The sequence below is a fragment of the Phalacrocorax aristotelis genome, chromosome 20 (genome assembly GCF_949628215.1).
Source record: "Phalacrocorax aristotelis chromosome 20, bGulAri2.1, whole genome shotgun sequence".
Classification (NCBI taxonomy): Eukaryota; Metazoa; Chordata; class Aves; order Suliformes; family Phalacrocoracidae; genus Phalacrocorax; species Phalacrocorax aristotelis.
In genome coordinates, this window is record NC_134295.1 from 1,260,791 (window position 1) to 1,329,834 (window position 69,044).

Genomic DNA, 69,044 nt, shown 5'->3' on the forward strand with positions numbered 1-69,044 from the left:
CGGTCGCTGGCTCGCTGCCCCACGCACGCAAGGGATGCTTCATTCCTGGCTGATGACCGAGCCGCCTGCCCAGAGCGTTTGCTCTCCAAGGGGCAAAGGGAGACGGCCGGGCTGTGCGGCTGGCGTGGTGCGGGCACGTGGCCGGCACTGCGGAGCAGCGGGAGCCCAGAGCTCTCCTCCAGCGCTCCCTGGGGAAGCAACAGAGAGCCTTGGTTCTGTCCGCGTGGCACGGGGCTGGCTGTCCCCATGCAGTGGTCGGCATGGCTGGGAGAAGGTCCTGAGCACTGCAGCTGGGTGCTGGGTGCTGGATCCCAGTCTGTGCAGCAGACAGGACTGGGTGGCTGTGGAAGGGCATGGGAAGACCTGGATCAAGGGGTCTTCAAGGGTCTTGGGTGATCCTTGTCCTCCTCCTGGCTGCTGTGGGTACACAAGGGCCTCTCTGGAGCCTATAGAGACAAGGGCTCTGCTTCAAAAGGGGACACAGCTCTGCTGCCAGAGCAGCATGGCCCAGGGCAGGCAGAGCAACCTGGCCCGGGGATGGAGCCTGTCCCAGCTGGAAGAACCAGGGCCTCTGGGCAGATGCATGCGTGTGTTTGCATGGTGCATCTGCGTGCCCGTGTGCGTGTGTGCATGGACATGTACATGAGGGTGGGCACATGTGTATGAGTGCGTGTATGGACGTGTGCATGTGGCACACGTGTGTGTGCACATGGGATTGCATACACGGGTGTGTCAGCAAGTGTCTGTGTGCACATGTGCATGCATGTGTGTGTGCCCATGCTCCTACAGCCTTGTTTCTTTGCTCCGGGGTCCTGCCCACCACCCCTCTTGACAGGCAGGGTGTGCATAGCCCCCAGACCCTTCCTACAGGCATGTGCTCCTGCTCTCTCCCTTGGAAATGCAGGTATTTATATGCGAAAATATGGAACCGTGTTCAGTCCCTACCCAGTGACCTTCAAAACCATCCAGCAAATGCAGCTTGGACCGCGAGCCCAGCCAGATGGCCCTTCTCAAACATGCTGGCCGTGCAAACTGGGGCTTTACTTTTGATTCCTGCTCCTGCTCCAAGGCAGGCTCGTGAAACAGCGTATTCAGTATGTGCTCTGGGAAGGCAGCCACACAGCTCTGCTCCGAGGAGGAGGCGGTAGGGAGAGCGCCAAGCCGGGGTGGGGAGGGACGACGCAGCCGTGGGCTGGTGGCCGAGAGTCTTTGGGGTTTCTAACTGAAATGTGAAGCATGGAGTTAAGTTTGGGGGATCCAGAACTGGAGGGGAGGGGGCTGGATGCGGGTGTCCGGGGCTGCCAGCGCTGCCTCCAGCCGGGGCGGCTGCTGGGTGTGGGAGCAAGGTGGAGGCTGGTGGGAGACCTCTCCGATGCTGGTGGAAGGGAGCTCGCAGGGGTGGCTGGACCGCGGGGAGCTGGGCAAGGCCAAGGTGACCCCTGATGCCCAGGAGAGGAAAGAGCAAACCAAAATACCATGACCTAGTGGAAGGGAAGGGTTAAAAGACCTGTCAGAGCTGAGCCTCTCTGGAAACATGGGAGACAGCTGGAAAAGATTTAAATAACTCTTTGCTGTGTGTCTGCAAGCCATGGGTGCCAGTGGAAGGTAGTCTTATTTCTGATAATATCTGGTCTGACACACTCAATGTGTTTAACAGTTTTCAGTTTACTCAGGCAGATGAGACTAACTAGGAAGCGATCATGCAGGGATTCCTGGATGCTGCATTAGCATGCAACCTCCGAGAGGAATGTTTTTGCCTCTAAATGCAAATATAGGTTGAAGCTATTGAAGAAGCTGTGACTGATCTTCAGCTGAGGAATCAATCTTGCAAATTCAGGTGTAACCAAGCCCCTGGGGAGGATGCCATCGTGCAAAGCCCAACAGGGATGCTGGGGACCCCCCGGTGCGGTGCCCAGAGGGGTTGCTGGGGCTGGGGTGCCCTTTTGCTCATCTCCCCACTGGCCACCGACAGCACCCACAAGGAGAGGTGCTGGGAGAGGTAGCCGATGCTGGTGATTTCGTCCAGGCCAGCAGGGCCCTGGCAGGGCGTGGGGCGAAGCAGAGCCTAGGGAGGTGGGGCACACTCCCCATATGGACCTGGGAGGGCGAGGGGCCTCCCCAAAGCAGCTCCGCTGCCAGCAAACACTTCCCGTTGGGATTGGCACAGCCCGGCTCATGACCTCGCGGGTGCTAACGGCATTGTGGTGCACCCACATGAAAAATGAGGCTCTGGCAAGGGTTTCATGCCCTCGCCTGCAGGACGCCCGTGCTAGGGGCTGACTACACCCCGCTAAGCTCTCTTGCCAAAACAGTCCTCACTCAGATGATGGGGGACCCTGTCTGGGGAGACGGGGACTGTGACCAGTGGCTGCGAGCTGTCAGGGTGACGCTGAGCCCAGAGCAGCCAATGCCACCTTTTGGTGTGGAGACAGGGAACAGCGTGCTGGGCTGGCCAGATTTTACTGCCTTTGTGTTTGGCCATGCCAGGAGGTGAGATTAGAGGGTTCATGAACTTGTTGCATGACACACACCATTTTCTAGCAAGCAAAGGTGTATTTAAGCACATGGAATTGCTACCAGGAATTAGCATTGAAAGCTATTAATAAGCATTACTGTTATTAAAAAGCAGGTATTTTCCCGAAGCGCTGTTCTGGCGCAAAGTTTAATATCTGTAGCGTACGCCAAAAGTTGGTCAGAAATTTTCCACTCAACTTGTATCACAAAAAAATGGAACTATCAGCTACACGAGAGTATTCCTAAAGCCACTGCTTGGCTTTTCAGTGGAACTGCAGCCCTTCAAAATTCAATTATTTTCATTTTCAACTAAAACCATTTGTTCATAAAAGTATGAAAATTTAGCCCCACTATGATGCACTTGGTTTGACATGACCATGACCATGAACGTGGACATGAAGGGGGGGACAAACCCTGCTGCTGTTGGACTGCCTGTGCCCCTTTCCTGGACTAAGGCTTCAGCATCAGCCCTTATGAGACACTGGGGAATCCAACCCTGAGGTGTGCAGGGGTGCGTCCACCCCTCCTCATCCCTCCCCTTCCCAGGCAGGATGGAGGCAGCTTTCCCTCCCTGCTGCAGCTCTGGGGAATGACTTGGGTGCCTGGCAAGTAGGTGACCCAGGTGTCTCCTGGAAACCTGCTCTCTGAACAGGGCTGCAGGAAATCATTGCCTGGCATGGTTTGCCATCAGAAAATAGGGTTTTATTGAAATTAAATCTTTCCCTGGGAACTTGTTGATTTTGCTGCCATTTTCTCCAGGAAGAAGTCTAGCAGAATCACTTTGACTTTCTTGTTTCAGCGGTGTCAAAATGTTTATTCCGATCATGTCAAAACACCAAGCTCATTTCAGGAAAGTAAAAATATTTCATTTTGACTTTATCATTTCATTTGCTTAACTTCCACTTCATGTTCCATGAGAGTATTTTTTAATACGTGCCGCTTGAGGTCCTTTTGCGCCGCGACATCCAGGCGCCCTGCGAGGAGATGACGCTGGGTTGTCGCACACGGCGTTTCAAAGGCCCGAATTAGCATTCGGGTGGATTTTCACTTCACAGGATGTGCTGCCACGTGGCTTTCCCTCTCCGTGCAGAGCAGACGCCAGGAACGCTGCTGGGATTTTCTTGGTACGTTCCCCCCAGCTCTTTGCAGACACCCGTGGGAGATCTTGTCCGCCGATTCCCATCAGGACCTGGGGGCTGGGGGGGTGGCCCGAGGTGAGGGTGATGGGCTGTGGGGGGAGATGGGCAGCAGAAGGTGCTCCCCTCTTCTCTCACCTGGTCAGACCGCGGTGCCAGGGGAGTGCCCTTGCAGCCTGGGTTGTGATGCTGAAAGCTGGATTTTTCCTTGGCGGCGAGACAAACTGGTCACAAACACAGCCCTCGGAGGCTGCTGGTGGTTTTTTGAGTGGGCAGATATCCCCATCTGCCTTCTAGCAGGGCACTGCCCAGCGTGGTCCCTCCTCGGCTCCTGTGCTGGCTCCCACAGCTCCATCCCCACCTGTGGGGCTCTGCTCTGGACCCTGGGAGCTGCTGGGCCCCCCCCGAGCAGGGATGGTGAAGGAGACAGGGGCTTCAAAACAGCCCTCAGGTGTAAATCTGGGGGTGGAAAGAGGGCAAAGGAGGTCTGCGTGGGTTGTTGCAGGAATCATTCAGGTGGAAGAAAGACCGAGGTCCTGCTGGCCTGGTAGGACAGGAGGTGATGCCAGCACTGGGCAAGGACACCAAGCCTTGGCATTGCCTGGCGCAGTGTGGGGACAGTGGAGCTCAGGTGCTCAGGCTGCACCACGCTGCCCAGGGTCCAGTTGGTGAGGCGATGCCTGGAGCATCAGCCCTCCTCCTCTTGCTACTCCCCCTCATCCCACAGCTAGCCACTCTCCCTTTGTGCCTCCTGCCAGTGGGTCTGCTCCTTCCCCAGCTCTGCCCAAGCCCCGCTGTCCCAGTTCCTCCATCCCAAGGAGGAACCCTGGGAGCAGGTGCTGTGGGGCTCAGCGTGGTGCACGCTGCAGATCCTCCTGGTCAGAGCATGCTGAGACCATTCAGACCCATTTTGCAGGTGACTTGCTTGCAGCAGCTGAGGCACATGGGCATCCGCCAGTCCCCAGGCACCAGAGCGCCCATCCTCTGATGGTGGGCATAGACCTGGTGCTTTCTGGGGGCAGTGCTGGGACAGGGCAGCTACACCCCCTGTGCTGCCACCCTCACATACAAGGAGCAGCTTGTACCTGTGTGGAAGGATGTAGCAGAGCTGATCCTGCTTGCTCCATCCCCACTGAGCTCCTCTTTTCCCTTTCAGCCTTATTCTTCCCCCCTTGGAGGTGCCAGGCACCTTACAGAAGCTGGACTCATCTCTGTAAGGCACCCTTTCCCTCCCCCTCCCCAAGTATGAGCTTCACATGATAAACCAAGGTGTTGAGTGGTATCATCATCTTTAGGAGCAAACTGGCTTCTGTCCCAGAGCCTGGGGGCCAGAGGAGCCCTGTTTCATTGCCAGCTGGGAAGAGAGGGGGGAGCACTGCACCCCATGGGATGCCTTTGCCCAGATCCTGCTAGAAGATGGCAGGGAAAGGACAGAGCAGGGAGCTGCACCCTGCACCTGCTGTGGGAAGGATGCTGGAGGGAGACGTGTGCCTGGATCCTGTAGCCCCAGCCAGGCAAATCACTCCCTTCCCTGCTGCTGCTGCCACCCAGCCGGGCTCTGCTCTGCTCTTCTCCCCCAGACCCACTGCTCTGGTGCTCGCCCCGGACCCTGGGAAAACAGGGCTGGAGGAGCAGGTGAGAGATGTGGGAGGGTTTTGACTAATGTCTCTGAAATCCCAGTGTTTACCCTGCAGAACCCCCTCCCTTCCCTAGGCATGGCCATGCAGCGTGGTGGGCGCCTGGCATCTGGGATAGGGCACCCAGAACCGGGGGTACCCCAGGCTGGGGGGGAGGGAAGAGGCTGCTCAGTGTCCCCCAGCTCTGCTCCTAAGGCTGCCTCTTACCATAAAGTGACGGATGAGCAGCAAGGCCTGCTGCTTAACGGGGACAGTGGCAGCATGCAGCTGGCTTAATAGAGATGTTCCTGCCTGGTGCCAGGCGGTTAAGTGATAATTAACCAGGTGCTCGGGAAGGTGATGCTGGAAGCCAGCCCTGCGCTGCTGCTGTGGGGTAGAGGGCTGAACACCCACTTCTGAGCACCCCGAACAGATGGGTGCCTTGACTGGGGACATATGCACCCAGAAATGTGCTGCTCTGCACCCTCAGGGCTGAGCAAAGGGGCCAGGGATGAGACCCTGGGTACGCCAGGGATGGGACTACTGGGCAGCTTTGGTTGCTTCTGGGCCCAAGGAGCCACAAAGCCATCCAACACCTGCCTGCCACCATCGCCACGAGCAGCAGCCTTGTCTGTAAGGGTAAGTACTGCTTTACAGGTGAGGAAACTGAGGCACCAGGTGAGCAAGACCAGCATGTTTCTGCGGAATTAGGCACCGGTAAAGCGCTGCGGTGACCTGGCAGCGCGCGCAGGGCGGGCTGAGCACCGTTGCCCAAGGAGTGAGCTAGCTCAGGGCGATCGTGGTGAGATGCCCCCGCTGCAGCGGAGGAGGAGAAATGCTGCTGGAGAAGCTGAGTGGCATCGAGGAGGGAGAGGCACCCACCGGAGCAGAACAGGAAGGGTTGTGCAGGCTGGGACCCTCCTGCTTGGCTCAGCACCGGGGAGCTGAGCCTGGGCTGGAAAACCAAGGCTAGGAAGAGCTGGTGAGAAATGTGGGAGGGTTTTGACTAATGAAGGCAAGGCTAAGGGAAGAAACACCGCTGGGCTCCAAGTGGGCAAAAGGCTGCCGAGAGACTGGGGGAACGATCCTGCCAGGCCCCTGGGGTAGGGCAAGGAAACCGTGGGTGTCAACGGTAGCAAGGGCAATTTGGGATAGATCCCAGGAGAAATGCTCCAGTGAGGAGGAAGGCACAGGGCGATGTGGAGCCACCCCACCCTGGGGTCTGTAGGCTTGGGGGTGGGGTTTGGGGTCAGGGCTATCCTGAAGGTGCTCTGGCACTGCACACCCCATGCAGCCGCAAGCCAGGCTGGCCAGGGCACATCTGGCACCCGCCTGGCTCAGCCCACCTCGCCCAGCTGGGCCAGTAGATGAGGGGCTTGGCTAGCAGGTCCCTGTCCGCATGGCAGGGGCGGTCGGGGAATTCAACCCCTCAGCCCCCAGCTAGCTGGGACATGCCTCCAGGGGAGGCTGGGGCACCTGCAGCCACCGCTGCTGCTCGCAGGTTGTGTGAACAGGGTGCCTGTCGAGTCCCTCCTGTGTATTGCATTGTATTGTATTATGTTATACTACACTATATTATATTAATTACATTATATTTATTATATTATTAGAGCTGTCAAGCCAAGCACTTCAAGGCTGGAACCGTCAGCTTCACAGTTGCTTGGGTAACCTTAGCCCGTCCCCTTGGACAATAAATGGGACTGCAGGACAAGTATCACATGTGACTGTGGCATTTCAGTCCCGGTTCCAGGCCCAGCTGGTGGCAGTGGGGGTGACAACCATGGCCCTGGGGCGGGCCGGGGTGCTCCGGTGCTGGTGGCCCCAGGGCTGGCGAGGCATGGCAGGGTGGGCCCGCGGTGGGTGGGAGCAGGGGGGCGTGGGGCAGGCGGACACCGGTCCCTGGGGGGATGCAGGGGAGAGGGCCTCTGTGGGTGGGGGGTGGGGGGCAAGGGTGGGGGGGGCAAACTGCCGCGGACGCCTCTGTCCCCCGTGGGTGCGGGGCAGGCGTGGGTGCATGGGGGTGCGTCCCAGTGTGGTGCAGGCAGGGAGGTGGGTGCGGGCAGGGGTCAGGCGTGCGGCCCCAGCCGGCGCCGGGTGATGCGTGGACACGTTTGCACGCTCCTGGGTGCCAGGGGAGGGGCGGGCTGTCAGAGGGTGCGGGGGTGGCGGGGTGCGTGCAGACGTGCAGGGCAGCACCCCCGGTGCACCGCACCGCCCTCCCGCCTCGCCCGGCCCGGCCCGGAGCAGGGGGGGCCGCAGGCACCCGCCCCAGCCCCGGGTGGGCTTCGCCCGTGTGACCTCATCGGCACCTCATACCCCAGTGGTGACATCATCGGGCAGTCAGTGGCCCCGCCGGGAGCCCGGGCTGCCGGTACGGGTCAGGGGGCGGGCTGGGACCCCGGCGGGGGCCGGGGGGCTGCGAGCGGGCGGGGCCGGGCAGCGCCGACCCCACGGGGCCGGGTGGGCGCTGCCACGGGGGCGGGGCGGCGGGGCGGGGCTTGCGGGACGAGGGCGTGTCCTCCGGGCAGGGGGCGGGGCCGGGCGCATTAGTGGGCGGGGCCCGCTCCTTGGGGTCTCCCCGACGGCGCCGTAGGGGGCGAGGCCTGGGCGAGCGAGGGGCGTGGCCCGTAGTAAAGGAGGCGTGACCCGCCGCCCGGCCGCGGCGGCGGCGTTGCCCGGGGTGACGCGAGGGAGCAGCCGGCACCCCTGACGTCACCCGCGGGGAGGGCCCGCTCTCCCCGCCCCCACCAATCACCCCTCCCCCCCGCCCAGCGTCCCGCCGGCGCCGCGCCAATAGGCGGGCGGGGGGGGCGTGTCCGCCGGCCACCTCCCGCCAATGAGGCAGTGGCGGCGGCTCGGGGCAACAATGGGGGGCGCCCGGGGCGCACGTGGGGCCGGCGGCGGCGGGGGCGCGCGGCCCGGGGCGGGGGTGCAGCGCCGGGGCGATCGATCGCGCCGCTCGGCTCCGTCCCGCCCCGCCGCTGCCCCGCGCGGCGCCGGGGCACTCCCCGCCCCCGCCCTCCTCCCGCCCCTCCGGGCCCTCCCCCTGTGTCACGGCGGCGCCCGCATTCGGGGACGGGCACGGCGGAGGGAGGGAGCCAGCGAGAGAGCGACCGAGCCACCGGAGGAACGACCGAGCGAGCGAGCGAGCGACGGCCGCCCCAGCATGTGGCCCGCCCGCGCCGTGGCGGCAGCGCGGCGGCGGCGGCGGCGGCGGGCAGGTGCGCGGCCGCTGAGACGGAGCGGGGGGGCGTAGGGGCGGGGAGCCGCCCGCCGCCGCCGCCGCCCTCGCCCGGCGCTGTCAGGTGCGTGCCGCCCGCCAGCATGGCTCCGCCGCGCCGCCGGACTTAGCGCCGGGCCGCCCCGGGGGGAGGCTGCCTTCCCCCCCCCATCCATCCCGCTTCTCCCCGCCCAGGTGCCCCGCCGCCCGGCCCCGGAGCACGCCGGTTCCCGGCCGAGGATGCTGCCCGCCGCCGGTCGCTCCGGTTCATCTGTTGCTGCCTGACCGCGCCGCCCGCCCGGTGCAGCCTCCGCCGATGGATGCGGCAGCCCCCGCGCCCTGCCCGCCCGCAGCCGCCCCGCTGCCTATTGTGCCGGGAACGACTCCGGAGCTCCGCGGCTGGTAAAAAAAAAAAAAACAAAAAACAAACAAAACAGAACAAAACAACAGAAAAAAAAACCAACAACAACAAAAAAAAAACAAACCCAAACCAAAAACCGACCCCCCCGTGGGGGCCGGAGAGGCGACCGATGAATATGCAGCACCCCCCCCGGCTCGTCGCTCCCGTCGGCCTCCCGCTCCCCGGCGCGGAGCCGGGCAGAGCCGCCTCCTAGAGCTCCGCCGGACCCGGGGCTGCACCCCCGCCGCCTGCCCCCCGCCAGCACCCGGAGCGGCTCCTCCTCCCCTGCTCCCCGCCGCCCGAGCTCGGAGCCCTTCTTCGCACTCCTCTCCCTCTCCTGTTTTTGGTTTTTTTTGGGGGGGTTTGTGTGGTTTTTTTCTTTTTTTTTTCTTTTTGTGTGGAAACCGACCGTAACTCCGGGGAGGGGGTTGTTGGGGTGGGGGGGGAGCGGCGGGGAGGGGACCATGGAAGAAAAGCTCCAGGCGCATCAGGTGGAGATCGACCCGGATTTCGAGCCGCAGAGCCGGCCCCGGTCCTGCACTTGGCCTCTCCCCCACCCCGACTTCGCGGCGGAGGAGGAGGATGGGGGCGCGGCGGGGGGACCCCCGGCGCTGGCGGCCGGCGGCGGCGGGGAGGGAGCCGAGAACGCGGCGGCCCCGGCGGAGCGCAGAGCCGCTGCCGCCGCCGCCTCCCTGCCGCCCCCCGGCGCGGACGTCGGGCAGCTCCGCAAGGCCAAGACCTCCCGGAGGAACGCCTGGGGCAACCTCTCCTACGCCGACCTCATCACCAAAGCCATCGAGAGCTCGCCGGAGAAGCGCCTCACCCTCTCGCAGATCTACGACTGGATGGTGCGATACGTCCCCTACTTTAAGGATAAAGGAGACAGCAACAGCTCCGCCGGCTGGAAGGTACCTGACCCCCCTGACCCAAACCCCAGCGCAACTTTCCCCCTGCTCCCGAAGGCGCACCGTGCTCCCGATGCTTCCCCTGGGGCGGCCGGAGCTTGGCCCTGGCTGTGGGGCTGGGGGGATCCCCGCTTTCCTCGTGGTTGGGGGTGGGGGGGGATAAGGGCTCGGTCAAGTTTTGGGGAGAGCCGGTGCTTGGTGGCGTTGTGTGTCGGAGCCGGGGTGAGCTTGTCCCTGGCCCACCCGTTGGCCTCGGGCTGGGTGGCATGGCAGAGCCGCCGTCCTCCCCGGGGAGGTCACGGAGAGGGGCCTGGCGGTGGGGAGCGTGGCTGCGGCCGGCTCACCCGCTGGCCTGCGAGCACCGGGCTACAGTGAACGACAATCCCGCTGCCACGGCTCTGCCTGTCCCTGCCCACGAGCACCCCAGCCACACCAGGTCCCTGAGCGCCGCCGGCGTTCCCCGGGGAGGACAGCCGGAGGGAGGGCTGGCCCCAAACAGGTGTCTCTGGGCTGGCTTTTACCCAGTTCTGGGTAAAAACACGTACTTTTACCCACAGTGTCTCCCTTGTCTCAGCCCCTGCCTTCCCCAGAGCCACATCCCCCTCCTGGGGGGCCACGCAGGTGCGACACGGCCCCCACGGCCCCACGCTGGCTTTCCCCGGCTCTGCTCCCGCCTGGCACCGTGGGCTCCTTAGAAATCCCTGGCGCGGGCAGCAATCCCCCCTCTTGCTTGGTGCCACCTGGGGCTGCATCGAACCGACCATCGTGGCGCTGGGCAAGGGTGTGGAGGGTGCCGGGTCCTGGGGGGGGTCACAGGGGCCCCAGCCCCTCAGGCTGGCGCTTGCCCAGCTCCGCGCTGGGAAGGGGGAAGAGATCGCCTGTGTCCAGATGGTGTCAGTAAAAAGGAGACGGTTTCTCTTAAGCCCTCCCCTAAGCCCTGTCACCTCCAGTGTGATTAGTGTGTAACGAGGCTTTGGGGGCTATAAAACCAGCCTGTGGTCTTGGCACGGCGTGCCCTGGCTCCATCGGAGGCGGCTGGACCCAGCCCGTTTCAGGGGTTCATTCTTGGTTGTAAATTGGGCTCTTTTGGGGCAGGGAGGCCGGGCTCTATGTCTGCAGCACCTGTGGCCGGGCCGTGGGAGATGGCATTGCGTGGAAACTGGGCACCCTCTCTGACTTGCCCTGCTCGTGATGGGTGGGCAGGGGGCAGCCAGTGTTGCCCTGGTGTGGAGAGTCACTGGGGAAGGGTGTCGGGGGCTGCAGAGGCAGCAGTTGTGTGGGAGGCCTCTCAAACCTCCACCTGGGGTGAGACCTTGGGCGCTTGCCGGGGGACAAGGGTCTCCTCAAGGCTCATACCCATTGGGGACAGTGCGGGGGCATGCACTGATGGGGTCTGGGGACACGGTGGGAATGTTTGTCAGGGCTCTGGACTGGTGGCTGGGAGGGCTGGGATGAGGAGCAAAGGGATTCCCGGGCAGCTGTATGTATCTCCGGGGGGAGCGGGATGCTTGGGGATCCCCCTGGCTGGGTGTCCGTGAAGGTCAGCCCGGGGGAACGAGGGGACGGAGGGTGAGGGGACGGAGCCATCAGCAAGTTTGTGTGCTCAGTGGCGGCCAGGCAGGAGCCGGCAAGGGGGACGCTCGTGTCTCCCAGTGCTGGCAGGTGACCAAAGCCATTGAGCGAAGCCCTTCCTGGGTGGGATGGACCCTGGCCAGGGATGGTGGGGCCAGCAGCTGTCCTTGTCACAGGCGAGAGCTGGGGTTTGACCCACCGGCACCTTGCACAGGATGGAGGAGTGACCCGTGTCCTCTCTGGCTGTGCCAGGGCTTGCCCAGGGGGACAGCGGCAAAGTGCGGGTGTGTCTGGCGGGTGTGCAAGGTGGCACAGGCTTCCTGTCCCGCCTACGCCGGCACCGGCTTTGGCCCCCGGGCAAGGATGGGTTGTGACGCAGCGTTGCCTGCCCACATCCGTCCTGGCAGAGGCCACCCTCGGGGGCATCTTCCCAGGACAGCAGGAGAGGCCTTTCCCCCTGTCAGCCGTCACCCGGGGGGATCCCTGCTGTGTCCCAGAGGCGCGGGAGGGCCAACACCTTCTCTGGGCAAAGCCTCCACCAGGGAGCGTGTGGGAGCAACGTGGGTTGTTCAGCCCTGTCCCTTGCCCCTCACGCCCTTCCTGGTGCCCCTTGTCTCCCGGGGTAGGGATGGTGCCTGGCCTGTGTCCCTGTACCGGCACTGCCCGGCATGCTACCAGCAGAGCCCCATCGCCCGGTGTGGGGTTTGGTGGCTTTCTCGAGGGGCTTGTGTCCCTGGAGGCTTCGTGGTGCATGATGTGCAGGGGGAAGGGATGGGCTCAGGGTCCAGTTGCTGTTGGGCACAAAGGGGCATTTGCAGGGGCTCCTCGCTCAGGTGGGCTCACCTGGGTGCACCCTGGCATGGGATGTTCTGCACCTTCCCGGCCCAGCCCCAGGCCAGGCTCTGCCCATCTTGCCCCGGGCTGCGGGCAGGTGGCTCCGCTGCCCAGGCTGTGCCGCCGCTCCCTGCTTCCTCCTGGCAGCCCCCCCTTGCCCCTACGTTGGCACTGTGGCTTAAACCTCCCGGGCCAGCCCAGCGCTCGGCCCCTCGCAGGGTGGGTGGCTGAGGGCTGCCAGTGAAACGCCCAGCTTGACCTGCCTGTGCGCCGAGCCGGGCAGGGACCCTGGGGTCTGTCCTGATGCTGCAGGGGCCCGATCCCCAGCCGGGGCAGGCAGCGTGAGGTCTGGCAACAGCCCAGGGAGCACGGTGGCATGCAGAGACCCCCTTAGCTTGGCAGCCTCAACCGACAGCAGCGTGCCAGGGGTTAACCACCTTCCCAGAGCCTCGTGTCTCTCCTGGCTGTCCCTTGCCCCGGACGCCCTGGACGCCCCTGCGCATCCCTCCCCGGGGCAGGCTGGCAGTGCGTGGTGCTGCAGGAGCACCCAGAGCCCTGGACAGTCAATTTTGTAGTAACGAGCTGCTGGTGGCTTATTAAAGAGCCCCTGGAGATGCCATGTCCCTCCTGCCCCAGGCCTGGGAGAAGCATGGTGGATGTGAAGCGTTTCATTACCCAGCACAGTGGTGGTGGAGGGGGGTCTTGGGTAGTGGGATGCTCCTTTAATTAGCTCCTTCGCAGCCTCCCCACCCTGGGGAGAGAGGGATGGTGGTCTGGGAGCCTGGCTGAGGGCATGGTATCCCCATGGGCGCTGACTGCGCTGCTGCTGTTCCAGCTGGACTTCTCCAAAACCCATCCTGCCCTGCTCCAGCATTGGGGACTTTCCCAGCTGGACCCCTTCTTGCATCCGGTCAGCCGTGCGGGTGCTGCACCCACACCTGGCCGTGGTGTCCAATGTGACCATCAGGGATATGTTCCCCTAGGCTGGTTAGTTATCTCTTGGAGGGGAAGGATACGGGCGTGGGGGTGCATTTTGGGGTCAGGCCTCTCCGTCCCTGCCAAGCTGTGGGTTGCATTATGTGGTCTTACAGTGAGGTAAACTGAGGCACAGGATCCAAACACCTTGGCCGTGCTCAGCTTCGCAACCAGGACCCAGCCCGGGGTGGGGGGGATGCTGCTGGCTGCTTCCCCCCCGGGCTGTGCGTTCCCTGGGGCTCCCCGTGCCGCAGCGGGCTGGGCGGGCGTGCTGGCTCGTGCACTGGGAGCTGCTGCTTCCCGACGCAGGGCAGCAGGCGCCTGTTGACTGACAGTTCTGCTTAATTAGGGAGTTGTTATTTTATCAATTCCAAAGCGCTTGAAGTTTCTGCTCCAGCTCACGCTTTCCACTTGTTAATGGGAAACCAACACCCTCCGTCAAAAAGGCAGCAGCACTGATGCATTTTAAAGGTTTCTGCTTGCTCCGGTTTGACATCCAAAATATAACAATCAAGCAATCAGCTGGTGGATGCCTGTTTGATACAGCTCTGACAGCACTGAAAACCTTAATTTCCCAGCCCTCCTCTATACCTCCTCCTTTATATCCCTGGGTCGGTAGCGTGGCGGCTGCTCCCGGGGTGGGGGACGGGGGCTGCGGGGTCCTGCTGGCCCCATGGAGCACGGTGTGTTTGGGGCGGGGGCCTGCCATGCAGGGACACCCCCACATCCACCCAAGTGCCACCTTCTCCTTGCAGGGCAGGGCAGAAATGAATTAGGGAGAAAAAGGGGTAGAAAGGGTGTTTGGGTAGGAGCATGGTCTGAGTGCCCGGTGCTGCCCGTGGGGTTGGGGTGTGCTGGGGTGCTTCTCCTCCTCGCTGGGCATGGTGGCCCCCGAGGGACGTCCCCATCTCTGTGCTAGAGAAGGGGCGCAGAGCCTTGGCCCAGGGCACAGCCCCACCAGGCACTGTGCGCACATGGGAAGGTCGTCCTTTAGGGGAGCTGCTCCTGGCTCTGCATGCTCGGGCACTGATGCCACCCCCTGCCCCAGACCCTGCCCTTCCCCTCCTGGATAGGGGCTAGTGCACCTGCTGGGGATGTTGCCCCGTGTGGCTGGAGAGGCTTGAAACCAATGCCTGGGACTAATGGGGATGACTTTCCCTTGCAGGGGGCAGCTTGGGTGCCAGCGAGGGAGCGGGGGGTGCCACGGGGGCACTGGGCTAAGTGCGGGGGCTGCCTGGCCAGGGCTCCCGTGGGGTGGTTTGGCTCAGCTCAGCTCAGCTCACGTATTCCTGTCCTCTCCATATATGGAGATTTTTCCAGTAGAACGGAGAGCCCAGTGCTCCCCGGAGAGCTCCCGCAGCTGGGAGCAGAGGGGCCGGGAGAGCCCAGCATCTTGGGGGTGAGCAGGGCTGGGAGGAGCTCCTTCACCTCAGGGAAAACCCCTCTGCTTCATCCCCCAAACAGCCCCCGATAAACTGCCCCGGGTCTCCGATCCCCAAAGGTGCAACATCCCTGGCTTCTCCCCAGTACCAGGGACCCCTCCACCCTTTTCTGCGGTATGTGTGGGGTCCCCCTGGGTGCTGGGCTGGGGTACCCGACCCTTTGGCATCCCAGGGTTGGAGCAGGGAACTCCTCGCCTGTCCTCAGCTTCACACAGGATGGGGGAGCCCGCTCGCTTCCCCGGGAGCTGCCGTGATGTGCTCCGGTGCTGCTGGTGGCATGGCTGTGAGGAATCCCCCGGGCTCCTCTCCTCCTTCCCGCCTCATTTTTCTCTCTCCTTTTGGAGATTTTCATCTTCCTTCTGATTTTCCGCCCCCCCCCTTCTCTGGAATCGCTTTCATGCAGCGCTAACTGCTGAAGTAACACAAACCCTGCTAAATGGTCCGGCTTTATGATAGCATAAAATGATACTACAGCAGTGAGTGGGGCTTTATTAAACCCAAGGGAAAGGCTCCAAATGAACAGCTTGCTCTGCTCTTAGCTTCCCCACTGCACCCCCCACCCCCCCTTTATTTTTAATAACCGCTGGAATATAAACTACAGTTAAGATCCTGCGGACTAGAAGCCCGCTCACAGCCCGGCTTATCTCTGTCCGTCCCTGTGCACATCCCTCCCTCCCGCTTGCCCAGTGCTGTGATGGGAGGACCAGCATCCTGGGCTGGGAAATGAATTTTCCTTGTGCTTGGCTTTGTACTTGAAAAGCCTCATAAATATTTTGCAGGGATGCCGTGCAGCCAGTGGGTCAGGTCAGGCGTGATGCGGGAGCGAGCTAGAGCTCCTTTGCCCAGATTCCCATCCCAGTGGGATCCTGACTGCGATGCTGCTGGCCAGCGGAAGGTCCCCTGGGCTCCGGGAGCAGGGTTGGACCCATGTCACCACAGTGTCCTTGTGGAAGGAGCATACAGGATGAATCTCCCCTCCCCACCGCCACCCCGGGGTCTGGAAAAGGTCAGACCCCCTGCCCCAGACTGCCCCCTCCATCCCCAGGGTCCACTCCAAGCCATGGTGTCACCGTACCCTTGGGTCCCCCGTGGGTATGCTCTGGAGCTGGGTATGGGGTCTCCCTCTGTCCTCCCGCACCACCGGCAGTGGGCTTGCCGCTCTCCCATCGCATTACTTTTAATTAGCCCGACACTTCCCAGCGGCTCCTCTCTCCCGCTGAAGGAGCCTGATTAGTGCTGAGGTGAAAGGCACTTTGGGTTACGGAAGGACACGCGGAGAGGCTCGCCTGTCTGCCGCTGAAACTCATTTTGGACAGCATCTGTTCATTATTATGTGGTGCCTTGGCCGGGCGCCAGCCAGGAGAACTGAAAGCCCCGGCACAAAGCTTGCTTTCACCCGCTGTGGGGAGGAGGAGGAGGAGGCAGCCGGTGTTGGGAGGGGGCACGGGGACCCCAAAGCAAGGTGGTCCCTTCCCTTCCCCGCGGGGATGCTCCAGCATCCCGGAGCATCCTGAGCTGTCGCCGGCTATGTTCTGGTTGTGAGGTGTCCAGCCCCCCTGGGACCACTGCTGTCCTGCTGGGTGGGGGCTGCAGTGGGGGCTGCCCTAGATGGGTTAGCAGCAGGACAGGGTGATGTTGGGGTCTGCATGGCTGGTGCCTACTTTTTCAGGAGGGTCCTCATCCTTCCCCTCCCCATCACCCGACGGCTGTGCCCCTTGGGGCTGCGCGCTGTGCCGGGGCTCAGCGGTGGGGATGCTCCGGGGCTTTGGTGCCTGTTTGGCCCTCTGGGTTCGGGTGCCGGGCTCGATGGCACTTTGTACCCACCAAGCCAGGGATGCAGCAGCGATACAGCCTGGCCTGCTGCTCCCCTGGGGCCTGCGGGGCAGAGGAGGTTTCCCAAAGAGCCCTGGGTGCTGGCAATGGGGACGTGCAGGGGATGGCTCCGCCACCTGGATACCCTGGTGCTGTCAAACCCTTGCCCATGCCTGCCCGCGGGGCTGGGCAGACCCCGGGGAGCTGCAGGCAGCGATGCTGGAGGGCATCCACCGCCTGTGCGTGCACGTCTGAATTTGCACGTGTTCCCTCGCACGCCTGTGCGTGTGCGTTCGGGGCGCGGCGAGCGCACACGTGGCTCATGTGCGCCGGGCTCGCCACGTGTGCGCCCACGTGCGCTCGCTGCCGCGCGCTGCAGTCGGATGCGCGTCGGGCGCGCAAGAGCGGCGCGGGGAGGGACCCTCCAGCGTGCCTTGGGCTGGCTTGTGCTGCTGTGCTGCCCTCCTGGGAGCGCGGGCTGGTGGCAGCGTCCCCCTGTCCGTGGCGACTGGGGGGGACAATGTGGCCTTGCCATGGGATGGTGGGTACCGCAGGGCCTGGGTGCTTTTGAAGGTATGGCTGTGGCTCGGTGGGTGTGGGGGAGCCCGAGCTGGGTGCTGAGCAGCCACCTTCTATTTGATGGGAAGGGGAAAAAAAAATAAAACAAAAAACAACCCAACCACCCCACCCCCCCCCAAAAAAAAAAAACAAAAAAAAAAACCCAAAGAAAAAAAGCCAATCCCAAGAAAGAGAAGAAAGGCGAGGTTTGTTTGGAGCCGCCTGCCACCTGGCGTGGTGCCAGCCTGGGGATGCTCTGGAGCAGACATGCAAGCTGTAATTGCAGACAGGCTCATTTCAAGAGACAAGACGGTTATTTTTAACTCGCGTTAAGGTAATGCACTGATCTCCTGCCTACTGGTTCAAAAGTTCAAACCCCGCCCGCTTTGCTCGCCCACCCCATAGTGGTACCCCCTGGCCGGGCTCCGGGTGCCCCCCGGGAAGGCGCAGCCCCTACCCCGCAGCCCTGTGGTCGGGCAGCCTGGCGCTGCCAGCCACCCTCGCCTCCCCGGGGCAGCCTTTGTGTCTCCTGGGGAGTCTGGCTCCTCCTCTGCGGGGACTGGGAGGAGGCTGCGGCCGAGGCCAGCCCTGGGGTACAGAGGAGACGGGGGTTTGGGGGGGCCGTGCCAGTTCTGTGCCCCAGCCTTGGCGCTGCCGAGTTCCCCTAGGGATGATGCTGGGGTTGGGCGCTGCGTGCCAGGATGCCGGATCCTCCCCAGAGCCCGGCGGGAAAGCCTTGCAGTGCTGTGACTGGTGGCACTGCTCGCTCTCGAGGTCCCCAAGTGCTTCCCAGCCGCAGTCCCACGCGGCTGGTGGCCGTGCCGCCCCGGGGACTGCTGGCATCTCCTCGGCAGCCGGGGCTGGCAGGGTGGTGCAGGGGTGGTGGGACGCGGGTTCCCCCCTCCTCGGCCTCGCTGGGCGTCAAGGTGGCGGAGGGCTGAGCCTCTGGGCCACCCATCGGCTGGATCGGCTGCTGAGCCTCGTGCTCCCAGTGCCGCTTGTCGGTCCATGCTGAGGACCCCGCAGGTGCCTTGGCCCGGGCTGTTGGCAGCGGGAGAGCCCAAAAGCCAGGGGTGGGGTTTTATAAACTATTTTTTTTCCCTTAAAACATATTGCAAAGTGTAAGGGGGCCTGTCTCTGGGTGCCCTGTGCTCCTGGGGGAGCGGCTTTGCTCCCCGTGGCTGGGGAGATGGGATGTCACCAGCTACGTCGGACTCAAGTGGTGCCAAGCCGGGGTGTGTGGGGACAAGCCTGGCACCTGCTCCCCGACCCTCTGACCAAACCATCCAAAGCAAAAGGGGAGGAGAAACTCCCCACAACACATCAGGTTTGGACCTGTAATAGCTGTAATTAATCCTTTGCTCCCCCCATCAGCCTCCCCCAGGAGCTCAGCCGCTCAGAGCTGGCGGGAACAAAGCCCCGGGGCGCTCCTGAGCAGGAGCAGCGTGTCCGTCCCCCTGTCCCCAAATGCCCTCTCGCCCTGCTTCATGGCGTCAGCAGTTTGCCAGACGGCTGGGAACTCCCTGCATGGCTGAGATGTCTTTTGTCCTCGTCCGTCACATGGCCGGGACCGCCAGCTGCAGGCGCTTCGCTGCTCCCCGTTCCCGCTGCCGTGGTTCGGCATTTCCCTCCCATCGGGTGCAGCTGCTTTTAGCAGGAGCGCTGAGGTCTGGGGGGAACCGAGACGAGCTGAGACCCACTGGCCACGATCTGTGGCATTTTGCTGCTCGTCCAGGCTCATCGCTGGCCCCCTCGCAGCGCATCGTCTGTCGGAGCTGATAAACTGGGGGGAACAGCCTGGCTGCGTCAGCGGGGAACTGTGGGGCCATTACATGTAATGAGTTCCACAAGGATGGCATGGCGTGAGCCGCAGGGGGAGCCTCGCCGGGTTTATCCCTGGACTGTGACCCCAGCAAGGGGGGGACATCTCCTAGCCCAGCGGGGCAGCCGGCTCCACGCGCTGCGCTGCTCCGCTGCGATGGGAAGGGCTGCCTGTGGGGACGGGGAGCGGAGGGGGACCGGGGGGCCACGTGGGTCCGTCGGCCACGTCCTGGTGTCCGCCGATGCTGGGGGCGAGTGCTGCGTCAGTGTGCGCTGATGTTTCAACCACCCCCGGAGCCTGCCCAGGCTCCTGAATGTGTTTGATAGCGTGGGACTGGAAATACCCGGTGCAAGCCCTGGGGATGGGAGAGCTGGGGAGGCCAGACTGGGATGTGCTTGCTCAGGACCACGGTTGTGACCTCTGTTAGCAGGGGGTCCGCTGGCTCCTTCCCTCTGGGTGCAGGGCGCTGGGAGCCCTCCCACCCCATGGCAGCGCCGCTTGGAGGTGCTGAGAGCCGGTGGCTGTGGGGAGTGGGTTTGAACAGGGTGAAGAAGGGCTCTGCAATGCTGCGCCGGTGGGTTTGGGCAGCCAGGACGCCCGCTGTCACCTCCTGCCTGCAGCCTGCCCGGCCGGCAGCGGCCCTCATGCCCGCCCTGCCCCAGGTGGAGGGCACGTGCGGAGATGCAGGGAAGGAATTAACAAGCTTGCGGAGCGACAGGCTCATAAATTTCTGCTTTTTTTTTTTTTTTTTTTTGAGACTGTCAAACCGATGCCTGTCCCAGGGATGTAAGACAGCGTTTTATTGCTGCCTGCTTGATGGTTGTTCCCTTCTCCTCTGCGGCTGTGATTTATCTCTGCACTTTGCGCTGATTGGATTAGAAGTTTAAATGCTAAGGGTGCATAACAATATATTTTTCTTATTAATATTAAAAAATCATTATTGGATTTTTTATAGTTCTGTTTTGAATTGAATCCCCTTGCTTGATTTATTCTCTCTCCCAGAGTAGAATTTAATGCTAATAGGAACAATCATTGCTTTGTTTTGAATCTTTGACTGTTTGGAAAACTTTCCCTGCAAAGGGAAATTACAGCATTATTAAGAGTCCATTAAAAGAGGGTTTGCCCATTCCTGGCTATTACCTGCGAGCTGGAGAGAAAACAAAAAAGCAAAGACAAAGAGTCTCTTTTGCAGGGCTTTCTGCTTACACCCTTCCCTAGGTGTAGTGCAATTATTGTGCCAGTTACCGTAATCAGCTCTATTCTATCGCAGTTATTAATTGCAAGTCCCGTCCGTTCGATTTCTTGCGGGATGCCGGGCGGTGAACACGCGTGCGTGGCAGCGGAGCACGACTCGTCCGCGCTCCCCTACGCTCGGGCGAAAGGCATAGCTTGGCTGCCCGTGACAGGGACCATGGGGCTGCTCTGCTTCCCGCTGGATTTCCTACTTGTACGAGGCTGCAAGGCTCCAGCAGGCAGCGGGGCTGGGCACATGCTGCCCTGGAGAGCAGCGGCAGGCAGGTGGGAATCGGGCAGGGGCCGGGGTGGGGACACGATGCCAGGCAGCTGGAGACGTGCCTGGGCTCCACGCACGGCGCTGGGACGGGCGCAGCGGCAACGGGGAGCTGTGCCAGGCTTGGCCCGCGGCCGGCAGCCTTGGCAGGGGGAGCGCAGCCTGCCCGGGCACGGCTGGGGCAGGCCTGGTCAGCCGCGGCCCCGAGGAGAGCCGCGGCGCAGCGGGGAGCCTGGGGTGTGGGGTGGCTGCTGGGCGTAGGTGGGAGCGGCAGGAATGTCAGCCCGAGGCACGCAGGGTCCCGCGTCAGCATGAACCTCCCTGCGGCACCGCTCCGTGCCAGGCCACCCTCTGCACCCTGCTCCCCAAAGGCTGCACCCTGCGCCCTGCACCCCGCGCCCTCCACCCTGCACCCTCTACCCTGCACCCTGCGCCCTCCACCCTGCACCCCACAACTTGCACCCTCTGCACTGCACCCTGCCCCTACACCCTGCACCCCACAACCTGCACCCTCTACCCTGCACCCTGCCCCTACACCCTGCACCCCACAACCTGCACCCTCTACCCTGCACCCTGCCCCTACACCCTGCACCCCACAACCTGCACTCTCTACACTGCACCCTGCCCCTACACCCTGCACCCCACAACCTGCACCCTCTACCCTGCACCCTGCTCCTACACCCTGCACCCCACAACCTGCACCCTCTACACTGCACCCTGCCCCTACACCCTGCACCCCACAACCTGCACTCTCTACACTGCACCCTGCCCCTACACCCTGCACCCCACAACCTGCACCCTCTACCCTGCACCCTGCTCCTACACCCTGCACCCCACAACTTGCACCCTCTACACTGCACCCTGCCCCTACACCCTGCACCCCACAACCTGCACCCTCTACCCTGCACCCTGCCCCTACACCCTGCACCCCACAACCTGCACCCTCTACACTGCACCCTGCTCCTACACCCTGCACCCCACAACCTGCACCCTGCACCCTCCATCCTGCGCCGTGCTCCCCAAACTCTTCTCCCTGCACCCTGCACCCCCAAGCCGGCATCTCATACCCTGCACCCCACACTCTGCACCCCAAACTCTGCACCCTGTATCTTGCACCCTCCACCCCTCACCCTCCACTCCAAACCCTGCACTCTGCACCCCAGAATCTGCACCCTCTACCCTCCACCCTCTCCCGTGCTCCCCAAACTCTGCACCTCGCACCCCACACCCTGCACCCCACACCCTGCACCTCGCACCCTGCACCCCCCCTGCCCAGGCTCCCACCCAGACATCTCTTATCACAAACCTGTACCCACTCCCACTGGGCACCCCATACCCTGAACCCACACACCCAGAAACCCACCCGTGCTTGCTGGACACCTTGTACCTGCACCACCGCCCTCCTACCCCCACCCAGCCCAGCCCATACCTGGAGCTCAGCTACCCACCGTGCCCTCCCTGCTTACCTCGGGCTGCTGGGGCTGGCAGGAGGTGCAGGCAGGGGGGCTGGGGGCAGGAGGGCCCCCTCCCACACTGCGCCAGGGCCTTGGCTTTCCCCGGAGCTGCCGGGCCCCTGCCCTCTGCCCCACGCATCTTGTCCTCGGTGAGGTCCGAGGCACTGCCTCGGGCACTGCCACCTGCCCTTCGGTGGGATTCCCAGTTGGCCCAGTGCACCCTGAGCACTGGGAAGCTCCATCTTCCCAGGCCGCTGTGCCTGGGTGATGATGCCCACGAGCCCTGGCGTGCTCAGCTCTGCCTCCCTGACCCTTCTGTTCTCTTTGGGTTACGGGGTGTCACTGCAAAAGGCATCAGCTGTGGGGGCACACCCCTGTTCCCCCCTCGCCCTGTGGCATGCCAGCACGAGCAGGCAGTAGGACGTGCACCCCCGTGGGTCGGGGGGGTGTCGTGCCATCCCTTGGGGACCACCCTCTGCTGTGATGGGGCAGGGGTCCCCAGCACTCCTCTGCATCCTGGCCCACACCGGTGTGATGGGTGTTGGGCGAGCTCTGCCGCTCACCCTGCTTTTCCTCCGCGTGCTGCCAAGCCTGCAAAGTAGGTTTTTTTCCACCGCTGACAACGCTGTGGCAAATGCACGCAGCTAAACAGCAGCCCTTACTGTAATGAGAAAATGCCAGACGGGTGCGTCAGATGCCGGGCTGAGGGGAGCTAACCCCGCCACGCCGTGGGGTCTGGCTCACCCTGGGGATGGGGCGAGGGGGTGCCGCCTCAGACCCCTCTGGAGCTGCGGGATGGGCCCCTCCTTGCATGCCGTGCCGGGAAGATGCTCATTCAGAGGTGGTCCGGCCACCTCCTCGCTGCTGCCGACACAGCGCTGCGGGGCACACGTGTGCCCCCCCACCCCGTGCTGGCGGGTGGCACCGGGCACGGCCCTGGCAGGGCTGCTGGTACCCACACGGCATCCCTGGCTTCCCAGCAGCGTGTCCTTAGGCATCCTCCCATGCACCAGGATCGCCTGGCCGAGGTTCCCCGCGCCCCATTCATGGTCAGGCAGTGCTGAGATCCTGGTGGTAGGATTCGCTTGCCCTCCGTACATATTTTTTGGCTCAACCCCTCTTGTTTTTCCTTCATCCCAGAGCCTGAGCACGCTAGCCAAGGAGCCGCTCTACAGGCAGGCTGCCTGCCAGGCCCCCGAGCCGGCTGCGAGGCCGTAGGATTTATGGCAGCGGCAGCCCCGCACTGGGCTTGTGGTGGCGGCTGGGAGTTTTGAGGAGGGGTCCTGGCATGGGGGGATGCAGGAGGTACCCCCTGGGATGCTCGATGAGGTGCTGGCATGTACCTCTGTGCCTGTCCTGCTGCCCATCCCTGGGAGGCAGGGACATGTCTCCCAGCCCATGTGGGGCTCGGGGGGGTGACCCCATCGCTGCGGTTTGGGGAACAAGATAGGGAGATGTGGGGTACGGTGCTGTGGGAAGGCTGGGAGATTTGGGTACAGGACTATGCAATGTGGGGTGCTGCAGCCACCCCGGGGCAGCAAGGAGAGACATGGGGTGGGCAATGCTGGCAGTGGGACCAGCCTGGCTCCCCAAAGCTCCCAGTATAACCAGCAAGGCCCCAGCAAGGTACGGAGCTGGGGGGTCTGGGGGAGGCCCCCCCAGCCAAGACCCACAGGTGTCTCAACAGGGGGGTGGGATGCCCGGGGTCCCCTCCTGCCTTGCTGGGGCACCCCCATGGTGGTACAGCCCCAGCGAGATGGGGCCAGTGATGGCCTCGGCCCCTGGGACTCCCCCTGGCCCCAAGCCCCCTCTGCAGCACCAATCCTGCTCGTGCCTGCAGAGAGCGAGCAGAGCCAGGGGGGTGCTACAATCATCATTGCGCTCTGAATAACTCATAGCAGCATTACTCCAACAAAGGCTCTCCCTGCCCCGGCTCCCCACCACGCACTGGCTGGCTTTGGGGGTGCCATGGAAGGGGGAGGGAGCAGGCTGGCTGGCGTGGGACAGCAGGGTGTCACTGCTGCCCACTGCCAGGGGTTGGGGGTGTCGCGGGCAGGGGATGGAGGAGGGGGCTGGCGCACGTGCCCCCGGCAGCACTGCCATCCTCCCCGCTGCTCCCGCACGCTACGTGCCTCACTTTCCTCCTTGTCACTGTGCCAGGGATGCTGGGGTGGGTAGAACAGGCAAGCAGGTTGGTTCTCGGCCTGGCTCGGGACACCTTGGCTTTTGAAGGGGGGGTTTCTGCACAAGCACACAGCACCGCAATCCCTCCAGCCGTTCCTGCAGGGCTGCGTTTGCCCCAGGGCGGTCGAGACCCCATCGGCTGTAGGGCCGGGAGCTTGAGGCTGGGAGCAGCGAGGGGTTAAACGCAATAAAGCCGGTGTGAAACTTTTGGCTGGGGAGCTGCAGGCAGAAAGTGCATTTGTAGCCGCAAGTGGCCGCCTTGAAGACGATCCAGATCTGTCTGGGAGCCGTCTGCTGCTAAAACCCTTTGATCCACTTACTTCTCCCTGGGGAGCTCCCTGCAGCTCTGGTGCTAATGCCCCCGTGGCGACAGGGGTTTAGCTGCCAGACGGATGCAGGAAAGACCCCCCTCCTCCCGCTGCCAGGGAGGAAAGCAGCCGCAAAAAAAAAGAGGGGGGGTGTGTCAAAAAAAGAGGTGCTTTGGGACACAGGAACGATGCCACCAGGTTTAACCTGTGGTGTCCTGGGGGTGGGAGCAGGTTTGGCCATTCCCAGGCTGGAGCAGGGATGTGAGGGGATGGAGGGGTTGGAGGGAGAGTCGCTGGGTGATGTCGGGGCATGGGGGAGGACAGTGGTACTGTTGTGGGGAGGGTTTGCATCCCCCCAGGACTGCAGGTCGGGGGGCTGCTGTTGTACCACTTGGCAGCCAGACCTGCTGGTGATTTTGGGGGTGATGAGGGCCCTGAGCAGCTCTGCTTGGATGAGCAAGTCCCTTCTGCCTCCCTGCCAAGCCCCCAGAGCAGGATGCACCCTCCCAGGGCTGGGGAGGCAATGGTGGCATGTGTGGCTGTAGGGATGCCCTTGGGGATGCAGTTCCTATTCATCCCCACCCTTTATAGCCCCACGGCCTCGGTTTGTGGGGCAGGAGGACCAGCTTCATGCCAAGCTGCGCCCAAGCGTTTGGGGTTTATTCCGGTGTGTATTTGTACCTGTTCCCAGTGTGTGCAGCACTGGGGCCCCCGTGCTGGCTGCGCTGTGCCAAGCCAGCAGGCATGGGGGTGGCTCTTGGGGTTAGTGAAGGTCTGGGGCGTGGGGTTTCGAGTCAGTTGGGGAATGTTTGCTGGTGGGGAGGTTTTTTTTCCACAAAGGAAAAGCAAATTTGGGTCAACTGGCCCAGATAGCAAATTGGCTGAAAGGGGAAGGCAGGAAAACTGGCAGCGCTGGGTAGCCAGGAGCCGGCTCCCGCAGGGCTGAATGACATATCGGCAGTTTTGGTGCGTAGCGATTACTTTGCTTTTATTATAGGAAATGTTTAAAGACCGGGAAGCTGAAATAAGCGGCTGTACTGGACCTCAAATGCCCATTTTCCAGTTAGTGTCAGGACTTGAAGGACGTGATCAGCTCTCCTGCGTGGGCAGCTCTGTGTCCTGCCCTCCCCAGACCCTGTTGCGGGTGGGCTTCACCCCTGCAGCAGCGGGGATGGGTGTCCCTGGGGTGCCCTGGGAGGGGAGCAGCGCTGCACAGCTGGGACAGCATCAGCGTGGGGAGCGATGGGGCTGGCATGGCGCTGAGCCCTGCAAGGGGGAGATGTTCTCGTGGGCTCTGTCCTGCACCCCACATAACACACGTGGGCGAGTTAGGGATGCACCCGTTAACCACGGGCTGCAAGTCTGTGCACAGAGCAGGATGAGGCCATGGGCAGGAGAAGGGGCACCACGTTGTACTCCCTCCCTGGGGGTGGTGTTTGGGCGCTGGTGCCCTGGCGGGTACCCGATGCCGCCTGTGGTTTCAGAGATGCTGGGCTGTCCTGCCAGCACGATGGCATCGCCTCCACTGCTGCCAGCAGCCCCAGCCATGCTCACAGGGAAACAAAAAGCCATGGAAGCAGCGATGGCGCTGTGGGAGAGGCCAGGGGACAGTCGTGGCTGGGGACGGTCACGGCCGGGTCTGGAGGGCACGCAGAGGGGCCAAAGGGGTGGGATGGAGGTGTGAAGGGAGGCGAGCGGGGAGCAAACAAAAGCTGCATTGAGTGACAGCACCCGGCCGCCCCGCCGCCAGCGGAGCAGGAGCCTGGCCAGGAAAAACAGGGCCTGGAGCGGGGAGCACATCGTGTCCCTGGCTGGGGCCGCCGGGGCCCTCGGTACATTCTGTAGCGGAGGAAGCTGGCGCAGGGACGGGCTGGCTCGCCGGCCGCCGCAGCGCAGCTGACCCTGGCGGGGAGAGGCGTGGGGGGCTTCCCACCCCCCCTCCGGGTGCTGCACCCTCTGACCGCATCGCTCGCCAGGGCTAATTGTCAGTGTAATGAGCCCCACTGAGACCGGCCAGACCCCCCGCTCGCTCGGGGGGGGGTCGGAGGCTCCTCGGTTCTGGGTCAGCACTGAGGGAGGAGGTGATGGGGTTGGGGGGGGCCCGGGGACTGGCTTGCAGACAGTGAGCGGGCGCCGTGCCCAGGAATTTGAGGATGGTTTGCAGGCTGCGCTGCCCAGGCAGCAGCGTCTAATTCAATTAAAGCTCAGTGTCACAAAGGCGGGAGGCCGGCAGCGCGTGGGAGCCGGGTGGGGGCCCCTGCGGGGAAGGCGGCCGTCTGAAGGGCTGCCAGGTCCCCTGGGAAACAGCCTGGACGTCAGTGGGCTGGGGGTGTCCCGGCCCCCCGCTCCAGCTTCTGCTGGGAGATCTGGCACACTGGGCACAGGGTCGTACCCGGGCTGGCGCCGCTGGCAGGTGCCCACAGCTGGGGGACCCATGGAGCTGCTGGGGGTGTCACTCGCCTCCCCATTAGCAGGTATTGAGGCATGACCCTGGGTGCTCGGACCCCTCGGGGTGGGCTTCCAGGTGACAAGAGTTAGGAGCAGCTGCCTTTTTGCAGTGACATGTGGCTTCCCATTGCTTCCGCACCTCTTCCCTGTGCCCCAGCATCCCCCGGCCCCTTGCCTGGCTCCCTCTGTACCCTGTACACCACCTCACCTCCTCAGCCCCACAAGCCCCATCCATGTCTCCCCACCGCAGCCCTGCCACAGTTCCCATCCCTTTAATTTCCCAGAAAAACCTATAATAAACAACCAGGAGGGTTGTGGATGGGGTTCAAACCCCTGTGGTTCAGGTGCAGGGCATCATCTCCCTGCAGTCCAGGGCTGATTTGTTCCTGGTGGTCCAGGCACCGGTTCCTCCTGCCCCTTTTTGGACATTTTGTGACCCCCCTGGACACCCTTTTCTGGTGGCTTTGTTTCCAAGTGTGTGATTCCTCCAGCCGAAAGACAAGACCGTGCTGGCAGCATGGACTCCAGGAGGGTCCCGGGACCTGCGGCAGCGAGCAGCTGCGCCCAGCAGCCCATGGCATCCCTGCCAGTTTGCAGGCAGGGCAGGTTTTCAGGGGCTCTTGCTCCAGAGACACTCGGCAGCACTGAAAAACAGTCACGAGGATGCTGCCTCGAGGCCTGACCTGGAGCATCTCCACCCGCCTCCTTGTCTCCCTGGCAGGAGGGGAGCCGGCCCCCTCGCAGCACCCATTGCTTGGGGTCAGAGTGGCCCCGAGGGGCTGTGGTGGACCCTCCCTTGAGCAGCTCTGGGACTGGCTGCTCCAGCAGGCTCTGGCTGATGTAATTTTTGCCATTACAGGTAAAATTGCTCTGCCTCGGGTGGCCAAACCCCTCTGAGACCAGCAGGAGGGGGACTGTTGTGTTCCTGTTGCTTTGCAGCATCCTACAGGGAGCCCTGCTGCCTCCCCAGGTGTGTTTGGCTCCTGCTCGGGCTGCGTGCAGTTGCTGATTCATTTTTGGAGCTGCGCTGGGGGGCCAGAGGCTGCACGTGCATTTTCATTCCCTGGCAGCCCCCGTTCGGGCTCCGCCAGCTCACTGCCCCTGGTCCTGCTGGTTCTATACCTGGTCTGGATGCATCCCTGCAGCTGGTTACCTGCAGCTGGTGCGTGTGCAAGTGCAGCCCAGAGACCACCATGGTAGGCTGCGGCTGCGGCTTCCCTGCCACCCTGTGTAATCAGATAGGGCTCGGAGAGGGGGGCCACCCTGCCCAGGGGAATGGTGCATCCCTGGTGGGGGCAAGCAGCGGAGATGTACAGCTGGGAAAGTTTCGGGCATCAGGGGAAATCTTGGGGCGTCCCTGGTGCTTCTGAGCCCTTGGAGGGAAAAGCAGAGACTGTGATTAATCCAAAGGCAAGCCGGGAGTGCTGTTGGGGGAGCAAAGCTCCCCCTCCCTGGGGTGGGATCACTGCCAGCCCCCCGGCAGAGCAGTGAAGGATGGGGTGATGCTGGGGAGCTGCAGGCAGGGGAACGCGTCCCTGTGCATCCCTTCGGGGAGACACACAGAGGCAGCGCGGGTAGCAAAGCACTTGCATGGGGCCAGGGGCGCAGCGTCTCCTCCCTCCTTGCTGCCACCAGCCCAGGAGAGCAGCCCCAGGCAGGGTGGCACTTTCCCCAAGGGGAAGGCCCCTACCAGTGCCTTGGAGGGGTGGCAAGGTGGGGGCTGACCCTATCAGGACCCCCAAGGCACATGCCTATGTGGTGCAGGGCAGGGACCCACTTGCAGGAGAAGGCAGGCGAAGCTGGGGTGCAGCGCTGGGCCCCCCTGCTTCGCCACCTTCCCTTACCTGTGGGATGTCGCCCGCCGTTTCCCTGGCAACGGCGATGGCATCCCGAACACCTCGGGCAGAGTTTCCCTGCCTCCCCTGCGATGTCATCCGCCGTTTCCCGGGTAACCCAGCATCCGGGAGCCGGCTCTGGCAGGCAGGTAGAGGAGGACCTCAGCCCACCCACCGCCTTCTGCTGTGCCCAGCCATTCGCCACCTGAAAGCAGAGCACCCGTGGAAGGGCCGTGCCTGTGCGGTGGCCTCGGGTGGCCTCGGGTGGCTCTGGCCAAGCGGTGGTGGTGGGCTGGCTCCGCTGACTCGCTGCCCCTGGTCATGCTGGTTTTATACCTGCTCTGGATGCATCCCCACAGCCCCCTGCCTGCCCATTACCTGCAGCCACTGCGTGTGCAAGCGCAGCCCAGAGACCACCATGACGGGCTGCAGCCGTGGCTTTTATGCCACCCTGTGTGATCAGATAGGGCTTGATGAGGGGGGCACCCTGCCCACCCTGTGTCCTGCCCCATCCGTGCACAAAGGGCTGGGGACTGTGGCTGGGCTCGTGGGGAGCTGTGTTCCCAGGGAGAAGAAAGCCAAGGGAGGTTGGAAAGTGTCTGGGTCAACAGGTAATTCCCTTCCTGGTCACATTTGAGCAACTGGTCAAATGTGGTTAATCTCCAGGAGGGCACTGATGTGGCACGTTGAGCATCCCACTCTGTGCTGGTCCTGGGGCTGTTGTCCTCCAGGCGATGCCCTTCATGCCGTGAGCCCATCCTGGGAGAAATGCACTGTCCTGGCAACTGGCATTGCCCCCCCTTGCTCTATGAGCAGCTTTGCTGCTCATTCCCAAAAGCTTTGCTCCATCCCATCCCAAGTGGCAAATCCCCCTGCTCCCAAGGCAAGTCTCCGAGAGACCAGGAGCCCTGCTAAACCCCGCCGCAGCAGGGTTAAGCGCTGGGTCCTGGGGTAGGGGAGGTCGGGAGCCCCCCGGTCGCCGGCTGGGAGCACCCTGGGACAGTGGCAACCCCAGGTGCTTTCTCCACCAGCAGTTCAGGAGCCTGGAAAGTCCCTTGCTGACACAGCAGTCCTCAGCCCAGCCCGGGCCAGCTGCAGGGGCCCCAGCCCAGGCACCGAGGCGGGGGGGGGATTGTATTTGGATGAAACTGGAGCCTGCGGCGCGGCAGTTGCCAGGATTTCCCCGTGGATCCTGTGCTCTGCCCTGTGCACTGGGGCTGGGGATCTGAGCACAGGCAGGGACTGTCTGCTGGGGGGTTTTTTGGGGGTTCCCCAAACCCCCAAACCCGTGGGGGTTCCCACAGCCCTGCTGGCAGCCAGCCCCTCTCCTGCATGACCCCTGCTTTGGGTGCGTTGCCTGGGGCAGGAGCTGGCTCTCTGTGCCCCTGCCTGTGCTGCCTGCACCGAGGGCATCCAGCAGCCGTATCCTGCTGAGTCCCCAAGGCAGGGGGATGTCCAAGGCGGGGTCCTCCCTTTCCAGACCCACCGGTGGGGCTATGCTCAGAGCACCAGCCCTGCAACGTACACATGCGTCGGTGCAACCCTGCGTGCGCGAGCGAGTTGTATCGGTGTGGGGTGATGCCAGGAGTCTGTAGGCTGCCCTGTGCCTTGCTCAGCCGCGAAAGCAGGAGTCACGGCAGGGCTGTGCAGGAAGCCCAGCAACCCAAAAGGGCTCAGCGGGTGCCCGGAGGCTGCAGGGTGCCAGCAGTGCCTGTGCACCCTGTAGGTGGGGAGCATCAGGGCACAGGAGCCACCCGCCCCGGAGGGTTTTACCCTGCCCTGCAATAAATGGCACAAGTTCCCACGCTCGCCAGGGCACAGGGCGGGCTTGCAAGCCCACCCGGCTCGGCTGGGCAGCTGGTGTGAATGGGGGAGGCCTCCACTCCTCCTGCTCCCGGCACTGTGAGTAAGGCAGGCTGGCGAGACCCTGGCACGAGGAGCTGTGGGGGCGGCAGCGGGGGGGCCCTTAATTAGCAGGTGCGAAGCAAGCTGCCGCCGGTCGGGTCAGCTGAGTCACCGCGCAGACGGCATCCGTGCAGGGGCGTGCGCCGGTGCACGCAGGCGTGGGTGATGTGGGGCACGGGGGGGTGGGCGTTCGGGATGGGGGCTGTGGGCTAGGGTGCAGGGAGGGGGAATGTGCATCGTGGGGAGGAGTTTGTGGGTGTGCTGGGGGTGTACGTGTGCAGGGTGGGTGTCCATGTGTGATGGGGAGAGGTGTGTGATGCCCCACTGCAGGCTGGTGACATTCTGAGGAGGGCTCAGGCTCCTCCAAGCCCTGGGATGGTGGCTGCTCTTGCAACCCTCCCTGGGAAAATGCACCTTTTTCCATCTCCCCTCCCAGAGCGCGTTTGCTTTTGGCTTCTGTCCAGCCTCAAGCGGGGGCTGGGAGCTCGCTGGCTGGAATCACGTGAGGCACTGTGATGGGTTCCTCTCCGGGCTACACGGGGCAGAGCAGGGATGGACCCTCCCATCCCTTTTTGCCTCCAGGACCCTCTCCTGCCCGTGAGCCCTGCCAGCTGTGAGGCCCTTGCCCCCTCTCCATGCCAGTGACTCCTAAGAGCATCCCCCTCTGACCCACAGGGCACCCCAGGGTGCCACCAGCCCCCTGGCCATCTCCATGTATGCCGCAAGCTGTGAGCAGGCAGCAGGGCGTGAGGGCTGGGGAGGGCTGGGCTTCCCTGCGGCACGGCCTGGGGTTCTGGGGCATGATGGCAGATGGCTGGGCAGAGAAATGGCCATGGAGCCGCTCTGCCAGAGACTTCCCCTGCCACAGACCCCTCTGTGCCTCAGTTTCCCTCGGCTGCAGGCAGCCTGGGCTGTGTGGGTGGGGGCAGCATCCCCCCTTCCCACAGCTGATGGGGCTGAAGCTGCAGAAACATCCCCAGGGCGCTGCAGTGACCTTGCTACGCTTGCGTGACTGGCTCGCCGAGCATGTGCTGGGGGAGCTTCAAGATGCGATGAACACACCACGCGGGATGCTCAGGGCGAGCGGGCTCCAGTTGCTCCCCCCCGATGTCTCGCCGTCTCTCCCAGCAACGTCTGCGTGCGGCTGGGGACGCGCAGTGCAGCCCTGGGCACAGACCCAGGCTTTTCGGCTGCCTGAGCGACATTAAAGGCGTGGTGGGCTCAGCCCTGCCAGCAGCTCCTGTCCTAGTGCATCTCGCCCTGGGGTCTGCGTGTGCGTGCATGAGCGTGAGCGCATGGCGCGGCAGGCAGCTGAGCCTCCCTGCCTGCGTGGGACGAGTAGGCAGCGATTCGCCTGCTGTTGTCACCAGCACCCGCCTGCTCCGCATGACTTGGGGGGACAGGGCTGCTTACCAGGGGCTGTTTTGGAGGTGCTTGATGTCCCTCAGGGCTCTGGGGCAGAGGGGACCGCACTCGGTGGCATCTCAGCCATGCCAGCATCTCTGGGTTGCCTTTCCCTTGGAGGGGATGTGGTGCACAGATCAGGACCCAGCGCCTTTGAGCTTGCCTGGGCCAGGAGGGACGTCAGCGTGAGGCCATTTCCCGCTGTGCTTCTGGCTGTGCAGGGATGTGGTGACAGCTGTGACAGTGGCTCACACCACTGCCTCCCTGTCCCAGTCCCCGTGGGATGCTGGCTCCAGGCGTGGGGTGTTCGCCCCCTCAGGCGGGTGGTCACCGGGGTCTCTGTTTCCCACCATGGCTGGTGCTTGCCTGTCCTAGGTGGCATGGTGTCCCCGGTGACATGGGGGTTTGTGCCCTCAGTGTCAAACGCACGCATGAAAAAAGGAAGTTGGAAGCGGGAAAAAGGAAGTTACATGGGTTTTGGAGGGTTTCTGTGCTACTGCCGTGGGGTGCTGTGGCTGAAAGAGCTGCTGTGGGGCCAGCCCGGATGATGCTGGGGGTTGCGACGTCTCACAAGGCTGATCTAAGTGGGGGGGCTGGATCCGGCCCAGGGCGGGCGCTGCCGTGGGCTGGGGTGTGGAGCAGTGTCCTGCGAGGGGGGCGGCAGCATGGGGATAGCAGGGGAGGCGCAGGAGCCTGCCAGGACAGGCAGGGGTGCCACGGGTTTGACCAGACCAGGTGGACCCGATGCTGCCGTTGGCTGGAAATTGCTCAGTATTTTCACAGACATTTTTGAAATAGTGCCTTCTTGTAACGATTCTGCAGGTCCCCATGATGAATATTTTCTTCTCTCACTAAACCCTCCCCTGCCCCACTTTTGGGGCCTAAAACCCGCAAACTAGCACAAATATTTGTTTTCTTGAACAACTGGGATTTTTTTATCGAAATAGAACTGTTCCATGAGACATCTTTCAGCCAAGAGCATTTGGAGGCAGGGATGCCTCTGCTGTCCTGGCAACCTGTCTGGTCCCCATCCACCTCGGGACTGACAGCCCCAGTGCTCCCAAGTGTTTGCTGTCCGTGCTTGCTGGTGGCAGGATGAAATCTCTTGCAGGTATTTGAGAAGCAAAAGGCACCTTTCCGTGCATGGCCAAACCAGCCTCTCATTTTCAGGGTTTGCTGCCCTGAGATGACTCTCCATGCGTCTGCCCAGGGTTTGCTGCCTTTGCCAGGGAGTTTGCAGAGCACGGGGAGCCCACCCCTGCTCTAGCAGCCAGTGCAAAGCTGCTGAGGCCCCGGGTGGGCAGCTGGGACACGGCATGTCACGAAGGGTTTGGCTTTGCTCTGTGAGCCCCTCGAAAGGCCCATGGCTGGAGCTGGAGGACACAGCGCAGCCCTGCAGGGCTGGTCCCTGGGGATGGTGCGGGGCCGCGGGGCTGGCAAGGAAGACCTGGAGCAGAGCAAGTCCTCAGGGGACACGTGTGCCCCAGTGCATGGCTCCATGCCCAGCTTTCCATGCTTTTTTGGGTGCCGTCCAGCTCTGATGTAGATCTCAGGCTGAAATGCACGGCAGCCTTGACCGAGCAGGCAGGGGAGAGGACAGGGCTGGATACAAAACCCACCAGGGTTTGGAGCTGAGCCGCTGCTCAGGTGAGCGTGGTGCTGCACGTGTTCAGTGCGTTCGGGCAGGACAGCAGTACAAGAGTGATGTGTGGCTGGGACCCACGGCTTCTCTCAGGCAGCCAAGGGACCCAGAGATGGCATTTCATGGCACCCCACAGAATGGTCATCTCCCATGGGTGCCTGACCATCGTTCGTAAAGCAGGATGTTGCAGGCTGAGCCCCACTGCTTCCCTCATCTTCCTCCTGCGGGCTGCAGGCAGTGAAGAGGAGGTGAGTTGTTTCCCTCCTGGGAACAGCCAGCTCCTCTGCCCGGTGGGGTTTGGACCCCCACGGGGGCTCAGCATCCTGCTTGGGGTGCCTTCTGCATCCCTTGTGGGTGCCGGGTCTCCCCGGGGTCTCTCAGCACGGTTTCATCTGACTTGCCTTCACATCTGCAGCAGCTCTTATTTGCTCTGGGTGTACCGAGCGTGGGTACAGGCAGGGCTGTCTGCGGGTGCCACGGCACACGTCCCCAGCCAGCCACAGCCCCGGTACCAGGCCAGCGGGGGTGGGGGGCAGCCAGCAGGGAGTTAAAATGGTACCCGAGGAAAAAGCGAGTGCGGCTGCTTTAATTATTTGGCTGCGGTGAGAACTTGGTGTGGAGGAAATTGAACCCAGGGGAAAAAATACTGTAATTTCATGCAAAAATTACATGGCAGCTCTGAGTGATTTACTGCAGCTATTTTGGTGGCCAGCTCTGGGGTGTAATTAGAGTATTACTGGATAAGTGGCTGATGGTGGAGAGGGTCTTTCCAAGGCATCTCACCTGGTCTCGTATGTTGGAGAGGGGTCCAGACAGGCTGGGATTGGGATTCTGGGAGGGGGCATGATTTGTCCCTGGAGGCAGGGGGGCTGGATGTCTCTCAGCTGGATGTAGGCACCTTGCAGAACATCTCTGGCTGTGCTGGCACCTCATGTTGCACAAGCACCCCTGGCACCCTCAAGGGCGGCTCCAGGTTTTATCCAGCTCTGGGGTGGCTTGTGTGGGGGGACGGTGCGGCCGTGCTGTGTGGGTTTCTCAGGTAAGGGGTTGTGTAGGCTCAGCCTCACCAGGTGGCTGTGCTTGAGGGGGGTTCTCAGCACGTGGCTTGATGCCATGGCATTTTATGGGGAGCTGGGAGAGCACCCCAGCTGTGAGTGGTGGGATGCTGTGATTTGGGATGCTGGGGCTGGCTGGGCACTGTGTTGGACCGGGAGGGCAGGTTGCTGCCTGGGGCTCTCGTAGAGTGCTGCAAAGGGGGGCAGAGCTCAACCCCATACTCGCCCTGTGCACAGCAATCCCCTGCTATTGCTAGCCCCGCAGCCCGTCCTCAGCATCACCCACTATGAGCAGGATGAGCAGCGGGGTATGGCACGGGTCTCCTGAGCAGTGCCATGCCCAGCAGCACGGCGAGGTCCCCTTGCCATCTGGCCGGGGCAGGTGGCCCAGCAGCCTCCGGTTCTGCTGCAGCCTGAAGGCGAGCAGACAGCCATGCCAGGGCCAGCCAGCTCGGAGATGTGCAGCGCAGAGGCGCAGCTCGTCTGGTACCTAACCCTGCTTCCCTCTTTTGGCATTGGGTTACAGGGCAGGGATATGGGACATATGTGGGGCTGGAGGCAGGCAGGGGGTGAGCAGAGGCTCCGGGCTGTCCCCTGCCTCCCGCCAGCCCCACACTGGCACCGCTGTGCAGCCCGCAGGCAGGGACCCCATAGCCAGGCAGCGTGTGGAGCCAGCCCGTTACCTTGGCGTTGGGGCACGCTGCAGCGCCAGCCCAGCTCTGCCTGAGCCCTGTCTCTCAGTGGCACCCGGTGCCAAGGGGAGCCTGCAGCTGGGCTCTGTGCACTCACTGCTACGTGATTGCACCCGTGTGATTCCTGCCTGCTTACAGGGTGCTGGGAAAGGACAGGCTCCCCTGAAACATCCCTTGCTAGGCTCAGCCCTGGGCTCTGCACCCCGAAAGTGCAGCCTGTGCCTTTAGCAAGGGAGTCTGTGGGGACAGTGACACCATATTGGGGCCAGGCCACCACCTGCTGAGCCCCCAGGCTCCCACAGAAGGGTCCCCAAGCTCCCCAGCCCTGCCTGCTCTCTGCCCGCTTCCCTGGGAGGCCAGTGCTCCTCGTTATCTGCAGCCACCCTGGTGTGATCTAACGAGCCCTTTGGGGAGCACGCGGGGCGGGCCAGGCGGTGCTGGGGCGATTCACAGAGGCAGCAGTTCTGCCAGGGATGCAGAGGGATTACTGCATTACACATCGCAGCCGGGGCTCTGCCTCTGCGCCCACAGCCCCGCTGGTCCCCCCGGCAAAGCCCAGTAGCACCGAGGGTGATGGTCCTGCTGGGAAGGCAGTGTGGTCCCTGCGGGGTGATGGTCGGGGCTGCCCGGTAGGACAGGGCTTGGGATGCTGCGGGGTGAAGGGACCTCTACCCTGCCAGCCATGCCAGGGACCGGCTCTTCTGGCCCCTTCTGTCCTGAACCAGCTTGGGAACGGCCATGGCTGGAGGAGGAGGTGTCACACAGAGCCCCAGCAAACTCAGAGTGGGTTTGGGGGCTCTGCTGGCTCTGTCAGGAGAAGCCCAAAGCTTTGGCCAAGGGAGGAGCAAACCGGAGCTGGGGGTGTCTTTGAGCAGGCTGTGGGAGCTGAATTTACCATCCAGGTGTCCCTCCAGCACTGAAATCACCCCATGCCAGTCCTGATATTGTCCCCATACCTCCATCCCCTTCTTCTCCCTGGGCTCTGGGGGCACATCCCCTGAGCCACCTCACCAGGACCCGGTGGCTGAGCTGGTGTGAGCTCCACTCTCCATGGTGGGAAGTGAGGAAGATGCTGGTGCTGTATTTGTCCCCTTTGGACAGCAGGGAAAGGCTGTCCCACAGGGCATGGGTGCTGTGGGTGCTCCCTGGGCTCTCAGCGAGGTGCCCAGGATGGGGACAAGGCAGGACCCGCCAGGGCAGGGAGGATGCTCCTGGTTTTGAAGGGGACATGGAGTGATGACAGCTGGCTAAAATAAACCGGCTGCCATGGAAACGGCAACACTCCCATTGCAACGTGATAGCAACCAGCTGTTTGGCAGCGCTGGTAACCAGGGCCGGGAGAGGGATGCTCGGCCGTGCCTGCCATCTCTGCTTCAGTGGCACTGCTGCCACTGCTGGGATGGCTCCAGCCTGGGCGTAAGGAGTTTCCTGATGTGGCCGACCTGCCCTCCGCCAGCTCCGTCCTGGCTGGGAGGTGTGCAGGGGGGCATCTCACCCTGCTCTGCAGCCTCAGTGTGCAGAAAAGGCTGAGCCAAGCACCCACCCATGGCTCGGCACCCACCTGGGGTTCTCCGTGTTGAGCCAGGGTGCGTGGAGGCTGCAGAGCAGGGATGCCCGAGCGGGCATCCCCGGCCGAGGGCTGTGTAGCAAGTGCTGGGCATGGGGGGCTGCCCGGTGGGGGGGCATGGGGAGCAGTGTGTGGTTTGATTTGCGTCAGTCATGTCTCCAGTGGGTTTGGGAACCGCTTGCAGAGCTCGTGGTCAGGAGCGGGAGGGAGGCACCGAGCCAACTGTGAAACACAAAATCGGCTGCCAAGTCCACAGGGGTGGCGAGGGCGGGAGCGCTGTGCCAGGGCGCAGCCTGGGCTGCTCTGGGGGGCTGCACCGGGGATCAGACCTGCTGCGAGTCACAAGGAGCATGGCAAAGGTGGGCCAGGACCGGCACGGGGCCAGGCAGGGGATGGACTTCGTCTTGGGGACCCATCCAGCCACCACAGCACCAGCCTCTGTCCTGAAACCTGGCCCTGAGCCCAGGCAGCCACAGCCAGGCTTGGGACGGGGCTGGCGAGTTCTGGCAGTGGGTTTGGGATTTTCACTTGGAGCTTCTCCTTCAGGAGAGGTTGGTCTGCAGCACACCATCACCCAGCCCTGGGGAACAGCAGAGGGACACGGGCAGGGGGCCGGACAAGCATCTGTCACAGCCTGGCTCTATGGTGTATGTTCCCAGCTCCAAGCCCATGCCGCAGAGCATGGGGCTTGCCTGGAGCCATCCTTTGCCCCACAGCATTGTGGATCTGTGGGGCAGTGCAAGGCTGGACCCCCCCTGCCCGGTCCCTGCCAGGCTCTGCCCCTGCTCTGCCCTGAGGGGTGGCAGAGAGAGGGGCTGTGGGGTCCCCCATAAGTCCCAGCTGTCCCTCTCCCCCCGCCCCAGCACATGCCTATGGGATGATTAGCCTAGGGGCTGATTAGCTGCTCCTAATGAGATGCTGGCTGAGCGTTGAGCTGGCCGTGATGTGTGAGGAGGCGGGAGATGCTCTGGCCCGGCCATGCTGAACAGCCTTCAGGCTCCTTGCGTGTCAGCCACCTGCGACGGAGGGCGCGGGATGGACACGGCCCGTCACGCCTCTAATGGGCATTTGGTTCAATTAGCAGCGTGTCAGACCGGCTCTGCTCAGGCGACGCGCTGACCCGAATACTCTCGCCTCTGCTCGGCAGCCGCCGGCGAGACCCCCGTGGCGGGGAGGCGGGTGCCCTCCCGCTGCCCCCGCTGTGCCCGTTCTGGGGGCACTGGGCAGCCTGTGCGGTCCCCCCTGCCCAGCTCCAACAGCAATGCCCCAGGGAAGGACGTGCTCGGGGGGCACATCCCTGGCTCCCCAAGGAGGGGTGTCAGAGAGGACGCGGGTGCCAGCTGTGGGGCAGCGAGCTGGCTTTAGGGTGCCCGAGGGGGGCTTATGGGGGGTTGCAGGGGGTCTGGCTGTAGGATGCTATAGGGCACCGCAGACAGCTGATGGAGCAGTGCAGTGGCTTTGCTGTAAGGTGCTACAGGGCACTGCAGAGATATGGCTGTGGGGCACAGCACGGGGTGCTGTGGGGCACAGCACGGGGTACTGTGGGGCATTGCAGAGAGCTGGTTTGGGGCCCTGTGTGGGGCGGCGCAGAGGTCCAGCAGTGGGGCAGGCACATGGCTACAGGGCACTGCAGAGGGCTGCCAGGGGTAGGAGAGGGCGGCTCAGGGGGGCGGCGGGGGCTGCGATGGGGCAGTAACACTGTAAGGCAGTGCAGAGCACCGGCTGCAGTTTTGGAGCAGAGGAGATCCCGTCCACGTGGCAGCTGCTCAAAACGGCCTTGCCGAGCCCTGTGCTGGGGGCTGCTCCTTCCCATCAAGCTGGTGTGTGCTGGCCCAGCCCCGGGGGCAGCGGGGAGACGGGGACATCACCCGGGCCACTTGCAGCAGAGTGGCAAGTGGGGATCCACAGCCCTCCTGAGCCCCGTGTGCTGCCGGTGCCAGGCTGTGTCCCGTCCTTGGGGAGTTGGAGGAACCTTGTCACGCGTTAGGCTGGATTTACAGCCACCCAGCTGCCCTCTCCCCTCTTTATCCTCTGTGCCACTTCCCGCGGTGTGAAGCTGCGTTCACCCACCCGTGCGAGGAGGGCTGCCGCGGAGCAGGCTGATGTGCCTGCAGCCGCCAGAGGTGATGGGGGGTCTCATCCCGCTCCCTGCCTCGGGCTCGGCGCAGGGGTCTGGCTGCTGTCAGCACGGGGCATCTGTCCTGGTTGCAGGCATCTTGGGGTGATCAGCATCCTCCTGGCGCACGGGGCGCGATGCTGCGGCGTGCCAGTTGCCATCTGCTCGCCAGGCAGGCGTGGGCCGTGCTCGGCATGCAGCGCTTCAGTGCCAGGGCTGGTGGACTGGGCACAGCCACCAGCTGCTTCAGGCAGGACGGAGGGGACAGAGCCATGCTGGGGTGGCACAGTGACGCCAATGGCGGGGAGTAGGGCTGGCCTTCCCCAGGGGATGATGCCAGGAGGCCATGGTGATGGCCGTCCTGCACTTAGGTGCCAGTCCCCATGGGCAGTATCGTTTCTTAGGCAAATACGATGTCTTTGGGGGTATCGCTGGCGACCGTCCCACGGCACCGCCACCCTTGGACGACACCCCCCGGGATGAGGCACCATCAGGGCTGTCAGCAGCCTCTGACCCCTGGAATATTTCCTCCAAAGCTGGCAATTTTTATGTGTGAGAAGTAAATAAGCGTCAATTAACCCCCGGAGCCATCCTCGTGCTGCCGGAGAGCAGCCGGCAGAGCGCTCGTTAGTGTCCCTGTCGCCGCTTCCTCCTGTTAACCGGTATATGAATCTCCTCCAGGTAACAGGCTCATTAGCTGGATGGACCAGCAGCCTGGGACAGATGTTCAGACCCCGGCTGCGGGTCTGGGGCTCGCTGGGAGCGCACAGGGTCTCTGAGAGCAGGAGTGGGCTGTGTTGACACGGGGAGGGGAGGGGAGGAGGCTGGGGTTTGGGATTTTGGTGTTTTGTGGTTTTGCTCAGAAAAAAACCCCGATGATGTGGGGAGATCAGGGAGGGCTGGCAGCCCAGGGACAGTGACAGGGACAGCAGATGGGTGCAGGGGATGTGGCAGGGAGGGGGGCAGGTCAACAGGGCCCCCTCATTTGCTCTCCCCAGCTCTGGCTCAGACCAGGGCTTGTGCAATCCTGCTCTTGCTTGAATTGCAATTGTTTCTCCCACCCCGTGCTCTCCATGGGGCAGGCGGGAGGACGTCCAGACCCCCCTTGCACCCCAAGACTTGTGAGCACCCCAAGGCTGGAGGAGGGACCGCCGGGACACGCTGCTGGGGTGCTGCTGGCAGTGGGGATTAGCAGGGTGCTTGGGATCCTGCAAAAGGGCACCTTTGGGCTCATCTCGGGGGTCCACCAGCACCCCGCGGCTGTGCCAGCACAGCCTCACCAGGCAGCGTCTGTCCGGTCAAAAGGACACCGGGAAAGGCTCCCAGCACAGCAGCAGCAGCATCACTGCTGCCAGATGCAAATTGATAGTCAAGTCACTCATCCAAACAATGGGGTCCGGCTAATCCTTTTACAATGGGACTAATTGCTAATCAGACCGATTTCACACTGGCTGTTCCCCTGACAATGAGGCTCCGTGGAGAAGGGCTCCTGGGGAGGGGGAGAAGGCTCCACGGGCTCCCACCAGCCCCTCCATCCCCCTGCCAGGCCCTGCAGCAGGGCCAGCCCCCAGCAGATGGGCACCGGGGTCTTCCAGGCTGGCAAAGCCTCCAGCAGCCGGTGACCAGGGGCTGGCATGAGATCCATCCTCATCCTCCCTTGGTGTCAACCAGGGCTGAGCAGGGCTTGGGGCCACCTTCAACACCTGGCAGCCCTGGTGCCACCTCCAGCCCTCGCCTCCACCACCCAGATCATCTCCTGCCCATCCACAGAGCTACGGGGGTGAGGGCAGGTGCCTGAAACAGCGGCATGAGCCCTGGCACGGTCTGGGTGCATGTTGGGCACTGATGCTCCTGGCCCTGCACTGCTTGGGTACCACAGGGCTGTGGTGCCACGTGGGGCTGGGACGCTGGGAGGGTCTCTGTTTTTGTGAGGGGCCTGAGCCATTGAGCAGGACAGACAAGGACGGGGAGGGAGACATGGCAAGGGTGCAGGGCATGGCCAGCCCTGCAAAGGTGCAGGTTGCTGCAAGAAGTTTTGCAAGACTTTGGGTCACAGGGCAGAGAGGGGCAGAGGCGCAGGCACCTTGGGGACCTTGGGCCTGGTACCAGCCTTCGCCTGCTCCTCCTGCCAAAATCTGCCAGACCCTGGCGCACACCCCTGCCAAGGCAGCTGCTGTCAGGGAGATTTTGCCAGCCCTGATGTCCCCTGCACATCACCCCACTGCCAGGGGCTGGCCGGGAGCGGAGCCCCACGTTTCGGGGTGTGCAATCATGTGCTGCTCCCGTCCAGCCTGGGGCTTGGGGCCATGGGACGCCGGATGCTCGTGGGGCTGCCGGGGCGGTGGCGGGTGAAGCAGGTCCCTGCCTGCGTGGTGTTAATAAGCTCCTGGCCCGCCCCCGTGCAGCCCGCTGCCCTGCGCCGTGCACCCCGAGCCACGGCCAGCCGAGCGTGTCGGGGTGCTAATGAGGAGAGAGCCGGGCTCGCCGTGCCTTGCACTTAATTGCTGCTGTCTTTTGGCTCTTAATGAAGCTCCGCTGCAGAAGAGCCAGCAGCCTTCCCTCTCCTCCTCTCCCTTGGGCAGCCTGACCCCACCAGCCTCCCCCCAGAGCCATGTCCCCTGCCTGATGCCAGACTGGCCCTGGGTTCATGGGCGGTGCTGGGTGCCCTGCGCTGGTGCTGTGACATGGGAGAGAGGCAGTAGCAAAGGAGGAGGATAGCACAGTGCTGGATGTCACCCCTGTCCAGCTGTGGTGTTCCAAAACACCGCAAACACCATCCCCTCTCTCCATGCTCTGCATGGCAGGTCGGTCCCAGCGCAGAGGGCTGCAGGATCTCCTGCCTCCCAGGATGAGCAGACCCTGGGAGCACCAGCAGGGAGGGACAGGGGCCATGCGGGGGGTCCCCACTCCTGCCTGGAAGCAGCTGGGCATCAACCCAGCAAGCCCTGCTCAGGCATCCGAATCCCCCTGGGTGACCATGTGTGAGTGCGAGGTGGCACCACGGGGCTGAGACGGCTGGTGGCTCTGGCTCTGCGAATGTGGTGACAGGCAAGTGCTCTGCTCCTGCCCCTTGCAGTGCAGCTCAGTCACATGGAGGGGAGCTTGGGTCATCCCGTGGTTCAAAGGAGAGGTGTTTGGCGGGGGGTCAGGGAGAGCTGTCCCTGCCAGGCAGGCTGGCCCAGAGCTCAGCTTGCTCCAGCTGAAGGCAATGAACATGGACATGAGCAGCCACCACCGTGGAGGGCAGCACGTGTCCCAGCCTGTTCCACGAGCCACGACAGGCATGGCCTGCCCTCTCCCCAGCTGTACACGGGGCTGTGCAGGAAGGGGTTAACGGCTAGCCCATACCTGCAGTTGCATTTTAAAGATGTGAAATTAAAGCCCGTAATTTATTCTCCCCACACACGAAGGAGCAATTAGTTCTAAACACGGCTTAATCAGTCAGCGCGAGATTGATTTCTGTAGACTTGGATTTGGTGGCTGCTGGCGAGGAGCCAGCCTGGGAGCAATCTCCAAATAAATGAAGTGCAGAGAAGTAAGCCATTACATAATATGATAGATGAGGCTGGAGCTCACTCGCCTCTTCATTAGTATTCCACTGTACGCCAGCAACGGCACCAAACTTTCTCCCTGGCACCTTGGTTTCTTGCTCCTCCTTGTCCCTCTGCCCCTCCTGCAGCTCGGCAGGGGCAGGAGGAGCTGCCTGCCTCCCTTCGGCAGCCCCTGCCGAGCCCCGAGCCCCGCGCCCGCGGGCAGTGCTGGAGCAAGGGTCTCTACACCACGGACCGATGCCTCTTCGGGATGCTCTTCCCTGGGTCCTGCGTCTTGCCGTTCCCCTCTGGGCCCTGGGGAAACTGAGGCACAGGGAGCTGGAGTGGCATCCCACGACCTACAGATCAGCAGCAAGAGGCAGATGTCCTCATCCCCTCTCCTCCCCTGGTCAGAGCTTGGAAGGCATCACCCCAGGGTCACCCCAGCCTGTCACCCCACGGGGCGGTGGCAGCTGGGCACACTTGCGTTGTGACATGGCCCCTGGTGCAAGCTCCCTGCGTCCTCCTGCCTTCTCTAAGGGCATCCCCAGCGAGCTGGTCAGAGCCACAGCAGCAGGCAAGAGCAAGAGGAGCAGAGCGTTGCTCTCAGTAGGAAAACCCTTCAAAGAGCTGGATGTGGATGCAGGGAGCCAGAAGTGTCTGGGGAGGAAGCACTCCCTGAGCAGCCCTTGCCTGGGCAATGGGGGCTGTAGCGAGGTTTGCAAACCCGCCGTGCTGTGGCGCGTGAGCCGCTCGGGCAGGGTGCATGCCTTCCGCCCCTGCCGCTGGACCCAGCCTGCAGACACGCAGAGAACCAGGCTCGCTCCGCCTGCGCCCCCGGTCCCATTTGCAGGGGGGGACAGGCCTTTTGGGGACCAGATCTCACACGGCGCTGATGCATCACTTTGGGCGGTGGTGGTGACAAAGCACCCTGCGCAACACGTGCTTCTCCCTCCCCAGTGATGAGGGAGGAGGGGGGCACATCACAAAATGATGCCAGGCAGGGAAAAAGCGGTTTGGAGCCAGCTCCAGAGGGTCGGTGCCTGGCGGCGTGTGGGCAAAGGGGGGTCCCTCTGCCTGTGGAGCTGGTGGGGTTTCTGGCAGTGGGGAGAGTGGGCTGGGACCTCTGCAGGAACGTGCCTGGGCAAGGCTGTGCTGGGAGCATCCTGGTGGGCTTTGCTTGGAGCGAGGGTGGCCAGGGCTGGGAGGGACGGAGAAGACCTGGACCTCTGCACGGGCATGGTGCAAGGCCTGACTCTGCCGCTGTTTCCATTGCCTCCTCACCCTGTCCTTCCCCAGGCTCCTGCCAGGGAAGAAGAGTCTCCTGAGACCTGGTGCAGGTCCCCAGGGCACGTGCTGAAGACTCCCCCCCACTCCCTGCTGTGACACTAATTGTGCTAACGATAGATATCTGATGGATGCAGCAAAGGGCCATGACCCATGGGCTCCCAGAGGTGAAATTCCTGGCAGTGCCGTGGGAGAGACTCACCAGCTGAGCTCCCTGAGCCCTGACCCCTCCAGCAGTGTCCCAGGGGATGGAGCCCAGGTCTCCCACGATGCCCCGTGCCCCTCCAGCCCTGCAGTCATCCCCCCACTGCCCAGGGTGCTGGAGCCGCTGCTGACCATCCCTTCTGTCCTTGCTGTCTCCACAGAACTCCATCCGGCACAACCTCTCCCTGCACACCCGCTTCATCCGTGTGCAGAACGAGGGCACCGGCAAGAGCTCCTGGTGGATGCTGAACCCCGAGGGCGGCAAGACGGGGAAGACGCCCCGCCGGCGGGCGGTCTCGATGGACAACAACAGCAAGTTCCTGCGGATCAAGGGGAAAGCCAGCAAGAAGAAGCAGCTGCAGGTGACGCAGGAGCGTGGGGAGGACAGCCCTTCCTCCCAGCAAGCCAAGTGGTCAGAGAGCCCCGCGTCCCACGCCAGCGACGAGTACGACGCCTGGGCGGACTTCAGGACGCGGGCCAACTCCACGGCCAGCACGCTGAGCGGGCGCCTCTCGCCCATCATGTCCAATCATGAGCCGGATGAGCTGGAGGAGGACGACGGCACCCCCTCCTCTCCGCTGATGTACCCCAGCCCCTCCAGCACCATGTCTCCTTCCCTCAATGCCCGCTGCTCCGTGGAGCTGCCCCGGCTGACCGACCTGACTGGCACCATCAGCCTGAACGAGAGCCTCGGGGAGAGCATGTTGGAGGACCTGCAGGATGGCTACACCATGAGCCCTTCGCAGCAGCTCCCCCCGGCCGCCCTGCGGCAGCGGAGCTCCAGTTTCACCTTTAACTCCAAGTGCTCCACCATGGGAGCCGCCACCAACACCTACTGCGGGACTATCTACAGCCAGCCAGCCATGAGCCTCATGCGCCGCCTGCCCATGCAGACCATCCAGGAGAACAAGCAAGCCACCTTCTCGCCCGTCAGCTCCTACAGGAACGCCTCGCTGCAGGACCTGCTCTCCTCCATCTCCTACGCGCACAAGGAGAGCATGGTCCCGGGGGACCTGCCCCTGCCGCAGGCCAGCCCCATGGTGCCGGCCCGTGGCCACAGACACAACCCGCTGCTGTGCGGGAGCGGGGAGCAGGGTTTGTCCTCCTACCCGTCCCACTCGGGCTCTCTCATGAAGAGCAATGCTTTGTACCACCCGTCACCAGCCGGTCACCACCCTGCGGTCAACACCAGTGCCTTAGCTAATCCTGTCAGCCTTATGAGCTTGCCCAGTGACACGTGCAGCATGACAGCCATGCCGCACCACGGGCATCTGCATTCCTACGCTAATAACCAAGGGGCACACATGAGCTTGCTGGATTCACTGCAGGGCCCCTACCCGGGGGCCGTCCACCCCCCCGTGTTGGGCCAAGACAGGTTCCCAGCAGACCTGGACCTGGACATGTTCAACGGGAGCCTGGAGTGCGACGTGGAGTCGATCATCCTGAATGACTTTATGGACAGCGACGAGATGGACTTCAACTTTGACTCGGCTCTCCCGCCGCAGAATGGGCTCAACGTGCCCGCGCTGCCTGGGGGTCCACAGCCCACGAACCAGAGCTGGGTGCCCGGGTGACGCCCGCCCCGGGGTGGGGGGCTCGCCGCCGAGAAGCCACGAGGGGAACATTAAGACTAACTTTTTTTTTTTCCTTTCTCTTCTGCCTTTGTTTGTTAAGATGGGCTAGAGCCATCGGTCTGAGCTTGAGGTCGATACACGAAACACAAACCGTAGGGTCAAATACTGAGATGGGGTAGGGACCCCAGCCCTCACGTGTGCCCAGTCCTCCCGTGAGCATCCTCCAGAGGACGCAGGGCAGGCGGGCGGGAGAGGCAGCCAGAGCCAGGCGGGTCCAGGGGGAGAGCAGGAAGGGAAAGCCTTTCCAGACGGTCCCAGTGCTCTGCTGCAATGGTGCCGGTTTGATTTGTCCTTGGGCTGGGTGACGGAGCAGTGGTGGCTGGTGGCGCAGGAACACCCTGCATGGGCATCCCTTTCTGGAAAGGGACCGTTTTCTCTAAGCCGCCTCGGGAAACTAGTCCTCCAAGTAGAAGTGTCAGGAGTGGGGACCTTGCCCCAGGGCAAGGAGGGGCTCGTCATCCCTAAATCCTGGTGGAGATGTGAACTCTGCCAAGCCCACACGCCCAGGCCACCTCCACTGCGGGTCTCCTTGCGTGGCTCCGGGCAGGTTTTCTTACCAAGCAGTGAGAAGCGGGGTTGATGATGGAGGGAAGGGTGTGCAATCGGCAGCCCACGTGCCCACCAGTGGCGGGGGGTACCACGGTCACGCCTGCCCATGGAAAAGCTGCGGGAACCTGCCTGGAGCAGGTGCGGGCACCCTCCTGCATGTGGTGCACAGCCATACACAGGGTGGTCCTGCCGTGAGTGATGTGCTGCTGGCCTGGGTCCCCCATGCTGGAGGCTCAGGGGGAGCTCACAGGGGTGGGGGGGGTGTATTTGTTTGATTTCATGCACTCTTTTGCCATTGAGTTTTTGCATTGGAAGGAAGAAAGGGTTGAGCTTAGGGAGACGAGGAGAGAGGCCATGGGCAATGCCGGGGGCTGCAGCCCATCGCACGTCTCATCTTGGCTGGGTCATGGCTTCGGGTGTCAGATGATGGGGTGGAAGGTGGGGGGCTGTGATGTGGGTCATCCTCGAGAAGGGGATGTGTGCATGTGAGGAGGGGAGGGATCTGGCGGCCAGGCCTCCGGAGGCAGGTGGGGTCCACCCTGCCCCAAGCCTAGGTGACCCATGCTGCTGCCCCCTCAAGCAGAGCTCAGGGAAGTACCACAGGGCTCACAGCCAGGGCTGTGGGGCTTCTGCGGGGTCGCTACTGGTTTCAGGAGTGATTCCAGCCAGCAGCCCGCATGCCTGTCCCGGAGGGCTCGCTGCCCATCCCCAGGGTGCCAGGAGAGCTGGTCCAGGGAGATGGCAGCAAGAGGGGTCAGCCCTGGTGCACCCAGCTGCCAAGGGCCGGTGCTCCATGGGGATGAGGACCGTGATTCACACGTGGTCCTGCTGTGTGTCAGGAGCCCAAACCAGCCCCACTGCTCTGCGGGGCAGGGGTGGGCTGGGGACCCACTGCCGCCCTGCACAGTGGGGGCGAGGGCTCCCTGCTGTGGGGCAGCTCAGCCCTTGGTGCAACAGGCTTTTTGGAGTGGGGAAACCAGGCAGGCTGATGGGCAGCTGGAGTGGCTGGTCCAGAGGAGATGGATGGGCTGGGAGGAGAGGCTGTGGGATCTGCTGCTCTGTCCCACGGGGCTCTCTGCACAGCCCGTCTTCCTCCTGGGCACCACAGGATTTCTCTAGGCCTCCTGCCCCTGGGTTGCAGTAAGGGTTAGTCCACCGAACCAGCACATTTTCCTGGCCCAGCTCCTCCCTTGCTCCAGCACCACCTCCTCTACCATGGTGCAGTGGCTGGGTCCCACCGAGCCATAGGGGAAGCGCGGATGCTCGGAGCCGGGGCAGGGTCGGACCCGTGGGTGGGCACCTCCTGCTCCCCTCCTGACCCACGTGCCTGTGGCAAAGCGTGACAGAGGAGCCCCATGTGCCACCGTTCACCCTCACCCTGGGCACACGGCGGACGTAGTCTCTAAAGACATTCTTACAGGTTAATTAATTATGTTTACATTATTTGATCATGTACAGAATTTAATATATTCTATTATATATAATCTTTCTTGAATGCTTTTTTAAAAAGGATTATTCTTTGGTCAGGATCATTACCACATTCATTTTATACACCACCTCTCGTTTCAGGCATATTTAAAATTGTTGGAAACCAATTGCAAATGGCTACTTAGTACCCGGCACCCCAGCTCTGCACATGGGGTGTGAAGGACTGCTAGCGAGGAGAGGCACGGAGGGCAGCTGGGGCTGCCACGGCAGGAAGGGGGGCTCTGCCCCCCAGGCATGGGAGAAGGGGAAGGGGTCCCGGCTCTTCCAGGCATCCGATCTCCAGGCACACATCCAGCAGCACACCAGCACGCCGGGCAGTGCAGGCCAGCGGGGGCTCCCCCCGGCGTTCGGGCATTTGCAGATGGGATGCTCAGGCACAGGGACACCCCCCACCCAGAAACCCCTTTGGTGTTGCAGATACGGGCTGACCATCGTTGCGGAGGGGAAGCTGCACCAGCAGTAAGAGAAAAGTCCCCACCTTGTGCCGCGCCTGCCCCGCTTCCCCCGCTCGCCTCCCCCTGCCCTGCGCGTGGTGCCCCCGGGCATCCACCCCCGGGGCACGTCCCATTGCGAAGCTGTCTTTGTGGTTCGTGACAGTGGGGTTGTCGTGTGTGCGGTGGAGTCGTGTTGGTAAGCGTCGTGTGTACAGTCGTCGTGCGGTGCGAGGGATGGCGGGCAGCGGGAGGTGGGCACAGAGACCCCCCCAAAAACGGCTGGGACCCAGGGAAATGGGGGTGGCTGGAGGGGGAGGCGAGACGGGCTGGCCCCGCCATGGCAGAGGGGAGTGGAGCGGAGGGACTGGGGGATGCCAGGAGCACGGTGCCCAGGTGGGGTGGTAGTGATGGCACGCGTGTGACAGGGCCATGCTTCGTGCCCGTGGGGCAGGCAGGTCCTGGGGGGGCCGGCGCTGCCGTGCCCCTGCGGCTCCCACTGCCAGCACTGCTGCGAGCACGGGGAAGGGGAAACCAGGGCCTTATTTCACTGTCCGGCGGTGGCAGAGGCTCCGTCTTCCCTCTCTGGAAACATCTCCCCGAGCACAGGCCACCTCACATCCCACCTCGCTCGGCTTCAGCCTCCCCGCTCCATCACCCCCTGTCCCCCCCCGGCCCCCACCCTGCCCTGCTCCCTCTCATCCCCAGCCCTGCCCGGAGTGAGGAGCCGGCATCGAGGGGACGCCGAAGGGGCCCCACCGGTTTGCTTCATACGGCGGTTTTCGGTCCATCCTTTCCCTCGTATTTATAACTGTACAGACTGGGGGGGAGGGTCTCTGACAGGCGTCATCTCTCACCACGCATCTATCGTAGGCAATGGTAACTTTCTTGATCGTGCTATTAGAGTTTGTGTATGTGGCAATGTAAAGAACTGTGTATAGTGCATTGTACAGCATATTTTCATGAATAAAATTGTTTTAAATATTACAAGGCAGGGCTGCTGCCTTCAATGCTTGCCTGTGTCTGGGCTGAGGCAGGAGGGACGGTGAAGCTGGGGGAACCCGGGGAGAGCCACTGAGGAGAAGACGTGATGCTTGATGCTTGCGCCCAGCCTGGCGACGGTTGGGCTGTGGCGGTGTCCGTGCAGTCCCACCTGGACACAGACCTCTCGACATCGCTCTTGGCAGCCTATAAACATACGCATTTACTGACTTACTGATATTTTCTGCAGCTGACAGCCTGCCTCAGTGCACCGCTGCCCGGTGCTGTGGCGGGTGACAATGTCCAGCTCATGGAGGTGCTCATGTCCTGCGCCCACTGCCCCAAGCCCCTTCGCCTCCCAGCAAGGCTCCCTGGGTGCAGCCCCCCAGCCTGGAAATCCCCTTTTTCAGCAGCTGTTGGAGCCGTTTGGACTGAAACTTCCCCTTTTGTGGGTGAATTTATTTCCTGCCCTGGAAAAAAATGCCAAAGTGACTGGAGGCTTTGGCTTCTATTTTGGGTGATGATTTAGGGTCTTGGGGCAGAATGGGTTGGGAAAACACCTTCAATGTTCTGGGCTCAGGTTCAGGGATGGGTGTCTGCTCTAAGACCCCTCAGTCAGCCCCAGAAAGGGGATTTGGCCACCCAAGGGGCTCCCCAGCACCCATTAAAGCAGGCTGGAGAAGCTGAAACAGCTCTGAGGTGCTGTCAGGCACAGAAAGCTGAATATTGCCCTGCTGCCAGGCATGAAATGGACTGAGGGGACGGGTTCCCTCCGAAATATCTGTGCCCACCCCAGTGCGCACCATGTGCCCATCCTCCCTCTCCTTGGGGAGATTTTTGGATGGCTTCTCCAAGGGGTCTGCAGGGAGGGTAGGACTTGTCCCAGGCCACTCAGGGAGGACTTGAATTCAACTTCTCACTCAATGAATAGCTAAAACAAAGTGGGGAAACTGAGGCAGACTCCAAAATGTATTTTAAAAAGTCCCTACCACCTCCTCACCTACGCGGTGCCTGGGGGAAGGGGCTGTTGGCTGCGGTTTGCAGGAGTCTGTGCATGCCATGCACAGCAGCTGGGTTATATGCCTCCATATAACACATTGCACTTGTGGCCAAGTACCCCAGTGTCACCAGTTCAGCCACCTCTACTTGCTGGTGATTCAGGTGGAGTATCTTTCTGCTCTCGTGGATCTGGCATTGTCCCCATGTCACTGCTACGTAGGGAAATTCAGGCACGGGGAGTCCTGGCGAGGAGGCTCGAGGCACCCAGTTCTTGCCTACTGGTGGTCTTCTGGTAACTTGGAGAAAAAATCATTAGCATGGCAGGGCAGTCAGAGAATCACACAGGATCCCAGACTGGTGGGGCTGGAAGGACCCTCTGGAGTTCACCCCTTCCCACCCCTGCGTGAGCAGGCACCCCCAGAGCAGGGGCACAGGACCGCGTCCAGGCGGGGGGTGAATGTCTCCAGGGAAGGGACCCCACAGCCTCTCTGGGCAGCCTGTGCCCCTGCTCTGGCACCCGCACAGGGAAGGGGTTTGTCCTCATGTTCGGGTGGAACTTCCCGTGTTCCAGCTTGTGCCCGTGGCCCCTTGGCCTGGCGTTGGGCACCACTGAAAAGAGCCCGGCCCCATCCTCCTGACACCCCCCCTTCAGATATTGATAAGCATCGATGAGATCCCCCCTCAGGCTTCTCTTCTCCAGGCTGAACAAACCCAGGTCTCTCAGCCTTTCCTCACAAGGGAGATGCTCCAGCCCCTGATCACCTCCGTAGCTCTCCGCTGGACTCTCTCCAGCAGTTCCCTGCCCTTCTTGAACTGGGGGGCCCAGGACTGGACGCAGCCCCCCAGATGTGGCCTCACTGGGCAGAGCAGAGGGGGAGGAGAACCTCCCTCGCCCTGCTGGCCATGCTCCTTTCCATGCACCCCAGGACACCGCTGGCCCCCTTGGCCCCAAGGGCCCGGTGCTGGCTCAGGGTCACCTCGCTGCCCCCCAGCACCCCCAGGGCCTCTCAGCAGAGCCGCTCTCCAGCAGGTCCCCCCCAGCCTGTGCTGGTGCGGGGGGTTGTTCCTCCCCAGGGGCAGGACCTGGCACTGGTTCCTGTTGAATTCCCTGAGGCTCCCCTGGGCCCAGCTCTCCAGCCTGGCCAGCTCTCGCTGGATGCCAGCACAGCCCTCCGGCGTATCAGCCGCTCCTCCCGGCTTGGGATCCTCAGTGAACTTAACTCAGAGGAGCTCCCAAAGGCCTGGCACATCCTTGTAAGCTGGTCCGTACAGGTCAGTCCTGGACAAAACGATGAAGGGAGGAGGGATTTCAACCACTCATTTGCGCCACGCTGCCTTGGGGCGCACGGGGACCCAGCACGGCAGTGCTGTGCTGTGTGCTCTGCACCGGGAGCTGCCTCAGAGCCAAGCAGCTCACACCAGGTGGGGAGCGTGGGGTCTGTCTCGGTGGGGCTGGAGGAGGGGTGCTGCAGGGGGACCCCTCCACCTGGCCGGAGGGAAGCGGAGGGGCCCCTCTTTGGTGTCTGAGCTCCCTGGGACAGGAGGGTGCTGTGGGATGGGATATGGCATTCGTGTCCTAAGTAGGCAAGGGGTGGGAGCAGCCTGAATGTGCTGCAGACGAGCTGCAAGGGCCCAACGGGATGTCACCCTGGTCGTCATGTGGGGCTCAAAGGCCAAGGGCAGAGGAACATAATCCCAACATTATTTGGGGGAGGATGCCAGGATCCAGGTGTTTCTCATGGGTTTCCATGGGGATTTGCACTTGACATGAAGCCACTCGCACCTTGCTCTAAGGAAATGTGCAACGTAACACAGGATCCCCACCGGCAGCATCTGCAGAGGTTATATGGCTGGCAAAGCCATGGTGATCACAGCAAGCCATCGGGTGCGGGTCTCGCCTCTGGGGTGGGTTTGGCTCAGCATTTTGTAGGAGCACGGGGCAGAACTGAGGCCAGTGCAATCAGGGCTGGAGCAAAAGAGACACCGGGAAGGGTTTGGGGGCTTGAATATCATTGCATGAGCTCCCACTGTGAGGCAGGGGCGGAGACAGCAGCTGCAAATGGAGCCCAGAGGAACAGGCACCCCCTTAGCACACAGCACAGAGATGGACACGTCCCACATAGCAGGGCCAGGAGGCAAACGGGGCCATGCAGCCCCTTGCTCCTCCGTGTCGTCTGTGCTGTGCAGGCTCCAGACTCACCAGAGGCATGAAGCCAGGATGTGCTTTTACCAAGAGAAGATCCTTCACTCTTTGCCTGTGTCCTCCAGGGTCCCGGCCCAGATTTTACACCATCCACCACAAGGCATGGCCACTGGAGAAGCAACTCCAGAGAGCAGCAACAGAGGAAATGTAACTTTTATTCATGGTATCCCTTCCCACCAGCATGGTGGTTTGGTGCCCAGTGCTCCCCAACCTGTAAATCACACCCAATGCCCCCCCAAGCCCCACCAGTGACTTCCCAGAGGGACCTCCCTCCTCACAGTGGGCGCTGCTGGGATGCAGACAGCCCAGCGCATCCTCCCCATCGCTGTTGGGACTGGCTGGGAAGACGAAACCCCTGCAGAGCTCTGCAAGGGCAGTTTCAGCTCACTGCTGTGCAGCCAAGCCCATGAGCTCCTAAATGTGGTCTTAGACCACCCCACATGGGGGTTTGGGTTTTCCATTTTTGTAAGAAGATATCACACGGCACCCAGGTGACCCACTGCTGTTCTCCGTGTCCTCAGCAAACCCCACTACCTCTGGAAAAACTTGGAATTCTGGTTTTAAAGAAAAAAAAAAAAAAAAAAACCAGGAAGAGAAATGTCAAGTTGGTTTGACAGGATCTATTTTCCATAAATCCCTGTTGATTGGCATTAATTATATCACCCTTTCTGATTCTTTATTCATTGCATTCCATATCAGCCGTTCCATTATTTTGCCTGGGATCAATGTCAGCCTGACAGACTTGTAATTACCCACGTCGTCCTGTTTCCCCTTTTAAAATATTAGGCCAACCTCCACTTTTCTCCCAGGGCCCTGGAAATTCCCGTGTGGTCTGCACCATTCCAAAACTCAACAGCAGCAGTCCAGGATGTGCTTCAGCCAAGTCTCCTTGCTGGTGGTTGTCCTCCCTGGAAGACTGCAAACCCCCAGTGCTGGGCAACTCCTGTCAGCTCCTGAGCACAGCCCATTGCTTTGCTCCCCATGGTTGTTCTCCTTCCAGATGCTCAGCAGAGCTGTGTGCTGACAGCTTCTGCCTGCTCTGCACGCACTGACCTTCTCCAGTGCCATCTCCTAATGCCACCGCTGCCACCAGGAGCCCAGCAGGCTCAGCCTTTGCGCAGCTCTCCGTGCACCCACAGCCCTCACGCAAGCGTGAGTTGCAGCCAGCTGTGAGGGTGGGATTTGACGTTGTGCCAAGAGGTCGGACAGGAGGGGTCAGTGGTTGTTGTGGTCTGAAAGGCAGTGGGAATGCAGCCTGGCTTGCTTCCCACCCAACCCCACTCCTGCTCCAGTGACACTCTCACCCCCTCTGCAGCAACACCCTTCCCAAGGAGCCGGTTGCTCTCCTGCAGTCATTTCAGCCCAAACTTTACTTCTCCCAGCTTCCTTTGACCCAGTGCTCAGCCCCACTCTTGTCCTCAACTCCATCTGCTCCCAGTGCTCTCACACTCCCAGCTCTGCCCAGAACTGGCCTCCACCTCGAGCCTCTGCTCCCAGCCAGCTCTCACACCTGCCTGCTCCTCCCTGCAGTCCCTTCTGCCACTCTCTCAGCCTCACAGCACCCGATGGGAAGACGAGCATCACATTAGGGTAAAGAACAGGTTCCCACCAGTACCACTGTCATGGTGCAGGGATGCTCTGGAGGCAACCAGTCCATCATGCAGATTTAGGAAGCCAGGGTGTTAGTGATGCCCTGGCGACCTGCTCTGTGGATATGCCTTCCCAGCCATGAGCTCAAAGCCACCCTGCAAATGGACAAGCCATCAACCAGACGTACTTCCCAGTGTGACTCTCAGGCTATGGATGATTTCCATCTGACTGGAAAGACGGACTGCTCTGCACATGTCCCGCCCTCTGTCCTGCTCTGGAGGAAATGGTGAAGCAGGACCGTGCGGCAGCTGCATGGATTTGAGTCAGGAACAGCTGCACACAAGGTGCTGGCAGCGCCCTGCTCCTGCAGAGCAACAGAGATGCTCGCAGTGCCGGTGACTGCTGCTCTGCCAGCTCTTCTAGTGTCCCAGTCCACAAGGATGCACTGTGGAGGTCCTCAACTGGGACGGACATCAGCCGGAGGTGAAGGGGATACCAGATCACAGTTAGCTGGGCAGAGACCTGAGCTCAAATTCAGCTCGGGTCTCAAAGATTCCATCTGGGGATGCGGAACAAGGCTGGGAGTCAAGAGCTCACCAGCTCATTCAGTCAAGAATCCGCCAGCTCATTTATCCAGTTCACACAGGACTGCCCTGACCTGGAGCCCTTCAAGAAGTTGCATAAAGCCCATGGTCCATGAGAGCCTTTCCTTCCCATCCTACCTCTCAAAGTGAGCTGGATGAAGCCTGCAGGGCTGAGGATGGTGTCTGGCTTGGCCCAGGCCTGTGCAGCCCGGAAGGCATTAATTTATATCACTGGGAAGGGGATGTTCTTCAGAGACTGTTACCCAAGACTTGTCCTCCAAAGGGTGCCCAAACATCCCAGCAAAAAGGCCTGTCAAAAGAGCAGGAGGTACATGTGGACCCCTGAGCACCCATGCAGAGCTGAAAGGAGGGATGCGGTCTTGAGGGGGAGCAGTAGGAAGCAATGGACTGGGTAGGGGCAGAGGGGGTTTGATGGAGTCCCTGGTGACCTCCTTAGGAGGCAAATGATCTGATATGGGGAGCTCTGGGGTGTGAGGAGCCAGGGCAGCCCAGTGAGGAGGTACTGGTTCCCACTGATGCCAAAGCCTTGATCCTGCCACAGAAAGACCTTCACTGGGACTGCCCAAGGTGTACTAGATGAAGGGCAGGGAAAGCCATGCACCCACCATCACCAGGCTCCCACTACTACCGTGCTCCCACCAGCACCATGCTCCCACCGGCATTGTGTGCCCACTGGCACCGTGCTCCCACCATCGTCACGCCTGGCTGCAAGCCACCGTTGCCCTGTCCCATTCCTGCAGCCCATCCCAGCAGCACGAGGGAGGAAAGAGGGGTTTGGGAGTGGAGGAAGGCTGAGCTCATTCAAGCAAGGCTTCATCGGGGATCTGCGTGCTGGTGGGAGGCGGGGAGCGGGCGCAGCCCCGTGGGGAGCAGCGCCTGGCTGAAACGTGCTGCTGCTGCTGCGTAGGAGGAGGGACGGGCTCATCCCGCCAGCCCCGCAGCAAAGCTGAGCCACCCCAGGCACTGCCCGTGTCCCTTCCCACCCCCCAGAGCGTGCAGGGGAAGGAAAGTGAGAACGGGATCCCCACTGAGACCCAGGGAGGGGGGAGAGGTGGAAATCCGGCAGCTCTCCTGCAGTCCTCACTCTCCCACCCCACGCCGGCTCTGCTCTGTCCACTGCCTTCGCCTGCCTGCAAGGCAGGGACGTCCCCGCGAGGTGAAGGGGCACATCTGGAACTGCACAGAGATGTGTCCTCATTTACAGGCTTTGGCCGGGAAAGTGGGAGGGTCTCCCTCAGCTGGGGCTGTGCCTCTGACCCTTCCCACCCCATCCTGCTTCGGCAGAGCCGGGGCTGGATTCATCTCGCTGGTGTTGGCTGCAGGCGTGTCCTGAGAGGACACTTTGACATATTTTACTATTATGTGAGATAACTGGCACTTGAGAGGCTTAATTGGAGAGCTGCAGAAGTGTGCTGCTTTCCACTCCTTTGAAGATAGCAGTCCCTCCGTGGCCATGAATACTCTCTCCACTGCACCAGCAGCCTCCCCATTGCCCTTGTGTTTTGTTAACTCGGCTCCTCAAAGCTCCTGGATGAGCCGGAGGGATCCAGCCCGCAGGCGCATTGCTACTTTACCCCTGGAGCTGAAGGTCAGGCCCTGGGTGTCCCGTGGCCGCCGGCGGGATGGGAGCCAAGCCGGGGTGCAGCATCCCCCTCCCCACGATCCCACGGGCAGATGTATCCACAGACGCCCTCAGAGCATGCGGAAGAGGATGAGGACAGAAGGCTATAGACAAATAAGGAGGAAAGCCTTCAGGAGCATGTGTCTGTCATAAGATATTCCCTTGCAGAAATCTTGGAAACCTTAGAAAGAGTTTTTGCTCAATGTTATTAATTAAGGCAAAAGAATCCCCATATGGGAAGAGAAACAGTCAAGTTATATTTTTGCTAAATACGCAGCACCATATGGTAACATACAGAAAATTGGCCACATAGGCAGCCTAGAATATATGTTACCATATGTTCATATGTACTTTATAATTTCTTTGTTTTTGAAAGAGGGCATTGTCTTATGGGGCAAAAATGAGCAGCCCACCCCAGGGAGAAGAAGAAACATCACAAGCTGCTTTTGCTGAATTAAGCCCAAGGAAGCAACCCAACCACCTGGCCTGAGGGCTGCCTGCGCAGGCAGGACGGATAAGGCAGCACGAGGGCAGTGTGAGCTTCTTCCCCACTCCAGATCCTCCACCGTCCCTCCTTGGCATGGGCGGCACTGCTAATAACCTGCGTGTGCAGGCTGGGGGACCTGGAGGAGGAGGAGGAGCGAAGAGCCTCCTGTTTGTGCTGTCCCCAGGAAATCTTAATTTCCCTGCAGCAAAAGCAAGAGGGAAGAGAGGGAAAGATCTGCTGGGAAAGCAGTGAGGACCTTGGGAAAACATGAAGAGCATCCATCCGCAGCCTGCGGGCGCAGCCCAGGACCCCGTGCGTGCCGAGGGCCGGGGTGCTGCCGCGGTGTGTGAGGTGTGTCTCAGGAGCACAGATTGTGCAAACGCGTTTTCCCCTGGGGAGGTGGCAGTGGGAGGAGGGGTGTACATTTTGCACAGTGCGTGGGTGGATGTCCACCCACACATACACACCCCGGATGATTTTCATCAGCTGTGTTGCATCTCACAGCCCCCCAAGTGGGTTTTGCTGAGCAGCCAGGTCAGGAGGCAGCTCAACGTGAATCAGGCTGCAGTCGGAGCCTGCTGGCACCTGGGTGCTGGTGACTATGTGTGTGACAGCCACAGTGGCGTGCACGGGGGTGGCTTCAGGGCTGTGCCCACATGTGCTAACCTCTCACTGACCTTGTTCCCCAAAGCAAGTGGACAGAGGACCTCTGAACAGTGTGTGCATGCACTTGCATAGGCACAGGCACGTGCATGCACGGGGAGGTGTGATTTACGCCATGGGAATCTTGTCACAGTGGGAGAGAGCCCATGGCATGGCATAATGCACCCAGAGACCAGGTCCTCAGAGACCAGAGACTCAGGTGTCCCCCCGGGAGTGGGAGGGCACAGTGCTGCCTCCCCGGGCTCCCTCAGTGGGGAAAGGCCAGCCGTGCCCTGACGGCAGAGTGCTGGCACAGAGGTTTGCTGTGCAAAGGTGCCCAACATTTGGCCCTGCTCAGTACAGCCCCAATCACTTCGCTAACTGCTCTTTTTTTCTGCTCCATTTTCCCCTCCATCTACCCTTAATCCTCCTCCAAGGACAGGCTGGAGTTTTGCCTTTCCAGGCTGCTGCAGCCGTGTTGCACAGCGCTGACCTCGGGACCCCGAGCACAGCCCCAGCCCCAGCAGCACCCGGCCGGCTGCGCCCTGCAGCTCCTCACGAAGCCGTAATTTAATCCACAGCCCCAAGAGCAGGGTTTCAGGGCTTGTGGCCTGCTGATTAATAGTCAGCAAGTCTGTGGGCTCCTGGCCTTCCTGGCTGCCCTGCGCTGCTGCTGCCGCAGAGGTTTAATGCAGAGCTGTGGAGCGCGGTGCCTGGCTGGGTCTGCGGAAAGCGGTGTGGGCAACGCGCTCTGAGTAGTGACAATGCACCCCTGCTCCCAAAACCACCAGTACCCGGGGCTGGACCCTCAGAAATCCTGCCTGGGGGGAATTGTGGGGCCACAGCCAGGTGGGCAAGGCAGAGGTCTCTGCTAGCAGCCACCTTCGCTCCAGTCACCACTGGATGTTTGGTCCCAGGTCTGTTTGCAACTCTGGTGCGCAACCCACAGCTCAGCTCTCTGCTATGAATACACCTGGCAGCTGCTAAACACAAATGCAGGTCTCCTCTCCACATCGAGCACCAGCCCCTCTTGCTGGAGGTTACTGGGCTCTGCTTGGGTCGCCTGCCCTGCTCGGTGTGTGGAAGGGACTTGACTGCAAATACCTCCCTTGGTCCCAGGAAAGTGAAGACTGCAGCGAGCTGCGAGTCCCAATGGGGAATAAGGGCTGCTCCTGCCTGAGTACGAGCTGAGCAGGTGACACCTGGTGTTCCCATCCCATCCGGTGTCCAGGGGCCTGTACCCACTCCCCACCATCTTGCTTTCCTTCAGGCAGGGGGCAGGACCATCGCCGCAGAGTCCCTCTGTGCAGGAGCATGTCATGAGCTGTACGGTCTCCAGCGCCTGGTGCTGTGGTTCAGATGACTGGGAGACGCGGGAGGCCTGAAGTCTGTCTGCCCAGCCCAAAAGGGCTTCATGGGTTATGACAGGCTTGGTTTGTGCAGGGGAGTGTGCTGCTTGTGGACTGAGACCCTGCACCTTGTCTGCAACCACCGTCCTGCAGGAGATCCACGGGGTGTCCAGGTGGACGTGCATCCCAACCTCCTTGAACGACGCAGGGTGAGCACGGGCAGGAGCTCCTACCTGTGCATCCACGTGGGAAGTGTTTTTAAGGGGATGAGCTTTTCCTCACCAGCTTCTTACAAGCAGGGGGGCAGGCTGTGCCTGGAGGAGGGGGGCTGCAGCCGGCAGAGCCCAGCACCCAGGGCTGGGACGGGGTGCAGGGTGCGGTGCATGGCAGGGCCGAACCAGTGATGCTGGGACCACGTGTGCCCTGCGAGGCAGCCTCCAAATCTACAGCCGTGCCATGACACCGTCCCTCGGGGTGGACAGAGTGGGACATCTCCAGCTGGATGAGGGAGCTGGGAAGAACCCTTTGCAAGGGGGTGTCCACATCCTCAGAGAGGAGAGAGCTCTCAGGGCGGGGAACAGCATGCAGAAGTAGCTAGGGCTGAGCAGAGGCCCCGTGCCCCCGCCAAACCCTCATCTCGGACCACAAGCAGGGGGAGGCAGCCCTCCCCCCTGCCTTCACGCCTGCCTCGAAGGCCAGCAGGACCTCCCTCTCTGCCGGGGCAGCCTCTCCCTGGCACGCAGAGCAGCTGCGAGCCCTTTGTGCGGAGGTCTGGGTGGCTACCACCGCCCAGCCAGCCCTCCCCACCGCCCGCGGCGAGCCGGACTCCACACCCGCAAAGGCAGGGCTTGCTTCCAGCCCCACTTCTAAGCCCCCCCTCAGCTTTGGAGGAGCTTCATTAAAAGGAAATACAAACCAGAAGCAGAAGGAAGCACTTTTAAGTTGCTGGCAGCTTTGCCTGTCTATGAGTTATGAGGTCTTGCTTTATTCATGGGGCAGAAAAAAATGCTTATCTCCTCAGAGTCCATTATGTTTCATTTGGAGCCGGGTGCAATCGGTGCTTTGGCAGAAATATCCCCCTGTCCCGCTCACCCTCCCGAAACTTTATCTCCCTATTTCATTACTGGGAGTTGTGCTCGCCCTGGTTTATCAGCAGTGATGGAGTGGATTGCTGAGTTCTCTGCTGTCCTAGCAAAAATGAGGATGGAGACATTCTGCTCCAGGTTCCTGCTATTTTCAGAGACCTTGACTGCATGATTTATTCATAAAAAAGCCATTATTTATGCCAAAGAAAGAAGACAGAATGGGTTAGCTTTTTAAGTGCTTATAATGCATTATATGGTACCTTAGCCTGCCAGACATCATTTATAATTGTAGAATCCCTTAACCTCCTTTTTCTCTTTTTCCTACCCTTCACATCAGTGCGGAGGGTGATAGCAAACTCGGTAATTAGCAGAAGTTGACAGATGTGGCAAGGAGAGGTAAGGTGAAATATCATCGAAGGAGACGTTTCTCCAGCACCTAAGTGAAGAAAGACCCTCCTTCTTCCCAGCCTTGATCTCCCAGCACAGGCAGCGCAGGGAATTGAACGCCACCACGAAGGCGTTAGCGCACGGGGTCTGACGCCTTTATCCATCCAAGCCTCCAGCTCCCAGCCTCTGTCTTTTCCGATGGCCTGCAGGTATCCCAGACGGTTCCCATCTTGAAAAGGGTCCTGAGAAACCCATCCCTGCTCTCATTGGGAGCCAACATCTTCGGGTGCTCCAGGTCCCCACTGCTGCCACGGCCACCAGGGCTCCTGGTGGAGGCTGGCCCAGCCCTGGGGCACCCCGGGAACTTGCTGTGCTACAGATGTTGTGAGCACCTGCTCACCCTTGCTGCAGTCCCAGGGGACTTCAGGCCCCGATCCCCGCTTCCTTAGCTCTCGCATGGTGAAAACAAATGTCAGGACAGCATCAGCCACAAAGAAAATCCCCCAAACCTTTAAAATATGATGGAGTTAAAGAGCGTGGAGGCCATGGGCTGAGACTGGGCTGAGCTCGGGGCTGGTGCAGCAGCAGGAGCTCAGCCATCCTCTGCTAACACTGTAGTAGCTGCCGGGGCCACAATTTCTCACCGATGGGAGCTCCTGGAGTTTTACTCCTGCAGCTGAGAGCACGTCAGACCCTGTTGCTTGAGCTGGGTTGGATGGGTCCCTCCCAGCCAAAGTGGTCCTTCTTCACTATTTCTACCATCAGCCCTGGCCACGCAGTGAGACACGTGTCCTGGGCAGCACCAGCACGACTTTCTGTCCCCAGAGCTGAGCCTTCTCATGCAAAACAAGGCACTAGGGAGGATTTTAAACAACTCCATGTTTCCTGGATCTGCTGGTCTCATGTAGCCTGTGTCCCCACATCACTGCTAAGGGCCTCATCAGGGCTGAAAGGGGATTATGCCCTGGGTCTTGGGGGAGACCATGGCGTTCCCAGTATAGCCCATTCTGGGGTGAGCAGCTTGAATTCACAGGTACCAAATCGACTGTGTGTTTGGGACCAGCCTGAGTAGCTGGCTGGATCCAGCCTTTGCAAGGGCAAAAGGAGGGGGGAGGGTTGTCCCAGCAACATGGGCAGTGCCAGGGAGGGAAGGGGCTGTTTCCCCAGGCTGTGTAGGTAGGGAGGGCTGCCTGGTGTGTTTCCCTATGGGGTGCAATGTGATGGCCAAGGGGACAGAGCCCCTCACCACGTCACCCCAAATCAGAGCGGGGGGCCATGCTCTGCATGTTCCCACCTGGCACGAGGCACCCATGCTCTGGACTGTGAGACCAAATGCAAGAAAAACAATTAGTTACTTGGAGGTGAGAGGCAGCCTCCCCCTCCGGCTCCTCGTCTAAGCTGGTTTTAAGTAGGAGAAAATCCCCATTAAAAGGCAGTGCCATTTCCAAGATCCTTGAGTTCAAAAGCAGAGACAGAAATCTCAGCTCTGATTTTGCTTTTTAAGCCTAAGATAAATAAAAATGTAAGAGACGGGAAATAATGTAATGTAATCATCAAGGAGAAGAGAAACCAAAGGCTCAACTCTCACACACACATGCAAATATAAACACACACACAACACATTTTAAAACCAATTAAAATCCCTTTGCAGAGAGAGCTCTTTCACCCACTCTCCGGGATACAGGCTATCTGCTTCCTTGGCGTGCTGTATATGAATAATTAAAAGCTAAACATATGTTAAAAAATGCAAACAGTACATGATCCTGGAAAGTTCCCCTCCTTATTATTATTTCCACAAGAAAGCTGTTAAATGGTTATAAAACCCGTGAAATACGCCAACCTTGGCCTGTCATGCGATTCCCTGCTTTGGCTAGGAAGGAGTTAAAACCATTTGGCAGAGACTAACCCATTAGGCCTAATAATTATGAAATTATAGAGGTACTCAGGTGACTGTTAATTTCACACATACTGTTCAGCTCTGTGGCTAATGAGAGCCTGAAGAACTCAAGTGCCTCATCTTTCTTGTTGAATGGTGACCTGCAATTAATGAGCTTCTGCAAGAAAAGGCAGCATTTTGCACTTGGGGCTAATAAGATGGCTTTTGTGCAGCAGCATTGTGATACCAGGAGCTTTCGAATGAAGATTAAGAACTTTTCCCCTTATTTATTTATGAGCACTACACAGTCCAAGAGACCACACATGCAGAGAAGCAGCCCTGGTGTGAGTCTTGGAAGAAACTTAAGAGCACAGTTGCTCCGAGGCAATGGCAAAAATCCTCCTTCTCCTGCGCTGGGTAGTAATAAAACGGAGATAGCAGGGAAACAACTGCAGTGCGATCACCCGTGATGGGGAGGAGCAGGGCAGGTGTGGTTCCAGGAGAAAGAAACGGACCGAGACCCCCCCCTTTGCCCCCATGGGCACACACATGCGCACACTCACTCACCCATCCCTGCAACCCCAAAATGTGCCCCTCACTCCTGCCTTCACAGCAACCTCCGGTCAGGGACCTGCACTGCGACCCTGAAATCAATCCCAGAGGTTTCCGGAGACACTGACACAATTCTGCCTGTTTCCAGCCTTGCGTTAGTGCTGTGAAAACTGGATGACTGCGAAGTGCGTGCACGAATCCCCGGGCCTGTAGCTACTGGGCAGCAGCAGCCCAGTTACCCACCGGAGAGTCCCAGCCTAAACCCATCGGCTGGCTGCAGCTCTCCAAGTACACAGATTTGTTAGAAACCGGGATCTCCCTGCCCTCGCTCTGTCACTGTTTGTGCCGTTATTCTTGGTGGCAGCACTATCATAATCATTATTATTAACACCAATTTTATCTTTAAATGCCTGCTTGCATTGACATTTGCTTTATACACACACACATGAAGTAATAAACCCCTACCAGCCAATGAGCCTTTTCAGGGTGTTCACTCAGTCACCTGTATCTGAGCGGCTCGGAAATACCTCCCTCAACAGAACTGACCATTTTTCCCTCCTTCAAGTGGCCGCCTGAGTCTTGACCTGGCCCTGAGCTTGGGCGTTAGCAGAAGGAGGAGAAGCTGGCCCAGGACGCAGGAATGCAGAGCAGCAAGCTGGGATCCAGGAGAGCAGGGCTGCCCCCCCAGTCCTTGTTCACTGGCTGCGCATGGGCTGCGAGCCCGTCCTGCGGAGGTCCAGTGGTGCCTGGCTCTGGCTGGTGCTCCTGCAGGTCCCTGTCAGTAAAGCCTGTGGCCTCTCCAACATTCCGAAGACTCCAGCTGATCTGCCAAGAGTTTCCTGGGTAAAAGCCTTATGGAGGAGATCACTGAACACTTTCCTCACCAAGGTCTGTCCTCTTTTACTGGGTAGGTATTGGTTCTCCATGGCCACATTCTTCTCATTATATTTTGCCACGACGAGGTGAGGATGGTGGGTCCAAAATGCTTCTCAGGCCTCCGCTCTGCACAATCGGCTGTGAAAGCTCTTGGCCCCAGGCAGTGTTGTTTGAGGGGAGCACTCCTTGCTCTGGCAGCTCTCTGAAGACGCTGGCTGTTGTCTCTGTGCCTTCAGAGGGTGGTTGCTGCTCTGCGGGCATCCCCCAGAATAGTCACCCCCTGCTTGACATCCCCATGCCGTGGCTCATGTAGGAGCAGAATAAAGAATGGTTTATGGAGAAGCTGTTGACCTTGCTCCAGCACATCCAAACCTTTCTTTAAAACCTGCTGTGAATGGCTGCTCCTTCACTTGCCCCAGTTTCTTTGAGGGTGCAAAAAGGGCGCAGAGGTCTCTGCCTGGTGGGTGGCTGGTGGGTGTCTCCTCACAGCAACTGCTCTGCCGTGATTTCTAAAGTCTAATCTGCAAGTGCTTTGGACAAGAATGAACCTCTGCCCATGACACAGAAAAGCCCGTGAGGCCCAGTGCTGGCCACACCTATGGGGTGGCCAGGGATGACCATCCAGAAGAACCTGCAGCCAAAGAAAGACCTCCTTTCTGCAGAGAGCAGGTACTGGTGCCCCGTGATCCTGCAGAAGCTTCTCCTCACCCGGCAATATTGCCCACGTCCTGCTGTAGTTGGATACCAGATGCTCACCCTGGCCTGGGTGAGACAGCAGAAATTCAACTTCTCCAAAGTCACCCCACAAACACCAACTGCTCCATCAAACTGCAAGGAGAAGGGCTGTTTGGGGAGTCAGGGCCACCCCCGGGGCAAGAGGCCTGCTGCTGTGTGCAGTGTGCGTGCCGGCGTCCGCCGGGCCCCTGGGTGAGGCGAGCGGCACTTGGCTGCCCGAGGGCCGTTGGTACCAGCAGCCGTACGTTCAGAGGTGCCCATCAGCGCCTGCTCCTCTGTTCGTGCAAACCGCCGCACCCGTGCCCAGCGGGGACACCTCCACGCAGGCAGTACCACACCGCACAGGCAGGCTCTCCTAATGACTGTGGCCCTGTGGTCCCCTGTGGCTTTCTCCTGTCGCTGTGGGTGTAACCTTGGCCTTGTGGGCAACCAGCCACGTAACCACGGCTGTGCTACTGTGGCCCAGGGGCAGAGTTAAGGTCGCCCCATGGGTTTGAGGAAACGATCTTCTTTTCCAGGAGCAGCGGGTTTCACTCTGTCAATACATCGCGATTTCCCACTGCTTCCCTGTCCCCATGCTTCAACCTCCAGCATCACCAAACCTGAAAATTGCCACAAGCTCCCCTCCCAGCGCATTGCCCTTGCCACATTTCTCCCTGGCAGGCTGCATAGCCTGGGATGCTCATATAGGAGATACCCACGCTTCCTTGTCTCACATCCTTCCTCCTCTCCCCTGTGTGACAGCAGCATGCACTCTCATGTCTCCATCAGAGGTGGCACGTCCCCAGCCACCCATCAAATGCTGAGATGCTGGTGCACACTGTCCTTGGGGGCACACTCCCCTTCGCTGTGGTTTGGAAGCAGCCAGCCTGATCCACCGAGATGCTCATCTGTGAAGCAGCAACCTGGGGCAGCACAAACTCGTTTGCATCCCAGTGTGCCCCCCCGGCCCCCATCGGGGACCTTGGCGAGATGACTTCTGCTAGCTGACAGAGAAAGAGACGTGTCACGTCAGGGGGAGCTGCACCGTGCTGATGAGCTGGAAGGAGGACGTGCGTGCTGTCAGGAGCTGGCACGCCACTTTCCATGGGTGGCCTTCGGTTGTTTTGTGGTCTTATATTTAAAGTCAATCATGTGGCCGGGTGCAAGGCACCCTTCACCGGAACGGGGAGGAAGAGAGGCACCGAAATGTACCTGACAAGGTGGGCGATGACTGCCCTCCTGCAGAGCCTTGGATGGGCTGGGGGAGGGAATGAGGAGCTGCAGAGGAGGTCTGCTCCCTTAGCCCTGTTGGGACAGGGAGGGCTGCGGGGCGGCTGCCTCCTCCCAGCCCTGTACAGCATCTGCTGCTCTCCTCCCAGGCCTGGCCAGCATCTCCTCCTTCAGCCAGAGACAACCTCCATCATTGCCTCCCCTTCTCCCAGGCTTGCAGCTGGCAGAGATGGTTGCTCCCTGGCTGCTGAGTCTCTCCCTCCCCCATGAAAACTGCATTCAAACATTTTGCTCATTGGTGCAATGACAAAATAAGAACATGCATTTGAGTCTCTAAAAACATCTTTCTGTGGAAAAGCAGGAAGCCCAAAACTCATAACACTACATTTGGGTAGAGATGCACCCACAGCTTAAAAATTGAAGGTGTTCAGGTGGAGAAAAATGCTATTTTAGGAGTTTCTGGAGGTCTGCAAGGGAGCCTTGCTTTAGCCCAGCAGCCCCTGTGCAAGTGCCTGTTTTCCTGCTGGGGTGAATCTGGCCTTTCCCTGTCTCAGGAGGGACCATAAGGCTGGACCAAGATCCCCTGGTCCATCCGCTGCCCGCAACATCGTTTCCCTCTTCTTCTTTGGGCTCAGTCCATTTAGGCCACTGTTTTCTTGACACGTGGTACCCAAAGCCGATGGCTTCCCCGGGGCTGAGATGGTGCATCTCACAGGCTGTGCTCCTGCGTGCACACCCCAGGAAATGCTTGGCCATGCTGTCCTGTGGGATTGCTTCAGCTCACTGTTGGGTTTGCCTTCACGGACCCCCTTCCCTGTCTCGTTCCCAGGCTGCTAATGAAGAGAAAATCATATTGGGGCCGGGAGGACCCATCAGTCCCTCAGGCAGCCCAGCCCTGCTGCCACGTAAAGAGCTAATGCATCTCCTGCAGAGCCTCCCGAACACCTCGTACTGCCTGACGTCTCACTTCTCTCCCATCCATGTTTCCGGAACCTGCCTGGGAGAATATCTTGAGAAACCCTGTCAAAAGCCTCACGCATATCTGGATACATGACACCTCCTGCTTCCCCCTCCGCCAGGCCTGCTGCTCGGCTGTACGAGGAAATTAGATTGTGCGACACACTTTGCTCCTGACAAACCCAGGCTGGTTGTTACTCATTTCCTTGTTATCTACTACAGACTTGCAATAGCTTGTTTGATTAATTGTTCCAGTGCTTTCCGGGGAACCGGAGTTAAGCTGCCTGGTAGGGAAGTCCCAGCTCTCCTTCCCCGTGTTTGCCCTTTCCCGACCCCAGGAGCTACTTGTCATGGCTGGTTGCAGCCCCAGGATGACCCTGTCCCAGCTCCGAGACCCCCCAGGCCCCACCAGGTTAGCTGCTGCCCCTGCATTAGCCTGAGAGCTTTCCCCATTGCCACCCAGCCTGTCTGGACAATGAATGATGGAGACACTAAAAATACCTTCACCTTCCTCCAGCCGCTCCTGCACTTCGTCGCAGAAGGGTCCGTCTGATGCCAGTGTACCTGGGCACCCCAAGGCATCTGTTCAGAGCTTCAGTGTGTTGTGGATGGACACGAACGGCTCCTGTCCCCCTGTGCCTGGGACCTCGGCACATCCTGGGAAGGGGAAGGGCGGGTTTCTGCTGTGCTACCATCGAGTCAACCCTCATACCCCTCTTGGAAAGTCCAAAGGCCCTTCGTCAAGTGTGTGGCACCACTGAAATCACACTGTGGAGTATAGAGCATCTCTGTGAAGGCAGATGTCTTCTGCAGCACACACAAGGAGCTGCACAAGACCTGGGCAGGAGAGATGAAGGCAGGACCTGTCTCGTGTCCACCAGCAAGTATGTCTCTTGTTGATGATGATGATGGAGCCTGCGCAGAGCAAATGGAGCAATAGGGGGTAAGCTGCAGGCATGCTGGAAAAGGAGCTGGCAAGGTGGCATTGCGGCCATCGTCATCCTTGGCAGGGCCAGGGAGAGGTACAGGGAGCTCTGGGTGGAGCAGAGTCTGTGAGGAAGTGGGTGAGGTGGCTGCACTGAGCAGGGCTGGAGGGGGCTTCGGGAGCCTCAGCAGAGGAGGCTGGACCCCAGCTGAGGCTCAGCACCCTGCACTCCGCACCCTGTGGTGGGGAGGCAGGGGGGTAGGAGGGCACGGGGAAGGCACTGCCCGGTCAGATCCCCCGCAGTGGTCCTGCACCAGATAGAGCACAGGAGGGTGAGCTGGGGACCATGTCTGGGGCATCCTACAGCCTGCTCTGAGGTCCCTTCCCCACGAGAGGGGCTGCACCTCCTTGGTGCAACTGCAGGGCCAGGAGGCTGGTACAAACCCAGCACGCATGTGGACACTGTATTGCAGGTTGATCCTTTCCCCTGTCATTCACTGCCCTTGATGGAATTTTTTCCCCATCTGAGCGTTTGGCGATGTCATAGGACGTGCCATTTGCACAGTCCGGGGTCATTACCAGGAGGCAGCCCGGCCCCAGAAGTGCTGCCATCCCTCTGTGCTCAGAGCTGGGGAGATGCTCCTTTCTGGGATGCCTTTGGCGCAGGAATACAGTGGGGTGACCCCCCCCCCCCTTGGCTCTGGCAGACTCTGAGTGAAGATGTGGTGAGAGCAGCTTTGCCCTGACTCTGCAAAGGAGCTGGGGCATCAGGGGCTCTTGCCAGCTTTGCAATAAACTTACCGGCTGCCCTTTAGTCTCCCCGTGCCTCGGTTTCCCCATCTGCATGATGTAGGCATTGAGTTGTCCTGAGGGAAGGGGGCAGGCAGGGTGGTGGTACCTTTAGCTGCAGAGTCCTTGTACCAGGCAGAGCTGCAACATGCACATTTATGTGGCCAAGGAAGTGAATGCCGAGGAAGCGCAGGTGAGATAAGCAGGTCCGTTAGCTGCACAGAAATGCACGTGGCAGAGTCCTCGTCACTCCAGAGCACGGGGCAAAGCCATCACTGGGGCTGACACGTACTGGACTGGAGGAAGCCCTGAGGTGAGCCCCATGTGCAGTCAAAGGGCAGGAGAAAGCCCTGCAGCGAGACACGCAGAGCCCAGCCTGCACAGCTTATCAGAGGCAAGACTGAGAAGTGTTTTGATTGCAACGTGTAAGTGCCTTCACAGGGATAAAATCCCAGGTAGTAAAGGGCTCTTTAATCTAGCTGTGAAAGACAGACCAAGAACCAGCAGCTGGAAGCAGAAGCCACAGGAGTTATATATAGAAAGGAGGCACGTTGTTAATGGAGGCAGAGAGAGGGGATCGAGTGCCCAGGGGTGACGCAGACCAAGGCTGGACACCCCCCTGGCAGAGGAGCTTCACTGAGCGTGGGGCAGGGGAGGGCAGAGGGGCTGGAGGGGGAGGACTGGATCCCTGCATAGGGGTGGTCAGACCGATGATGGCAGGGCAGTGTAGCCCTGTAACGAGGGTGGGGAAACTGAGGCAAGGAGGGACAGAGATCTAACACACAGGTATGTGGGTTTAGGAGGGCTGCATGTATGCACATGCATATCAAGTGTCTATGTATTTAGGTGTCACACTGCTGACACCCAGTGCCATTTGGGACACCCGGGGTTAGCCCACCTGGCTGCCATCTGTCACGTCAGAAGGGCACAGGTTGCCTGTAGATCCTGTGTTCACATCTGCCTGCCCCGTGGAGATGTCTCAGGTCCCCCAGAGCTTCTTGAATTGCACAAGGTACCTCTGCTGCGTGGCTGAATTGCACCCCTCATTTGAAAACCTTGCTATTGGCAGCATAATTACTCTGCATAAACACTCCCAGCACCAGTCAGATGAGCTACATGGTGTT

General features: G+C 61.1%; 1 protein-coding gene across 2 annotated transcripts; it reads left to right on the top strand.

The window, feature by feature from the left end:
* The first annotated feature begins 8,094 nt into the window (after positions 1 to 8,094).
* FOXO6 (forkhead box O6) lies at positions 8,095 to 46,187 on the top strand. Of its 2 annotated transcripts, none has more exons than XM_075114708.1 (3): positions 8,095 to 8,571; positions 8,682 to 9,794; positions 44,109 to 46,187. In XM_075114708.1, exons 2-3 carry the CDS (start codon positions 9,351 to 9,353, stop codon positions 45,519 to 45,521), a joined length of 1,857 nt encoding a protein of 618 aa, XP_074970809.1. In that variant the 5' UTR covers positions 8,095 to 8,571; positions 8,682 to 9,350; the 3' UTR covers positions 45,522 to 46,187. The 2 variants fall into 2 exon arrangements, with proteins under 2 accessions (XP_074970809.1, XP_074970810.1); XM_075114709.1 differs by having other exon boundaries at positions 8,095 to 8,487.
* Positions 46,188 to 69,044: the final 22,857 nt, after the last annotated feature.

Excerpts from the sequence above, each read along its gene's own strand:
- FOXO6 (XM_075114708.1), top strand. The coding sequence starts at position 9,351 with ATGGAAGAAAAGCTCCAGGCGCATCAGGTGGAGATCGACCCGGATTTC. Across the intron at positions 9,795-44,108 it reads ACAGCTCCGCCGGCTGGAAG|AACTCCATCCGGCACAACCT; the intron begins GTACCTGACCCC and ends CTGTCTCCACAG.